General features: G+C 43.9%; 1 protein-coding gene across 2 annotated transcripts; it reads left to right on the plus strand.

Annotated features, from left to right (window-relative positions):
• Positions 1–10,628: 10,628 nt before the first annotated feature.
• Positions 10,629–26,074, plus strand: LOC309565295 (mixed lineage kinase domain-like protein). Of its 2 annotated transcripts, none has more exons than XM_082270197.1 (11): positions 10,629–10,670; positions 11,647–12,109; positions 14,350–14,439; positions 15,837–15,996; positions 16,110–16,207; positions 16,497–16,632; positions 16,854–16,938; positions 17,657–17,805; positions 20,008–20,057; positions 24,656–24,808; positions 25,703–26,074. In XM_082270197.1, the coding sequence occupies exons 1-11, from the start codon at positions 10,644–10,646 to the stop codon at positions 25,774–25,776; spliced, it is 1,485 nt and encodes a 494-aa protein (XP_082126323.1). In that variant the 5' UTR covers positions 10,629–10,643; the 3' UTR covers positions 25,777–26,074. The 2 variants fall into 2 exon arrangements, with proteins under 2 accessions (XP_082126323.1, XP_082126324.1); XM_082270198.1 differs by lacking the exon at positions 10,629–10,670 and adding an exon at positions 10,774–10,795.
• The last annotated feature ends 46,015 nt before the right edge of the window (positions 26,075–72,089 follow it).

Consider the following 72,089-nt stretch of genomic DNA (forward strand, 5'->3'; position numbering starts at 1 on the left):
CCACTCGGGCGTTATCACAAGCAGCGGGAGGGGGGGGACGTCCCCTCCCTCTGCTTGTGATAACGGCCGAGCGACTGATTAGCCCCCTCCCGCTGCCTTCCACCGCTTTGCCCGGGTCTCCCGTCCCACCGCGTGACCCGAGCGACCAGCCAGCATATCTGCTGGCTGGCCAAAGACCAGAACAAAGCCGGAATCGGGTTAGATTGGGTCTCCGATGTAGTAACCTGGAAGCCCCATCACAACGTCACTTTCAGTTTACTCGACAGCCAACGGCGCTGATTTTATTTAATCCAAAGTATTCAAAAATGCAGATTTTGGGGGGAGGGGAGGGAGGCCTGGCAGACGGCGATGCCTAGGTGGGAGGAGGGCCCCAGCGCTGGCTTTCTTTCTATCGTGTCCTGTGAGTGGAGGCGTGTCGGCGTCGCATACTGATGTGACGTCGACATGTCCCGCCACCAGAAGCCGCGGGTAACGGACGGGATGGTCATCATCACCTCACCGGAGATGACTGACCTGTCACATGCTTGTTCCCTTCTCTCCTCTTCTCTTGTGAGTAATTGTGTCCTATGTACTACAGCCTCACTCTATTTGAAATAAAGCTCCCCTCAATGGTCTCTTTTAATAAAAATATATGAATGAAAAATATATGATTCATATATTTTTCATATATTTTTATAAAAATGTTGTGGGATAATGCAAATGTACACATTATTCCTCCGAGGAGAGACCATTGAGTGGAGCTTTATTTCAAATAGAAATTGTGCAAGTAAACTTGCGCCAAGGAGGAATATAACCTATTTAGTGAAATTGTATGTGTTTATAATATATTTTGAGCTGCTGCTGAGAAAAGGATGAATGCTTAATTATAGATTTTAATATATGTGTCAGCGCTGCTCAATATTGTAATCAAAAAGTGCTCTATGTGCATACAAAAAATATATTTCTTGAATTGGTGGAGGTGTATACTACATTTCACCAACCACCTACATGAGTATGTGCCAAATATTTATAAAGCAAAAACACTGTGCAATCACGTATATAAATAGCAATCACAAGTGCAAATAGCTGAACCAATATAAGGTGCCAAGTGCAAATGTGCTGATGTACAAATACAGTAATGATGATATTTTTTGAAAAATACAGCGAATTACAAGGCTGTAGAGAACAGTGCGCTATTGCAAACTTATATTCTGAGGTTTTAATTATTTTAATATAGTCAGTTGTGAACTAAAGTGGGCCGGTCTAAGGCATGAAACTCCAGGCCTGAAAATGAGTCCCACTCTAGCCCTGGCTGCAGGCATTGTACAGGAGAATGCGGGGCTGCAGGCATATACTACAGGAGATGCAGTGCTGCGGGCATGGTACAAATCAGTGTTAATTTCGTCGACTAAAACCGACTAAAACGTTTTCGTCTACTAAATTAACACAATTTTAGTCGACTAAAATACAACTAAAACTAAAACAATTCAGATAACTAAAATATGACTAAAACCAAAATGGCATTTTAGTCTTAAGACTAAAATACGACTAAAACTAAAATGGCATTTTAGTCAAAAGACTATAACTAAATGAAAATTTGCTGCCAAAATTAACACTGGTGCATGCTCAAAGCTTAATACCATAAATAATAACATATTAGATTTTTCACTCCAGGACCAGCAGTAGTATATAATGAGTTTGGAAATTGTAGAGAAATGCTTAAATAATGCATTACAAATTACAATTGAAGTACACCCAGTCGATTATAGATGACTAAAATTAGTGTTAGTCGACTAAAATGTAGGACGTAGGACATAGTAAAATGTACTGGAGTTTTAGTCGACTAAATACGACTAAAACTAAAACACTTGCAGAGGACTAAAATGGGACTAAAACTAAAATGCCATTTTAGTCCTAAGACTAAGACTAAAACTAAATTGAAATTTGCTGCCAAAATTAACACTGGTACAAGTGTACCATGCCCGCAGCACTGCATCTCTTGTAGTATGCCTGCAGCCCCGCATAAAGGCAGGTAGTGTGGCTGTGGAGACTCACCTGTCCCTGAGGCCCCTTAGATTTAAAAATGGCGCCTCTCGGCGCCAACACGTCATTGCGCATGTGCCGCTGCTCGGAATAGCTTGTATAGGTTTGGCTATCCCTGACATGTTAGCACTGGGCGGCGCCATTTTTAAATCTAAGGCAACCCAGAGGAACGGGCGGCCCTCCCACCGACTGGCCCACTGGCAGAAGTCCCGGTTCTCCCGATTAGCCAATCCTGGCCTGCCGCAGCCCTGCATTCTGCTGTACAATGCCCGCAGCCCCGCATTCTCCTGTACAATGCCCGCAGCCCTGCATTCTCCTGTACCATGTCCGCAGCCCTGCATTCTCCTGTACCATGTCTGCAGCCTTGCATTCTCCTGTACCATGCCCGCAGCCCTGCATTCTCCTGTACCATGCCCGCAGCCCCGCATTCTCCTGTTCCATGTCCGCAGCCCCACATTCTCCTTTACAATGCCCGCAGCTCCGCATTCTCCTGTACCATGTCCCCAGCCCCGCATTCTCCTGTACCATGCCCGCAGCCCTGCATTCTCCTGTACCATGTCCGCAGCCCCACATTCTCCTGTACAATGCCAGCAGCTCTGCATTCTCCTGTACCATGTCCGGAACCCCTGCATTCTCCTGTACCATGTCCGCAGCCCCGCATTCTCCTGTACCATGTCCGCAGCCCCGCATTCTCCTGTACCATGTCCGCAGCCCCGCATTCTCCTGTACCATGTCCGCAACCCCGCATTCTCCTGTACCATCTCCGCAACCCCGCATTCTCCTGTACCATGTCCGCAGCCCTGCATTCTCCTGTACCATGTCCGCAGCCCCACATTCTCCTGTACAATGCCCGCAGCTCCGCATTCTCCTGTACCATGCCCGCAGCCCCGCATTCTCCTGTACTATGTCCGCAGCCCCGCATTCTCCTGTACAATGCCCACAGCCCCGCATTCTCCTGTACAATGCCCACAGCCCCGCATTCTCCTGTACAATGCCCACAGCCCCGCATTCTCCTGTACCATGTCCGCAGCCCCGCATTCTCCTATATCATGCCCACAGCCCCGCTTTCTCCTGTACCATGTCTGCAGCCCTAATAATGCAGGAACTACTTTTGGAAATATATGTGGCGCCGCAAAGATGGCGTCACACCGATTGGGACAGTGGCGTGGCTGGCAATAGGCTGCGATTTGGCATGCGATTTGACATGTTAAATCATGCCCGTGTGAACGGGGGCTAAGGCTCCATTCACACCAATGCTTTTGCACGCTTTTTGCATAAATTCAGGACATTTTTTTTAACATAGCTTCACAACAATGCGTTTTTGTGTCTCTGCGTTCTTAGAAAGGGTCAGGGACTTTTTTAAATGCAAAATTTATTTTTATTTTTTTGCTTTTTTTGGTTTAATAGACTTCAATGGAGAAGCTGCAGAAAAGCATGTAGTGTGTTTTTACCCCGATTTTGCCGCGATTTGCGGTTTTAAATCTGCCCAACAACAAATTCCCCCCCCCCCAAAAAAAAAACATAAAATACGTAAATCGCAGTAAAACCACGGCAAAATCGTGGTAAAAATAGAAGAAAGCACAACAAAAAGCAATACAGAAACACTCAAAAGCAACATTCATTGATGTGAATCGAGTCTTAGCCCCCGTTTACATCGGGCCGATTTGACATGCAATTTGACATATCAAATTGCATGCCAAATCGGAGCCTGTTGCCAGCAACGACTCCGCCCGAATCACTGCGACTCCGACTTTGCGGCGCCGCACCAATTTCCTGCACTAGTTCCTGCACTATTTTTAGTGACTTCGGGAGCGATTTCAATAGAGATCTGTCATGAACACGCACAGATGTCTGTAAAAATGCCCCCAAAGTCAGGCTGAAATGCCTGTTTGAAATCAAACCCGGATTCAGTGTGAACCTAGGCCTAAAGGCCCGTACACACGATAAGAAAATCTGAAGGGAAATTTCGTCTAATGACCAATCTGCTGATTTTCGGATTGTTAGTATGGTGCTTTTGACAGCCGACTCCAACTTTTCGGCCGAAAAAATCCTGATGTGCAGGCTATAACATTTTTATCGTCCGTCAACACAACGTCCGATTTTCGTCTCATTAGTACAGATTTCGATGGAAAAAAAACTTAAGAGCAAGACTAGGCATGCCCAGAGACGAAAGAACACATACAAAGCAATCCAACACATGACATCACTTCTGAAGTAGAATTCTGTCGTACGGGAAAATTCGCATGAAAATAACCTCTTCACTTTCCACATCAGACTAGCATGCCACAAAAAACGGACGACAGATTGTTCGATAATCTGATCGTGTGTACGGGGCTTAGGCTAAAGGGCCAAACACTATAAGATTTTCTGAAGACTTTTTCCTTCAGATTTACCTTTTCTATGTAGTGCAAGGGCCTGCCAGATTGCATACAAATTGAAAGTGTTTAGGTTTGACCTCATATTATATGGTTTTGGTAAATCTAAAGGAAAAAGTCTTCAGAAAATCTTATAGTGTGTATGGCCCATACGTTTTCATTACTGCATGTCGGGAATTAAAAATGTGCATGCTGGAAATTTTTGTTTAGTTTTGGATGCATTCATTCATTGAGGAATTTCATTTTGTCATATTCGTTATGTTGAACCAATTCGTTTCCGTAATCCATTTCATATCTTCGGCATTCGTTGAGTATATTCGTTGGTCTGGGGGGATTTGAAAATTTTTGCAGTGTTTTCGGAAGATTGCTATATATTCAATATATTATCGAATCGGATGGATTTGAATCGGTCACATTCATTATTTTCAGACGCTAGTCCAACCCACCATGAGAAATGGCATGAGCTGATTGGACAATATTGACTATTGTCATGTGCATCTGAATTAACGAATGAAACTTAATTTGGATCCATTTATTATCCAAATCAAATTATCAAATGAATTAGAAAATAAATTAAATTTCCCCATGGGCCTGAACTACTATCCCATCATGTAACATCATCCGAATGAAACAAATGAGTTCGTTAATTCTGTTATAATTTTTTCGGCTTAGTTAACATTTGTTACGATGTCCATTTGGAGATATGTATACATTTAAAGCGGTAGTATCCCGCTTTTTGACACTTTTACATACAGGTAAGCCTATAATAAGGCTTACCTGTAGGTACAAATAATATCTCCTAAACCTGCACGGTTTAGGAGATATTTGCAGCGCATGCGGCTTCTGCGCTCTGAAGGTCCGGGGGGACCTTCAGTTTTGCTTGCCGGGAGCTTGCCGAAAATCACTCCCGCGCGCATGTGTGGGAGTGACGTCATCGCGGCTCCGGCCAATCACAGCGCCGGAGCCGCCGAACCCGGAACAGTCGCCGAGGGATCATGGCAGCGCCCGCAGCGATGTCCGGGTGTCCGTGTCGGGGCTTCGTTCTAAGGTAAGTAACACATAATGGGCTAGTATGCGATGCATACTAGCTCATTATGCCTTTGTCTTGCAGGTTTTTTTTTTTTTTTCCTTTCTTTTTAGGGTTTACAACCGCTTTAAATCTCCGAAAATAAAAATTTCATCTAAAAAACGAAAGGAAACACACAGGTCTGTCGGGAATGTGCACAAATTTGCGCATTTTCCTGACACCCACAGTTTGTTTTTTTAGCAGACATGCAGTGGTGCTATTAATTGTTAGAGATACGCCCACTCATTTGCAAATGCGTGCACCATGCGGTTCAGTGTGACGTGTTTTTGTAAAATAGTCAGGGACTTCTTTTCTACGTTTCTTGTGCATAGAGTAGACCAGTGATGGGGAGCCTTGGGACCCCAGATGTTTTGGAACTAAATTTCCCATGATGCTCATGCTCTCTGCAGTGTAGTTGAGTATCATGGGAAATGCAGTTTCAAAACATCTGGGGTGCCAAGGTTTGCCATCATTGGAGTAGACAATAAAAACGTATGGGCTGCCCAACACATATTACATAGGAAAGCGCGAAAAACGTGCAAAAAATAAACAACGGCTCATGTAGAATCTGTAATGGGGTAAACCAAACCCTACGTTCAGCAAGATCAACCGATCAATAAAGAAAATAAATAAAATTAATAACTACAGTGGGTACGGAAAGTATTGAGACCCCCTTAAATTTTTCACTCTTTGTTATATTGCAGCCATTTGCTAAAATCATTTAAGTTCATTCTTCTTCCTCATGAATGTACACATAGCACCCCATACTGACAGAAAAACACAGAATTGTTGACATTGTTGCAGATTTATTAAAAAAACTGAAATATCACATGGTCCTAAGTATTCAGACCCTTTGCTCAGTATTTAGTAGAAGCCCCCTTTTGATCTAATACAGCCAGGAGTCTTTTTGGGAAAGATGCAACAAGTCTTTCACACCTGGATTTGGGGATCCTCTGCCATTCCTCCTTGCAGATCCTCTCCAGTTCTGTCAGGTTGGATGGTAAACGTTGGTGGACAGCCATTTTTAGGTCTCTCCAGAGATGCTCAATTGGGTTTAAGTCAGGGCTCTGGCTGGGCCATTCAAGAACAGTCACGGAGTTGTTGTGAAGCCACTCCTTCGTTATTTTACCTGTGTGCTTAGGGTCATTGTCTTGTTGGAAGGTAAACCTTCGGCCCAGTCTGAGGTCCAGAGCACTCTGGAGAAGGTTTTTGTCCAGGATATCCCTGTACTTGGCCGCATTCATCTTTCCCTCGATTGCAACCAGTCGTCCTGTCCCTGCAGCTGAAAAACACCCCCACAGCATGATGCTGCCACCACCATGCTTCACTGTTGGGACTGTATTGGACAGGTGATGAGCAGTGCCTGGTTTTCTCCACACATACCGCTTAGAATTAAGGCCAAAAAGTTCTATTTTGGTCTCATCAGACCAGAGAATCCTATTTCTCACCATCTTGGAGTCCTTCAGGTGTTTTTTAGCAAACTCCATGCGGGCTTTCATGTGTCTTACACTGAGGAGAGGCTTCCGTCGGGCCACTCTGCCATAAAGCCCCGACTGGTGGAGGGCTGCAGTGATGGTTGACTTTCTACAACTTTCTCCCATCTCCTGACTGCATCTCTGGAGCTCAGCCACAGTGATCTTTAGGTTCTTCTTTACCTCTCTCACCAAGGCTCTTCTCCCCCGATAGCTCAGTTTGGCCGGACGGCCAGCTCTAGGAAGGGTTCTGGTCGTCCCAAACGTCTTCCATTTGAGGATTATGGAGGCCACTGTGCTCTTAGGAACCTTAAGTGCAGCAGAAATCTTTTTGTAACCTTGACCAGATCTGTGCCTTGCCACAATTCTGTCTCTGAGCTCTTCAGGCTGTTCCTTTGACCTCATGATTCTCACTTGCTCTGACATGCATTGTGATCTGGAAGGTCTTATATAGACAGGTGTGTGGCTTTCCTAATCAAGTCCAATCAGTATAATCAAACACAGCTGGACTCAAATGAAGGTGTAGAACCATCTCAAGGATGATCAAAAGAAATGGAAAGCACCTGAGTTAAATATATGAGTGTCACAGCAAAGGGTCTGAATACTTAGGACCATGTGATATTTCAGTTTTTCTTTTTTAATAAATCTGCAACAATGTCAACAATTCTGTGTTTTTCTGTCAGTATGGGGTGCTATGTGTACATTCATGAGGAAGAAGAATGAACTTAAATGATTTTAGCAAATGGCTGCAATATAACAAAGAGTGAAAAATTTAAGGGGGTCTGAATACTTTCCGTACCCACTGTATATAAATGAACAAATTACCAAATAGAAACTGAAACCAAGTATCCTCTGGTTGGGCCATCTTTTTATGAAATCCGGATTTTCCCCACATAGTGATGACTCATCCCCCAGGATGATGTCATCGTGGAGTTTTTCACTTCCACTTTCCATAGAGAATTGATTTCACGTATAGATCCAAATCGCTGATTGTATGATGGATTCTACTCTACACAGACATCCCGCAATCTCATTCGAATTTAATCGCTCTACAGAGCCCATACATAGGAATTTCAATGGGAAAGACAATGAAATGCACAACAGCTGATACAATGTGAAGCAGCTTCAGCTGAGCTAATGAGAGTGGAAGTTTAGGAGTTTCGCAATACAGGAACTGGGAGTTGTCAAATTTCAGGATAACAAAAAGTATGAAGACAGCCTGAGACTTCACATCCACCGCTTCGCCTGGACACAGTAAGTTATCGTTCTGTCCTGTTCATAGAGGAGATAGAAACATTTATTATATGCCTTACCACAAAGCTTACACTCTAATGTTCCCCCACAGTCACACACTATTATTAATATACATGTATATAGCTCTGGCATATACTGCAGCACTGTACACAGAATACTGAGCCAGTCACATCCGTCTGCACCAGAGGAGCTTGCACTTTAATATCCTCCCACAGTCACTCTCTACTATTCTCATTTTATGTAGCTCTGACCTATACTGCAGTGCTGTACAGAAAACACTGAGCCTCTCACACCAGTCTCTGCATGAGAGGAGCTCACACTCTTATGTCCCCCTGCAATCACACACTATACTTGTATAGCTCTAACATTTACCACAGTGCTGTACAGAGAACACTGAGCCATTCACATCAGTCTCTATACCAGAGGAGCTTACACTTTAATGTGCATCTTGCCATCACACACTACTATTATTTATATTTTTTTTACATTTATATAGCTCTGACATATAACACAGTGCTGCACAAAGAATATTGAGCCATTCAAATCAGTCTCTATACCAGAGGAGCTTACACTCTAATGTGCCTCTTGCAATCACACACTACTATTATTTATATTATTTTACATTTATATAGCTTTGACATATAACTGTGTTGTACAGAGAACACTGAGCCAGTCACATCAATGTCTGCACCAGAGGAGCTTACACTCTAATGCTCCCCACAGTCACACGCTAATATTATACATCTATATAGCTCTGACATATACCGCAGTGCTGTACAGAGAACACTGAGCCAATCACATCATTCCCTGCACCAGAGGAGCTTACACTCTAATGTTCCCCTACAGTTGCACACTGTTGTTGTTATAATAATAATACATTTGCATAGCTCTGACATATACTGCAATGTTGTACAGAGAACACTGAGCTGGCCACTTGAGTCTCTGCACCAGAGGAGCTTACACTCTCTCATGTGCCTCTTGCAATCACTTATTTATATTATTATTTTACATTTGAATAGCTTTGACCTATAACACAGTGCTGTACAGAGAACACTGAGCCAGTCACATCAGTCTCTGCACCAGAGGAGCTTACACTCTAACGTACCCCCACAGTCACACACATATTAATAATAATAATATTTTATAGCTCTGATATATACTGCAGTGCTGTGCAGAGAACACTGAGCCAGTCACATCACTCTCTGCACCATAGGAGCTTACATTCTAACGTACCCCCCACATTCGCACACATAATAATAGTGTGCGACTGTGGGGGTACGTTAGAATGTAAGCTCCTCTGGTGCAGAGACTGATGTGGCTGGCTCAGTGTTCTCTGTACAGCACTGCAGTATATGTCAGAGCTATAAAAATGTATAATAATAATAATACATTTGCATAGCTCTGACCTATACTGCAGTGCTGTACAGAGAACACTGAGCTGGCCACTTCAATCTCTGCACCAGAGGAGCTTACACTCTCTAATGTGCCTCTTGCAATCACTTGATTATATTATTATTTTACATTTGAATAGCTTTGACCTATAACACAGTGCTGTACGGAGAACACTGAGCCACTCACATCAGTCTCTGTAGTAGAGGAGCTTACACTTTAATGTCTCCCCACAGTCACACACTGTTATTATGCAGCTCTGAGGTATACCACAGTGCTGTACAGAGAATACTTAACCAGTCGCATCAGTCTCTGCACCAGAGGAGCTTACACTCTAATGTCTCTGGGTGTGCGGCTTTTCTTTCTGTCCTTTTACGTCCTCTAGATTTTTTATAAGATTGAATTTTTGAAAAAAGGCTGCATGCATGGGATAAATGTGTAATCATTTCTTAGCCTGAGGGTGTGTTTAGGTGGAGGTTAGGGTTTTGTTGAGTTTATTCATGATGGTAACAATTTTCTGTTTCTATGCTGATGTAAGCTATTTTTGTTTATATATATTTATTTAATTTTGTATATATGTAAATGTTTTTATTATGCTTGTGAGATTTTTAATAAACAAAAATTTACACTCTAATGTTCCCCTACAGTTGCACACTGTTGGTGGTATTATTATTATTATTATTATTATAATGCATTTGCATAGCTCTGACATATACTGCAGTGCTGTACAGAGAACACTGAGTGAGTCCCATCAGTCTCTATATCAGAGGAGCTTACACTCTAATGTGCCTCTTGCAATCGCACACTACAATTATTATTTTACATTTATATAGCTCTGACATATCCCGCAGTGCTGTACAGAGAATACTTAACCAGTCACATCGGTCTCTGTACCAGAGGAGCTTACACTCTAATGTCCCCCTACAGTCACACACTGTTCATTTATGTAGCTCTGATATATACCACAGTGTTGTACAAAGAACTTCAAACAATGTGGTGTATCTTGTGAAGCATGCTGGGAATATTTGCTTGAGCTGTAGACATGTGAATTTATTGCGGAACCTGATGTTTGAGGAAGAAATGAGTCAGAAGGTGAACATGCACGATCTGCAGTTTCAAGGAGTCTCAGATGTGTTCTGATCTCTCCAATTGGCAGTGGTCTGGTAGGTTAGGACTTTGCCTGCTTCTATGAGCCAAGACAGTTTCATGGGGTGTAGGTAATGTGGGACTTACCAAATTTAATGACTGTTTGTTTTTGTTTCATCTCAGTCCTGCTGATCACCTGCAGCCTCATTGCAGCCACTTTCTGCTGTCTACATGCACTTCAGTAATGTCTGCATGACATTTCTCGAGGGGAGTTTCCTGGTGGAAACTGTGGACTGTGCCTTGCATCGTGTGTCAAAATAGTCACTAGTAGTCCCCATGGGAAGCCCATGTGACAGGGAGCCAAGGCAAAAGCACAACTGGGAGACAAGGACAAAATGTTATCACCCAATGAGAGGTCTGATCATGAACCTTTATGGCAGGATCACCAGGGAATAATTTAATGAAGCTGGAGGATCAGGAAGATTAAAAATTACTTTTGAAATGATTGTGTTCGAGTTAGGTGATTTGTATGATCCAGAATAATTAGTGTGGTGTAATTTTGTTGCCAGTTTTCATTGTTCCTGTTTCGGTTTATGAGAAAAGGGGAACAAGTAAATCTACCAAGCATAGCCTTCCTGGGTGTATTGGTATGGTGCAATATGCACAGTTCAAGGTGTCTTTTCGAAAACCATCCTTTACTGTGTGCCTATCTGAAACTGGTGTCACTTTACTACTAAGAACCTGAAATCAGAAATGAGCCTTGCCAAAAGCTATTCCCCTGTCCAACAAGAAGGCTTTGCCTTGCCATTATTCAGCCTGATCAACCAGGATATTGTCCTAAAAAAGAATAGACCTTCATCTTCAATCTCTGTATGGGTTACCAGTCTGTCTTGGAACAGTTGTACTTTATTGACCAAGCCCTAACCCTTGCACCTTCCACTCTCATCCATGATTCCTTCTCTAACCCTCTTTATCTTTGCAGGACATGGAGGCATTGGAGGCATTGGGTCAAGTTTTCGCTGTTGCTCAGACCATCTATGTCCTGTGTGACCAGGCCAGCTCCAACAAGAAACAATGCCGCCGCTTGGAGAAGAGGATCAAAATGTTGCTTCTGACTGCAAAGACTCTGGAGAAGCAGCAGGATAAGTCAATGGCTCTGCTGGCAGTGGTGGGGGAGCTGACCACCACGCTAGAGAATGCCAGGTGTTGGGTCATTAAATATTCCCACCATGCCTGGTGGAAACAGGTTCTGAAGGCCAATGGCATCAAGGAAGAATTTGACCTGATCAATGAACGCCTGGGGGATGCTGCCACCCAGATCTCTGTCCTGCTGGCTGCCGAACACCGGGCTAAATTTTCTAATTTCTTCAAGGAGAACACTAGGAAGAGGCAAAATGAAAAGGATATAGAGGAAGACCTGCAGGAGCTCAGCGCTTACCTAAACAGTGAGTTTTTTTTTTTTTGCTCTACCTACAGCCAATGTAGACCATAGCCTAACCTATTGATATGTAGAATAGCTTATAGATATGCCATTGATTTAATCATAAACACTTTCTTGCTATGCTACATTATATTGTTTGTTTTTTTTGAACCCGTACACAGCTGCAGAATAACATGAGTTGTATTAATGATCTAGCTAATGTACAGGGTTCTCTACAGATCTTTTCTGTTCCAGACAAGTGTGAGTAAGGTCTGTATCGTATTTTTATAAATCTTCTGAAAATGACAATAAAGCTCTGTCATGATCCAGTCAGGCCAGAGTTCATTTAGAATATGTATCCTGTTTTAACAGAACAGTGTCAAAGGAAGGCCACGTGTTTAAAGGGGTTGTATACAGTTCCTTCGTGCCACCCCAGAAAATACATGGAGTCAGCCAGAAGTGAAAAGAATGTGCAACCCAAATTAAATGTTCAAATAGCAGGATGAAAAGAGGCTACAAAACGGACACTTTTCGGCCACTCATGGCCTTATGACTAAGAGGCAATGTGTGGCTGAAATGCGTCAATTTTCCTGTGCTATGAATTCCCTTTGTGTCTTGTGTGAATCTAAATAAAGGTGTTTTTTTTTCTCTCTCTCTCCCCCCCCCCCCCCCCCCAAATACATACTTGAGTCAAATCTCGATCCAGCGATGAGCACAGGCTCTCTTGGTGCTCTCCCTCCTCAATGGGTCAAATACAGCATGTCAATCCCAGCCAGGGGGTGGGGCTCAGGAACGAGCACACACAAGTGCTCCCAGAGCAAACCGCTTACTATGGGGGCACTTTAGGGGATTGGAGGACCTTAATTATGAAGAGCGTCTGCAATCGCTTGATTTATTCTCCCTGGAGAAGAGATGCCTGAGGGGGGGACATGATAGCAATTTTTAAATATCTCAATGGGGATCTCCGCTTAGAAAAAAAGCTGTTCAGTCGAAGGGATTGCATGAGGACTCGAGGGCATACAATGCGATTTAGAGGAGAAGCGTTTTAACCTCAGGCAATGTGGGGGGTTCTTTACTGTTAGGGCTACAAGAGTGTGGAATTCTCTACCACAAGAGGTGGTTTCTGCGGGAAGTATGGTAACTTTCAAAAGACTCTTAGACGTACATCTCAAGGATCCGAACATTCAGGGTTATGTGAGATGATTACAGCCACACACACCTACACGGGTTGAACTGGATGGACTATTGTCTTTATTCAACCTCACCTACTATGTAACTATGGTGGCGGGGGGGGGAACCAGGAGTGCTGGAGGAGGGCCGAGAAGAGGAGGCTCAAGGCTGCTCTTTGCAAAACCATTGCACAGAGCAGATAAGTATAACAGATTAGTACAGTGTGGGGGATGTGTGTACCATAACATCTATCCTATCTATCTCTCTCTATTATATGGACCCCATGGTATTCAGGTCAGGTGTCTCCAGTGAAGGGTACTGGTAATATTACATCATACCATACGAAGACCTTTAGATAGTTGTGCACTTCCTACCTTGTGGCAACAGTTTGGAGAAGATCCTTTTCTGTTCCAGCATGACTGTGTACAAAGCCAGCTCCATAAAGACATGATGTGACCAGTTTGGTGTGGAGGGACTGGAGTGCCCTGCACAGAGTCCTGACATCAACCCATCTAAACACGTTTGGGATGAATTGGAGTTATTGAGCCAGGTCTTCTTATCTAACATCAGTACCTGATCTCACAAATTCGCACAGACATGCTCCAAAGTCTTGTGGAAAGTCTTCCTAGAACAGTGGTCCTCAACCCTGGCCTACAGGGCCCACTAACAGGCCAGATTTTAGGTATTACCTTGGGGAGATGCAGACTAGAGTACTGCAATCACTGAGCAGCAAATTATATCACCTGGGATGTATTTCAGTTATCTTGCAAATCTGGCCTGTTAGTGGGCCCTGTAGGCCATGGTTGAGGACCACTGTCCCAGAAGAGTGGGTAATAGCCACAAAGTGGGGGGTCAACCTCATATTAAGGACCATGGTTTTCAGATAAAAATGTCCAAATAGGTGTCCAGACTTTTTTTGGCCATATAGTGTGTTTCATGACTCATCCCCTGCCAGTTATTGGGTGGAGTTTGGTGGCTGAACTGATAATTCCAGTGACAAGAACAGGAGCCCCATAGTATTCTCCATATGAGCTTACAGTTGTGATTTTACCCAATTGAAAATGTAAGAACACACTGTCTTTTTGTTTGATGCAGGTCATGTGCTCCAAATACAGGACAAGATGGACAACATGCAGGATGCAATGAGCGAACTGAATGCTAAACTGGCTGAAATAAGTTTAGCATGTAAGTACTCAGAACACCAGCACAGTGGCACACAGATATGGGTATGGCCAGTGGTCCAGAAATGTCTGATATAGCAGAGACAATGGCACTAATGTGTATTAAGAAAATTCTCATTATTACCTCCATCTTCAATTTTCACATGCGGCAGTATAGGCCAAATCCCCAACCTTTAGGTAGGCAGCCATAGTATACGTTCTACCCAGAATTCAAGACGTGTTAAGAAAAAAAGTGGATGTTCATCTAAAAGACAAGATAACGAGGGAGCATGCTATTGTAAATCAAGTTGGATCCTCCTAATCACTAAAATATAGCTCCCAACTGTCCCTGAAAGTCCCTCTTTCTTCCTTTTTATTTGCCCCTCATTTTGGTCTTCTCTATATAGTTGTATATAAAATGCACTGTTTTATCTTTCAAAAAGTGTTTCCCAGTGCTAAACCATTCATCCAGTTTCTAAATTTCTGCATTGGTAAATTTCAAAAGTTAGTATAAAGTAATAGTAGTGGTCAAAAAAAGCACTTGTGGGTTTAACTAATAATTTTTTGAATAATTCTTCTTTTAAGGGGTTTATTCTATGCCTACATATTTTTGCGATTAGGTGTCCCTCGTTCCCATCTCAAAAATTTGGGAGGTATGTAGGAACAACTTTCAGTTAAAAAAGATCTTGCAATTTCAACATTCATCAATAGTGCCATAAGGTGGAGCTTTAAGCCTAGTACACACGCAACGATTATCGGCCAACCGGTCGTCCATCTTTTGTCCAGAGTGGTGTTTTGTTGGAATGTGCCTAGACTGCACACGAATTTTCTCGCCCAACAAAATTCTACTTCAGAAGTGATGTCATGTGTTGGATTGCTTTCTTTGTGTTCTTTCTTCTCTGAGAATGCCCAGTCTTGCTCATAAGATTTTTCCCTGTCGAAATCTGTACTGACTGCACGAAAATCGTCCGTGTTTTGACGGCGGACAAAAATTTTATAGCCTGCACACCAGATTTTTTTCGGCCAAAAAGTCGGAGTCGGTTGTCGGAAGCATCATACTAACAAGCTGAAAATCGGCAGATCGGTCGTCGGATGAAAATTCCCTGCCGATTTTTGACGCGTGTGTACGAGGCTTCACTCTCCTATTCACATATTTACAGGCTCCCATTAGCCTTTGTGTTATGAACAGAATAACTCATCTCAGTGACTCCACCCTTATTGGGTTGGATAATCCTGAGATTTCAGTCAAAAGGAGCTACAAGACAGGCTACTTGCAATGTACTGTCTCTTTGGCTTTATTCCCACCATACATCTGCAGTGGTGTGCAGCAAAATGAACAGGGTGAGAACAAGCTTTTTAGGTAGCTCATAGTGCTCTGGGAAACTGCAAAGCAAAGTGAAATTCTCCACTTTCTATTTCTAGGTGTCCGGCCAAAATGGAACATCACAGAGATCCGAGCGACAGATCTGAAGCGAGGAGACCTATTGCTTGAGCGACCCACCCATTACCTGTACCAGGGAGAACTCCACCGCAGTCCTGTGGCTATCAAAGTGTTCAAGGATCAAAATGTGCAGAGTGAAGAGTGAGTTCCTGGGGACACATAGACCAGTCCTCTTCTATCTCATGGCAGGTAGACCAGTCCTCTTCTATCTCATGGAAGGAAGGGCAGAAGGTGACCATTTCTCTGTTTTACAGATTCATTCGGAGGACATTTCTGGCTGAGAGCCAAACGATGAAGAAATTTGAGTGTATGAATATTTTACGACTCTACGGTATCTGTATAGATAATTCAGGTGAGGATAGTAACCTCAATTCAGTCTCCATATCCCTGAGCTGTTCGGTCTTCTCCGTTCTCATCCAGATTCTCTGCAGATCTGTTCTGGTTTCCCAGCTCTGCTTCTATCCTTTTTAAGGTCTTTGTCCTGGTTACCTGTGTCTCTTCTCACCCTCCTCCTACCTCCCCTTCTCTGCAGCTCTCTTGACCTGGTGTCCGGTCTCTGACCCCCATTCTACTCTCACTAGCTCTCTATCCTGGCCCCATAGTCTCTGTTCCATCCTCATTCTTTCTGTCTTTTGATTCAGGCCCAGAAACCTACTACTCGTTGGTGATGGAGTTATGTGAGAAAGGGACACTACGGGAATTGTTACATGCTGAACCGAACTTGCCTTGGGATCTGAAAGTTGTTATGGCTCTAGATGCAGCCAGAGCACTTTACAGGTGAGACCTCTCCATTTTATCTGCTAATTAGAAGCATTTAATTTCTTGACGAAGCTGGTTTAGCTTGGAGATGGTCAGAGACAAGTGACCGCATTTATTAAGTGTTAGAAAACAGTAATGCTGAAATTGTGAAATATTGACTCGCAATTTAGGGAATGTGAATATAGCTTACTTTTTTATTGTAACCCACCATTACCTTAATGAAGTCATTCCAATTACAGGTTACATCAGACTGAAGCAAAAGCCATCCTCCATGGGAATCTGAGCAGCTCCAAGTTTTTGGTGGATGGGACGTACTGTGTTAAGGTACCAGATATATCCTCAACAACACAAACCCCCAATGAAATGTCCAACATGAGGATGGACTGATCTCATGTAGACCATTCAGCTGTACATAGCTGCACTGTAGCTGCAAAATTGCTGGGTTCCATAATCTAGTTGGCTTGAAGTCTGCTGAGGTGGATTTTCATTGTCAATGTTTTCTGTAGTAGGGTCTATGGGTGTCGGGGGAGGTCAGTGTTGTCTTTTTGTGCATAATGTGTTGAATATGTAAGGAATATACTTTGGTATATGCATAAATATGTGAATAGATATGTGAGTAATAAATTAATTTAGTGAATGATTTAAATGAATACAAAATTGTGCGTTTGTAGCAGCTGCTATAGAGATATGGTAAACGTGTTGCAGGTAAGTAGTCTATAATGGCTACCTATAGCGCTTGCTAAAATTAATTGATTGCAATATTTATTGCAATCAATTAATTTTAGCAAGCGCTATAGGTAGCCATTATAGACTACTTACCTGCAATGTATAGAATAGACCTACTACACTCAGGAAGCAAGGCTTACAGACAACAAGGGTACAAATCATTGACTGTAAAGAGTGTGGAGGAGCTCCACCATGACGGTGTGGACAATGTGACCTAATGCTACTTAAAGTGACTCTGCACAAGGCCTGAACTTCTACAATTTTTCCAGTCATATATGCAATGCCATTAATCCACCCATTGCATTGGTGTCCCCAGCTGTCAGGATTTGAGCTCTCCAAGACAGAATCGTCCATCCGGAGACCCTCCAATGTGGTGATAAGGAAGAAGGACAGAGAGCTAGAGTACATCGCCCCCGAGACATGGCAAGAAATCAATGCATATGACAAACGCAGCGAGATTTACAGGTAAGGTGCTACAATTTTATATTCGCAGAGATGATCTGCAATAGGATCAGATCATTCATTCCATAACAAGTCAACCTTTGCAATTTCTGCTTGCATGCGCTGCTGCTTGCAAATATGGATTCACAATCCTGGCAGGTGCATAGTAAATTATGCAAGTGTATGAGGTCCTTCTTACACATGATCCATACATCAACGTAGCATATGCTTTAGTAAATACAGCCCAATGTTTAGGAAAGGTGGGGTCTCCTATGGTTGGTGTCACCCAGTGCGGTAACTCACGGTGTCACCCCAACCCCTTTCAATAATGTTTCTTTTTTTTTTTTTACTAATGTAACTTGTAAATCATAGCTCCCATATAACACTAAATGTAATGGCAATAGCGACATTAATAACTAGGAGAATTAAAATGACCTTTAAATTACAATATCATATGAAAATAATAAAACACAGCTGTCAGTTCCCCATGCATCTCTATGGGGGAATCGGATGGGAACGGACCGTCTGTCCGTTCTCATCCGATCCACTGGACGGATGGAAAATAGGGTTTCCATCTGTCCAGATTTAATGGATCGGATTGGATGTCAGCGGACATAGAGATGCATGGGGTGACTGTTCAGATCCGGCAAAAAAAACTGACAGGCGGATCGGAACGGTCCGCCTGTGTGAAAGGGGCCATACATATAAAGACCAAAGTGCATTTCCTTAGTGCAAATTCATATATAGTGCAATATTCATGCATAATATTTGTATTATTCAAAAAAAGTGCAATTACATTTACTCATAAAGTGCCAATGTGGAAAATAGTGTGGAAAATAGTGCAATTAAACTTAAGGTGCCCATACAGATATAAGGTGCTTCTTTTTGATTTGTGCTGTTAAAGAGTCCGTAACTTCAGTATGTTTTATTTATCAGATGCAGTGCTTGTCTCACTCCATTTTTGTCAGTTTTTTTGGCGGATCTGAACGGTCCCCCCATGCATCCCTATGGGGCATCGGATGTCAGCGGAGACATGTCCGCTGACATCTGATCCGATCCGTCAAATCTGGACGGATTGAAACCCTATTTTCCATTTGTCCATCGGATCGGATGAGAACGGACCGACGGTCCATTCCCATCCGATTCCCCCATAGAGATGCATGGGGACCTGACAGCTGTGTCTCCGCACACATCGGAGAACAGCTGTCATCCTCCTGCTCAGCAGGGGATCGGCGGATCGATCCTCCTCTGAGATAAACGGAGTCCGCTCGATGGACGGACAGTGTGAAAGGGGCCTTAGTGTCAGTGTGAGTGGATGCAGCCAGGTGGACAGGAGAGGGGGGTGCAGCCAGGTGGAAAGAAGAGGGGGGTACAGCCAGGAGGGGGGGGGGAATGAGCCAGGAGGACAAGAGAGGTGGGTGCAGTCAGGTGGACAAGAGAGGGAGGTGCAGCCAGGTGGAAAGAAGAGGGGGGGTGCAGATGGAGCCAGGTGAACAGGAGAGGGGGTGGAAGCCAGGTGGGGGGAGGACAGAGCCAGGTGGACAGGAGAGGAGGGGTGCAGCCAAAATTGGGGAGGACAGAGCCAGGTGGACAGGAGGGGGTTGCAGCCATGTGGACAGGAGAGGGGGTGCAGCCAGGTGGGGGGGGGGGAGAACAGAGCCAGGTGGGTAGGAGAGGGGGGTGCAGCCAGAGGGAGGAGGGGGGGTGCAGCCAGGTTGACAGGAGAGGGGGGGTGCAGTCAGGTTGACGGGAGAGGGGGGTGCAGCCAGGTGGGGGGGAGGACAGATCCAGGTGGGTAGGAGAGGGGGGTACAGCTAGGGGGAGGGGGGGATGCAGCCAGGTGGACCAAAGAGGGGGGGGAGGACAGAGCCAGGTGGAATGGAGGGGGGGGTGCAGCCAGGTGGACAGGAGGGGGGGTGCAGCCAGGTGGACAGGATGGGGGGGTGCAGCCAGGTGGACCAGAGAGGGGTAGGACAGAGCCAGGTGGACAGGATGGAGCTGTAGCACTAGTCTCATAGGAGAGATTTTGGAATGTTGCCCAAGTCCTCCCAGATCGTTTGCCCCACAGCCTGGCACACAGGCTCATTCACTCCCCCATTCAGACATTGAATGGTAAATATGAGTAGGCTGCTGCACACAGAAGGCTTTTTATCTTAATGTATAGAATGCATTAAGATAAACATCTGCCTTTACAACCACTTTAATAGTTGTCATCTTCTCTTTCAGCCTGGGGGTGGTGATGTATGAAATCGCTACAGGAAAATCGCCCTTTCACGGTGAGTCTATGACCCGACTTTTCCTGTTCTAGTACACAATATTGCAGAACTGCGAAAAGGATTCAGGCAGTTGTAGAAAAAATACTGCACAGTTGGAACGCTCTAAAGAAATTCCATGAATAGTTTTTAATGATCAAGAGGCATCCTAGAAAACTCAGTATATAGGGATGGGATGGGGTGGGGTGACCTAAATTAAATCAATCTATGGCATGACCACCCTTTTTGCCTTTTATAAACCCTAACTAAATGACATTAGGTTTGCTTTTTCATTTAAATTGTCATATTTTGATCGTCCTTTGTTCCATCTCAGTCCTACTGATCCTCTTGTGCAGTCTCTTTGCATCTACTTCCCATTTTCATGCATTATAGTGATGGCTGCATGGCATTTCTCGGGGCAGGTTTGCCAATAGTGACAACAGTGGACTATGCCTGTGTAATGTGAATTGAAAGTCACATGGTAGTCTTATGGGGTATTTGCATGTGCTTCATCAGAACTAGCCTCAGACAGCATTTTGGGCATTTTACCTCTTGTGTCTCACTTTTGCCATAGCAGAGATTTTGTACATCAGCCACAACCTCCATTCTTCAGTGTGGTTGTCCCTTGCCCAGCTTTTCTCCCTTTTACATAGCTTTTTCTACTTCAGTTCATCAGTTTGGGTGACTGGGTCAACCAACACATGACGTCATTAACCATTAGCACCTGTTTGTTTAATGAATTTCTGAGGTTGTTTCAAAGACATTCAGATATCTTATCGCTTAGAAAGTTTGTAACCAGCACTTTCGTCTATCCAGAATACATAGTCCAAAAAAATATTTTTCTTAGGTTATCTAAAGTTCTTGTGCCCAGTACTGTATAGGGGCAGTTTGTGATCTCCTTGTCCCTGTGAATTATATTTTTATTTATTTATTTATTTTTTTGTAACCACAGGGGCCTTTTGCGGCACCCCTGTACACCTGGATAGGAAGGGCAGCTGGGGTGGCATATAGAGGAGCTGATGCCCTCCATCCTCCTCCTTCTGTATAGAGGAACCGGTGTCCTCCATTTTCTTCCTGCAGCTGCTGAATTCCTGCAGGAGGGAGAGGAGGGGAAGCAAGCATTCAGCGACTGCAGGGAGAAAATGGAGGGCATCAGTTCCTCTATACACCACCCCCTCCCCAACCAGCTGCTGAGAGGGATGTGTCAGAAAGGGGAAGGAACCAGTAAATATGTAATTTACTGGCCCCTTCCTTTTCTGAATGGACAGAGTCAGTGATCGATACCGATCACTGACTGTGTCTATTCATAACTGAAGCATGTTGCAACTGTGTTTACTGTGTTTCAGTTTGTGAATGAATGGGTAGTTCTGTACAGACTTATTCCTGTATGTTGATTCTGTGCAGATGAGGCTGCAGAGATGGAGATTGAGAGCTGCATCCTCAATCTCTTTCCCTGTCTTAAAGGTGAAATGTTAGAGGTCTGTTTAGACCCCTGATATCTCACCAAAGTAGCAAAAAATAATTTAAAGGAATTTAAAATGTTGATGGGGAGACCTTTCTCTACACAAGACCATTTCCCTTGGTCAATGGCTTCCTCCAGAATCGCTCCCCAGCTGGAGAGACTGGCATCTGTAGTTACCACCCTCTAGGTTACTGGAAGAAAGGATTTCCTCTTCTTTCTGGTCACCAACCACAAATTCAGACTCTGATGTACTCTTGGTACCAGAGAAATGGACTGGTCCAGAGACTGAACCCTTCTGGTCCATGTAGACAGAATGTTGTTTTGCAAGGGTCTGGCATGGCATTGAGCATAGGGAATTGCCCCGAAAGGGGACACCATTTTTCCCAATAACTCCCATGCAAAGATGTACAGAAGGATATCTTCGCCTTACTACGGACGGAACCAGATCCTTAAGGTCTGTAATCTTTCTTGTTGGCAAGAATACCTTTGCCTGTACTGTGTCCACAAGGAATCCCAGATTTTCCAGATGCTGGACTGGCTGAAATGCTGACTTTGCCAAGTTAAGAATCCAACCCAGACATTCTAGGAACTGTACTGTTTGGAGGACAATTCAGCTTAGAGCCGAAGCCTATCGATCAGTAAGTAATGGATTGTCCAGATATCCTATTACAGATATCCTTTGGGACCTTAGAACAGCCAATACTGGAGCTAGGATATTTGAACACACTTGGAGCCGTTGCTAACCTGAAGGGTAGGGCCACAAACTGAAAATGACGGTTTTCTACTGCAAAGCGTAACAACCTTTTGAGCCTGGAATATAGGCATGTGAAGATATGCATCCTTGCCGTCTATGGATGCTAGAAATTCCTCTCCCTGTAGGGAGGCCATGACTAAAGAAATTGACTCCATAAGGAAAGTACAAATGTTCAGAAACTGGTTCAGAGCTTTGAGGTTCAGAATAGGTCTCACGTCTCCGTTTAGGTTTGGGGATTATGAACAGGTTTAAGTAAAAACCCCTGAACTTTTCGTTCTCCGGAACTTCTGTAATTACCCTTTGGGCCCCTAACTGGTCTAGAGCCATAAGGAGAGATCTTCTTTTTAGGGGATCTGGCGGTATGCTTGACCTTACAAACCGAGGATGCGGGGAACACCCAAAATTCCAATTTGTACCCCTGCGAGATGGTGGAGATAACCCAGTTTTCCTGGATCATTTCCACCCAAACCTTTGAGAACCAAATCAGCCTCCGCCCCCCCCCCCCCACCCTCAGTGAGTGGGGGAACTCCTTCACAAGGTAGGCAAAAGGAAGACTTGGCTGATCTCTGGGCCCAGAGCTTCTTCTGTCTCTGCCCTGAGGATTTGTTAACCGAAGAAATGACAGCATCCACAGTAGGGTACATTCCATTTGTTACTAAACTATTCCTCCAGGGTAGGTTGCGACAGACGCAACCGGAGTAGCTACTATGCCTGACAACCGCAAGAGCTCAGATTGGCTAGTCGGCTCTGGCTCTTCAGCGGAAGTAGACCCAGAGGAAGCATGGATAGAATATTCAAGGCCTGACTGTGTCCCTTTTTTGGGGCAGACATTGCTTTATACCAACTTGGGGGTACTAGCTTCAGTGTACTCGATGCTTGTGCCAAGCTATACAGCTTATCACACACAGCACTAAGTATACCAAAGATACAGAATCTGTTTGTGCCAGTAAACCTGCACCCACAGTGACTCACGCAACCCTGCTGCTGCTCTGTGTACCCTTCAGCCTCTGACAGAGGCTTGCGCGTTGAAAACAGTTCCTTAAAATTTTTGCAGTTTTTATGTTGTACTCCGCATGTGCAGCGTGCTACGTGGCATCTACGCGCACACCAATTGTGTTAAAACCTGCCCCCCCTGCAGCGTACACCCGTTTAAAAAAATAAATAATGAAGGTTCATTCATGCATGAATGGGCCTTCGCCATTGAGGGAGGAGACGAGCACGTGGGCACTTTCGTGTCAAGGCAAAAACAACAACATGGGGTGGGAGCAGCTTAGGTTGGTTTGTTACAGCTGATACCTTTCAGGCGATCAGCACAGGTTGAAAACAGTATGTCATACAAACAATCTTTAACAAAACCAGATGTATTTTGCATAGTTTAACACTTTTATAGTCCAACATGGCACATGGTTTCCGTTATCTCCTAAAGGGAACAGTGCATCAAATTATTTTGTAAATATTTTAAAGTGGACTTACCAGTCCTGCAGCAGTATTCTGTTTGAAACAGGAATCCAATTTTCACCCATCACGATGAGCTTTGTCGTGTCGACCTTCAAGGACTGGGTCCCTTTTGTTTTGAGGGGCCATGGCCTTGGACCTGTAGAGCACCCTGCATGGAGTGCCTTTGCGATTTGGTATTGCCAAGAGTCCGGATCCCAAGGTCCAGCGCCTAAAAAGGACATTACAGGCAAAACCTCGTAACTGCTTCTCAAGCCTCGGGTACCATCCTTTTTAGTCTTTGACTTATCTAGATGGATCTGATAGCTAACCCCTTAGATTCAGTTAACTTTGATTGGGGTATGTACCATAATCTTCTTTAAAACATAAGAAATATGTGGAGAGACTCTCCACCGTGACCATCCCCTTTTAGACACTAGCGAAAAAACTGAGGTACTTCCCATGTGGGAGGGGTTATATAGAGGGACATCCTTTCTGATTGGTTGCCAGTTTCCATTTACCTGTAGGTAGCTATATAATCAATATGTAATGATTAATGGCTGTGTCCTGCAATGTATGAAAGGAAAATGTAATTTTAAAAAAGATAATACAAAAAAAAAAAACTACTGACACCAGTGATCTACCACGATCCCACTTTCCACTGGTCCCCGGTGTTTCTCACCACTGGGCTCTGGAGATAAGGGCCCTGGCCAGGGGTCGGGGGGGGGGGGGGTGACATTCATGGTTTCTTGAACCAGGGCCATGAATGTTTTAGTTACGTCTCTAAATGTTTTTGTGTTCTTTCCTAAATCCTAAAATAAACTGCTTGCTTGAATGGCTGTAGAGGGTATCTGTGTATAAACTCCCTCCCTATGAATGGATAGAAATCCTGTTAATATCTCATACACACATTACTTGTCATTCAAGAGAAGGGCCTTCCTTTTAACAACTATTGTTTCATGTTCTCTTCAGACCTGGAGGTGACTGCAGACAATCTGGGGGAGATGCAAGAGAAGTGGTGGACCTTACTAGACAAGGACTTTCCATCTTCATGTCCTGATAAGTTCCGTGAACTCATCAAACACCTCTTACAGAGGAATCCCAAGGATCGCCCATCTGCTGGAGGTAACTAGACTTATAAAATAGTCACTCAGATTACATAAATGGTAATGGCTAGACACCATGCGGATGAAACCAGTCTACCAATCGGAATTGAAAACTAACCAAATTTTAAATCATTTATTTAAGTTTAGTCCCAAAGGAATGGGTACTGGGTTAATTGAGGGATTTTGGCAAATAAAGAACCAGCTTATGCTGCTTGAACCCTACGATGCCAGAGATTCTTCTAGGAACTGGCTGGGGTCTCAGTTTCACAGGCCCATGGATTTGGCCACACCTATGTGGATTTCCCTCCAAATGAAGGAGTTTACCTGAAAGGTTAAGTTATACAAAGCTATTGTAGACAATTTTGCTCTTCTAACCTTGTGGTAACAGTTTGGAGAAGACCCTTTTTTGTTACAGCATGACTGTACAAAGCCAACTCCATAAAGACATGGTTTGATGTTAAGGAATTCAAGTGGCTTTCACAGAGCCCTGACCTCAATGCTACAGGACACCTTTTGAAATTGGAACACTGGCCAGACATCTTTTGGTCACTTGCCTAATCAGTTTGGTCCCTTGAATCTCACACCACCTCTAGTCAAACACTGTATTTTGCAAAACCAGTTTCAACACTCAATTCCTAGCCTTCTGTATGGAGGACCAGGGTATCACTCTCTGTCTTGCTCGTCAAGCAGTAGAGGCATGACTGTGGACCCCTTCCCTATGAACATTACTTTTGGAAGATCTTTCACTATAATTTAGATTAATTCTCCCAGAAACCTTATTAAACTAATAGGGGGTTTAGCTAGGACTTGTTCATGTGTGTGTCTGTCTTTCCCTGGCAAGTGTGCATGATATATGTATCCTACCCAGCGATGGTGTTTGGCTCAGCCCAAGTAATTTCTTCTGTCATTTCAGTAACTGTGGATCTACTCATGGTTAATTTGAATCAGCAAAGGTCGGTAGGATGTCATCAGGTTGCCATGGCATAGAGCGGGACAGCATGTGACTGTTTCTAAACCTAGTGCACCTATCACAAGCATCATGTGCACTGGCCGGCCAATCAGTGCTTCATCTTGATCAGAATGATGTATCGGACATCGGCATTTTTCAGCTACCTGATTGATCAAGGAGGACCCAAGGCGGATTAATATAGGAATTATTACCACTGCATGATATGGTGCATTACTTTCAGTAATTATTTCAGGAATTTGTAAAGGAAGAAAAAAATTGAGTTTTATAATCTGATCGCTCATTGCTGGTCCCTCTTCACTGCAGCAGAGCTACATTTTTTGTTTGTTTCATGGAGCTAATGATGAATGTGAATTGTACCCAAATGTACTGTAGGAGGCTCACTGATTGGCCACATATACAACGATCAGCCATAACATTATAACTACCCACCTAATGAGTATGGCCCCCCCCTTTGCTAAAACAGCTCTGACCCATTGAGGCATGGACACCAAAGTAACATCAACATCAATGGCAGGACACAAGATTTCCCAGCAGAACATTGCCCAAAGCCTCACACTGCCTCTGCCAACTTGCCTTATTGCATCCTGGTGCCATCTCTTCCCCAGGTAAAAACGCACACATGCATTCGGGCATCCGCATGATGTTAAAGAAAACGTGATTCATCAGACCAGGCCACCTTCTTCTATTGCTCCGTAATCCAGTTCTGATGTTCATGGGACCATTGTAGAAGCTTTTGGCTGTGAACACGGGTCACCATGGGCTTCACAGCCCCATACACAAAAACTGCGATGCCCATTTTTTCTGCTTTCACCACATCAACTTCATTGACAACATGGCCACTTGCTACCTAATATATCCCACCAATTTTTAGATGCCTTTTAACAAGATATTCCCTTTACCTGTTAGTGGTCATTATTATGACCATGACAGGTAAAGGGAATATCTTGTTAGAGTATCTATCTATCTATCTATCTCTTACAAAATCATTAAAGGTGCTGAATAAGAAAGTTTATAAAGATCAGCAAAATAATTATGTAACCGATTTGTAGGTACTCTGTCCTTTAGATGTGGCAGCGGGGGCCTTCATTATTCCTTTTTCACGTTTTTTTTTTTTTTTACCTTGTAATCCTGTGAATCACACACATTATTCGGTAAGGTGACAACACTCCCTTCCATATCATATCCATGGAGGAGCAGTGATGTCATCCGAGGATTTGCTGATTTGGACTACAAACAAGTCTTCCTCTATTCATCACTATTACATGGCAGGAGAGGGGATTATTCGTTTACATGAGATAGCTTGGGGGTGAAGATTCCATTTATACTTTCAATCCTAGTAAAGAGAAGTGACAAGGACCTTGCATTTGTGGCAGGATTACCAGATATTTTTCTCTAATGGTTGAAAATGTTCTCAGTCTGAAAAATGCGAATCAAGCCACTACATCTAAGGACTGATACTCTTCAATATATATATATATATATATATATATATATATATATATATATATATATTTGTTTTTGAGTTTAGGTACAGATTTTTTATTTTAGTTTTGCTTCAAATATTGAAGCGGAGATATGAGCATGGCGGTTTTATGGATCAGAACTGACATTCTAGTGACACCAGAGTTAATCTTCTCCTTGGTAAAGGAAATCTTTGCTATAATTCTCCCCTCCAGAGGTTTTAGTGCTGTCCCTTCAGCTTTGTGACTTTTTCAGACTTCATACAGGAGGGTGTCCCTTGATCAGAGGCTGTGACTTTACACAATAGAACATGCAGTGTTTACACAATGGATCTCCACACATTGTCTCTGGGTGAAGAACTCACGTCCAATGCTCAGGTCCAATTAATATGTGAAGCATTTCTCTGTGGTGCACAAAGTCAGGAGTTTAAGTGGTTCCCTTTTATTGGCTAAGTGCACTGTAAAATAATGTGCATTTAACGTTTTCAGCTTTTTAGTCCCGGTTCACATATATACGATGGGGGAACCCTGTGAATCCACTACGGGTTCCCGCATCTCATTCAACTCGCAGGCAGTTCACTGTCATATGCGGATTGCTGGGGGTGTCAATACAAAGTTAATGACACCCCCCCCCCCCCAGATCAGTTTGCATATCGCAGTGCGAACTGTCAGTTCGGACATGAATCGGATCGCATAGGTGTGAACACCCATGCGATCCGATTCTGGTGCAGACCCAAAAAAGGGTCCTGTGTGAGATGTGTCCGAATGCGATGCAAATTCAGTCAGTCATACAATCTGTATGGCTAAATTCACATCGCACAAACATCGCATGTGATTTGCATAGCAGTGCGCTCCGAATCACATGCGATGTCTGACATAGCATATACTGTATGTGAACCGGGACTTAACCTAACCTACCCTCCACGGGTGTTTGTGTGTTTTTATTTTTATTTTCTTTACATCTTAGCTGTTTGTTTACATCTGGCCTGTTTACATCCAGCTGTTTGTTTACATACACTCTGTTTACATCCAGCTATTTTGTTTACATACACTCTATTTACATACGGTTTGTTTACATCCAGCCACTTGTTATCATATGCTCTGTTTACATTCAGCTGTTTGTTTACATACGCTTTGTTTACATCCAGCTATTTGTTTACATACGGTCTGTTTACATCCAGCTACTTGTTATCATATGCTCTGTTTACATCCAGCTATTTGTTTACATTAAGTAGTGCAAATCTTCACTTTGCTGACCGAGCGGGTGAATTAGAAACTCTGTACGTCTATAGGGATTTGCCCTGAAGCCAGAGACGGTCCCCTGAGCTCCGTTCACATTAGGGATTTGTAATCATGAGCAGGAGCACCACAATCCTGCGTGATTCCAAATTAGAGCAAAATGCGCAACTCGCTTATTCCTATTCCAAATGTGGTGCTATTCTGCCATCATTATCGCATCGCATTCAGGGCAAAAAGTGCGTTCTAAAAATCCCACTAAGCTTGGTGCCCAAAAAAGGAGCAGGAGTTTCTTTTGGACAACAAAAGTGCATAGGGCAGCCCATTTAAATGAATAAGCCGCCCTATGCATGACACATGGAAACATAAATTTGCACTTTTAAGATCGCAAGTATAGGGAGTCACTTAAACTCCTGACGCAACACAGAGAAATGCTTCACATACCAAGTGGACCTGAGAATTGTACATGGGACAGAGTTCTTCACCCAGAGAAGATTTTTGGAGGTCCATCGTGTAACACTGCATGTGTGAATGCGCAAGTGGGAACGCTCGTTCCCACAATGTGATATCTGAATGGGCGCAGCCAAGACAGCGTAGACTTACACCGCTGGATGTAAGCAAGCAGTGGCACTGCTGTGGAGGGGAAAGGAGGGTCTGGTCAGGAGGAGGGCAAAAAGAGTTAATGCGCTTTGTTCTAAAGCAGAGGTCTCAAACTGGCGGTCCTCCAGCTGTTGCAGATCTACAAGTCCCATCATGCCTCTGCATATGGGAGTCATGCTTGTAATTGTCAGCTTTGCATCGCCTCATGGGAATTGTAGTTCTGCAATAGCTGGAGGGCCACCAGCTTGAGACACCTGTTCTAAAGTGTACCTGTCCTTTATGATGTTATTAAAGGTGTAAGCTTTTAGGTCAATTGGTCAATCAAGGAGATCACTATAAACCCCAAATGTCTGTGTTCATTGATTTCCATTGCCCTCTGTTTATGTGTTTCACTAGAAGCACGCTTTGTTTTTTATATCTTTTTTAGTATCAATAAAGTTTTCCATCAATTTGCACATTCTTTACATTCCTCTGTATTCTTTGGCCTATGATATTACATCCTCAGTGGCCCAAGATTCCTCCTCCATCCCTCGCCCCAGGATGTAAAATGAGATCCCTCTGAAATGAAATCCTAATCCTCCAATAAAATGAGAAGGCGACCCCCCCCCCCCCCCCCCATGGTTCCCTTCATCTTCCTCCAAGTCTCAGCATCCTCCATCTCACAGTAGATCTGAGCCAAAGCTGATCTCCAGGTAAAATACTTCCATGAGGCTGTCTTCCCTGCTACAAGGATTTCTATTCCTGTTCAGCCAGTCCTGAGGTTTACCTGGTGCTTGCTCTACTGCAGGGGAACCAACACAGCTAGGTCCCATCCCAGCCACCAGCCTGTGATTGGACAATGCAGGAGCAGCAGCAGACTCATCAGCTCATTTCTCCTCCTTTCAGCTTGTCAGCACAGAATGGCAAACCCTCTCCCAGCCTGGGTGCGGCCGTACAGTAAGTTTGGGTTGTTTCCCTTTTTCCCTTTCTTTGTTTTGACTTTTAACCATTTTTCAATAAAGTATACAATTTTAATTAATAATGCCTATAAAGTTCAACATTTTTTCTTCTCCTCCATTTCCACATTGAAGTAGGAACTTCTTATCTGCATAGTTGGGTCACAAGACCCAACATCCAAAGCCCTGCATGACAGCCAGATAACCAGCATTTTTGGGGAAAGAGGTCCTATACCCCAGAATGATCCTATTGGTATTACTAGTATATGGTAATGAAGTCTGGACTCCCGGCTGGCTGCTTCTACTCACTAAAGGGTTCTCACAGTTGCCGTGGATTGTAGTGTGAATGGGTAGACCTGAGCATGAAGGGACATCATGAGTCAAATGTCCAGATACAAATTTCCATCAGTATTAAATCCAATAAGACTATACAAGATACCCAACACGTTTCAGGGGCCACCCGCTTCCTTTCCCAGGGCTTAGTATTCCTCAGCTTGCAGACCTGAGGAGTACGGAGCACTAATAAAAGGGGTGAGGTTGGCCTCGCTGAAGTTTGGAAGAAAATCTCTCTATCTATCTATCTATCTATCCATCTATCTATATATATATATATATATATATATATATATATATATATATATATATATATATAAGCTGCCATTACAGACTTTTCCTTCATAAAATCCTACTTGACTGGCTGCTATGCAATTCCCGTGGTATGAATGCTTTGGATCAGCAGATATGCAAATAAGGAATCCTGTCATTGCTGGCTGCATGCTTGATCTGGGTTAATTATGACTTTTAAATAGGTCACTTTATTATAGATCCCAGGAAGGGAAAAATGGGAGGAGAAGAGAAGCTTCTGGCTTTGCATGGATATGATGATGAATACTTGTTGGTGACAATTTTTGGACTCCAGCACAGTGTTGCCAACCCCTCCAAAGTGAAGATTACTGACAGGATGCCCAAAATTTACAAACAATACCAATTTCTTTACTGACAAACATCACGAAATTTACTGACATAGCTACATTTGTTTTACTGACACTTCAAAAAAGAGCATAAATGGGCATTTTTGGTGCAAATATCAATATTTAAGCTACAAACATGTAGCTAGTGCTATTAGCAATGTGTTTAAGGTATGACAAAAGGCGAAAAACATATTTCTCCATTTACATGAAGGTCAGATTAACCCATACCTTTCAACGTTTAAACTTCAGAAGGAGGGACAATTGAGGGAGTAAGTGAGCTGCAGCACGCGTAACAGCAAAATGTGGGTGTGGCCAAAGTATTGATGGTGGGAGGGGCTTAAGGGGTGTGCTAAACAAAACCCAGCCGTCTCACCTATGCTCCTAGCTCTCACTAATGCCCTCCCTTTTTCAGCTCTCACAAATGCCCCCCCCCACCCAGCTCTCTCACCAATGCCCCCCACCCTAGCTTTCTGAGCAATTCCCCCCAGCTCTCTCACCAATTCAGCCCAGATTCGCGGGACCCTGGGACTTACTTAAAATTGCGGGATGGTCCCGCAGAATCCAGGATGCCCGAAAGAACTATTAGAAACTAAGAGGGGATGGAGGGATATAGACAGAAGGGGGGAGAGACAGGAGGGAGAGAGAGAGAGATGGGGGAGATAGGAAAGTAGGAGAGAGATGGAGGAGCCGGAGAGAAGGGGGGGGGGAAGAGATAGAGGAAGGTGAGAAGGGGGGGGGTGAGGGGGAAAAGATGGATCAGAGAGAGAGAGATGGGGAGAAGAGAGAGGGAGATGGATGGAAGAGAGATGGGGAGGAGTAAGAGATGGAGGTGAGAGAGATGGGGAGAAAGAGAGATGGGGAGGATCACCCCAATCCTTCTTTACAACAATGAGGTTTTGGATCTTGTCACCTACCCAGACCAATCCAAATGGGATTCCAGTCCAACAGAAATATTTAATCTGGAATTCTGCAAGCACCTCCTCCATGTCCACAGGAGCACCACCAACAGTGCTTCCTGGTCCAAGCTGGGCAGATTTCCCTTACTTCTTGCAATACAGAAGAGGGCACTATCATTCTGGAATCATCTACAAAAAAGCAGTCCTGACTCGTACCACAATAAGGCCCTACTTACCAATAAGAACCAGCCCAAGCCTGGCGACCTGCAAAAACTCATTAGCGCCTTGTCCATACCTAACTCGCAACAATTTAGCCTGACAAAATCACAAATAAAAAACATACTGAATTATTCCGAAGAAAAATATGTTGGAGAGTGGAGAAATGAAAAAACAAACTCCAAGAAACTAACTGTTTACCAGTCACTGCAGAGAGACTACAAACTGGCCCAAAACGTGGAGGTGCTACAAGACCCCAAAGACAGACAGACCCTGAGCCTGTACAGACTGAGCGCCCACAGCCTGGAAATCGAATCAGGATGGCACAGACAGACCTACAAACCCAGGGAAAGAAGACTGTGCCAGCAATGCAATTGGGGTGTCTTGGAGGATGAGGAGCACTTCCTGCTACAGTGCCCTAAGTGCTCATCAGTGAAGGATACTCACTTCCAAAGACTCTCTGCTTTCATCCCAGACTTCAATTCTATAGAAGAGAAGAGGAAACTTCAAATTCTACTAGGAGAAGAGGAGCCAATGGTGAAAATAGCTGCACAATATGTGACAGCATGTCGTAGACTGAGAGGGACATGAAAAACTGAGGACTTTAAAATCCTTTACATGGACTCGACCCCCATTCCCCTTCATGATACCCATTACCCACCCCCCTCCCTTCAAACCCATGGCAATGCTAAAATGTATTTGGTCCTGCCAATAAACCAATAAAGCTTATTTGAATTGAATTGAATTGAGATGGAGGTGGGAGGATGGAGAGAGAGATGTGAGGAGAGAGAGAGAGAGATGGGGGGAGAGAGAGAGATGGGGGAAGAAAGAGAGAGAGGTGGGGTAGAGAGAGAGAGAGATGGGAGGGAGGGAGGTGGGGAGAGAGAGATGGGGGGAGAGGGATGGGAGAGAGAGGGATGGGAGAGAGAGATGGGGGGAGAGAGGGGGATGAGGGAGAGAGATGGGGAGAGAGAGAGAGATTGGGGGAGAGAGAGAGATGGGGGAAGAAAGAGAGAGAGATGGGGTAGAGAGAGAGAGAGATGGGAGAGAGAGGGATGGGAGAGAGAGATGGGAGAGAGATGGGGGAGAGAGAGAGATGTGAGGAGAGAGAGAGATGGGGGGAGAGAGAGAGAGATGGGGAAGAAAGAGAGAGAGATGGGGTAGAGAGAGAGAGAGATGGGAGGGAGGGAGGTGGGGAGAGAGAGATGGGGGAGAGAGAAAGATGGGGGGAGAGAGAGAGATGGGGGAAGAAAGAGAGAGAGATGGGGTAGAGAGAGAGAGAGATGGGAGGGAGGTGGGGAGAGAGAGATGGGGGGGAGGGATGGGAGAGAGAGAGATTGGGGGAGAGAGGGGGATGGTAGAGAGAGAGAGATGGGGGGAGAGAGGGGGATGAGGGAGAGAGATGGGGGAGAGAGAGAGATGGGGGAGGGAGAGAGATGGGGGAGAGAGAGGGATGGGGGAGGGAGAGAGATGGGGGAGAGAGAGAGAGAGAGAGATGGGGGGAGAGAGGGATGGGAGAGAGAGATGGGGGGAGAAAGAGAGATTGGGGAGAGAGAGATGGGTGGGAGAAAGAGAGATGGGGAAAGAAAGATAGGGATAGGAGGAGAGAGATGGGGGGGGGGGGGGGAGTTGGGGAAAGAAACATAGGGATAGGAGGAGAGAGATGGGGGAAGGAGAGAGAGAGAAATGATAGGCAACCCAAGTAACAGAAATCGTGGCACTTGCAGAATTCTACCAGCATGCTGGATTGATTTGCATTATGATTAAAAAGATCTGTTCAGGAAAGCACATTTTGGAAGGATAATTTTTTATTCAAAAATAACGCTACTCATAAACGAGCAGATTTCACATTAATAATATAAATAGGGTGGCTTTCACACTGACGCTCTCAGGGAATATGAATATGTTCCCTCTAGCTATGACTCGGCAGCAGCAGCTGTCAATTGTTTTGTAAAGAGCAGCGAGAAGAGAGAAGGTGACACCTATTGCAAGCTACAGTAATACCTTGGTTTGCGAGTAACGTAGTATACAAGCGTTTTTCAAGACGAGCAACATTTTTTTTAAATTGTAACTTGATATGGAAGCCCGATCTTGCAAGACAAGCAGTAGAAGGATCACAGTTTCACAATTTTAATGTAAAAAAAATGATATTACACTCACAATGTATATCCCGCATTAAGGAGTCTGGCGCTCATCCATGTAAAGCCGCTGGTGTATACATTACTGTATGTGGGCAGAGGTCTGGGGGTGCTGGTGGCTCCCAGGTCCGCAGCCGGGGATAGGGCGGAAAAATGAACCTTTTTTTTTTTTTAACTACTTTATTATCCACGCTCGGGAAGACGTGGCGGCCGGGGGGCGGAGCAGTGCGCCCCGACCCGCCCATTCTGTGACAATAGCGAATGAGAATTCGCTATTTTCACGCAGATCCTCCTCCTGGCCAATCAGGGAGCGGGTCCTCCCGCCTCCTGATTGGCCGAGAGGCAAACACGTGCCATTGGACGAGGAGGAGGCGCACGGGAGAACTGAGCACTCGGAGACGCGGGGAGCCGGGGACTGAAGAGAAGCTGCGACTGCGAGACCGTCCATGAGGTAAGTGCATGGGTCTCGCGGGGGGATCGCTGGCACTCTGCAATTGGGGGCAATGCTGTGGCTGGCACTCTGCAATTGGGGGCAATGCTGTGGCTGGCACTCTGCAATTGGGGGCAATGCTGTGGCTGGCACTCTGCAATTGGGGGCAATGCTGTGGCTCGGCTGACACTCTGCAATTGGGGGCAATGCTGTGGCTGGCACTCTGCAATTGGGGGCAATGCTGTGGCTGGCACTCTGCAATTTGGGGCAATGCTGTGGCTGGCACTCTGCAATTTTGGACAATGCTGTGGCTGGCACTCTGCAATGATTGGGGGCAATGCTGTGGCTGGCACTCTGCAATGATTGGGGGCAATGCTGTGGCTGGCACTCTGCAATGATTGGGGGGCAATGCTGTGGCTGGCACTCTGCAATGATTGGGGGGCAATGCTGTGGCTGGCACTCTGCAATCATTAGGGGCAATGCTGTGGCTGGAACTCTGCAATTGGGGGCAATGCTGTGGCTGGCACTCTGCAATTGGGGGCATTGCTGTGGCTGGCACTCTGCAATTGGGGGCAATGCTGTGGCTGGCACTCTGCAATTTTGGACAATGCTGTGGCTGGCACTCTGCAATTGGGGGCAATTCTGTGGCTGGCACTCTGCAATGATTGGGGGCAATGCTGTGGCTGGCAATCTGCAATGATTGGGGGCAATGCTGTGGCTGGCACTCTGCAATGATTGGGGGCAATGCTGTGGCTGGCACTCTGCAATGATTGGGGGGCAATGCTGTGGCTGGCAATCTGCAATCATTAGGGGCAATGCTGTGGCTGGCACTCTGCAATCATTGGGGGCAATGCTGTGGCTGGCACTCTGCAATCATTGAGGGCAATGCTGTGGCTGGCACTCTGCAATCATTAGGGGCAATGCTGTGGCTGGCACTCTGCAATCATTAGGGGCAATGCTGTGGCTGACACTCTGCAATGATTGGGGGCAATGCTGTGGCTGGCACTCTGCAATGATTGGGGGCAATGCTGTGGCTGGCACTCTGCAATGATTGGGGGCAATGGTGTGGCTGGCACTCTGCAATCATTAGGGGCAATGCTGTGGCTGGCACTCTGCAATCATTGGGGGCAATGCTGTGGCTGGCACTCTGCAATCATTGGGGGGGCAATGCTGTGGCTGGAACTCTGCAATCATTGGGGGCAATGCTGTGGCTGGCACTCTGCAATCATTAGGGGCAATGCTGTGGCTGGCACTCTGCAATGATTGGGGGCAATGCTGTGGCTGGCACTCTGCAATGATTGGGGGCAATGGTGTGGCTGGCACTCTGCAATCATTAGGGGCAATGCTGTGGCTGGCACTCTGCAATGATTGGGGGCAATGCTGTGGCTGGCACTCTGCAATGATTGGGGGCAATGCTGTGGCTGGCACTCTGCAATGATTGGGGGCAATGCTGTGGCTGGCACTCTGCAATGATTGGGGGGGCAATGCTGTGGCTGGCACTCGGCAATGATTGGGGGCAATGCTGTGGCTGGCACTCTGCAATGATTGGGGGCAATGCTGTGGCTGGCACTCTGCAATGATTGGGGGGCAATGCTGTGGCTGGCACTCTGCAATCATTAGGGGCAATGCTGTGGCTGGCACTCTGCAATCATTGGGGGCAATGCTGTGGCTGGCACTCTGCAATCATTGAGGGCAATGCTGTGGCTGGCACTCTGCAATCATTAGGGGCAATGCTGTGGCTGGCACTCTGCAATCATTAGGGGCAATGCTGTGGCTGACACTCTGCAATGATTGGGGGCAATGCTGTGGCTGGCACTCTGCAATGATTGGGGGCAATGCTGTGGCTGGCACTCTGCAATGATTGGGGGCAATGGTGTGGCTGGTACTCTGCAATCATTAGGGGCAATGCTGTGGCTGGCACTCTGCAATCATTGGGGGAAATGCTGTGGCTGGCACTCTGCAATCATTGGGGGGGCAATGCTGTGGCTGGAACTCTGCAATCATTGGGGGCAATGCTGTGGCTGGCACTCTGCAATCATTAGGGGCAATGCTGTGGCTGGCACTCTGCAATGATTGGGGGCAATGCTGTGGCTGGCACTCTGCAATGATGGGGGGCAATGCTGTGGCTGGCACTCTGCAATGATTGGGGGCAATGCTGTGACTGGCACTCTGCAATGATTGGGGGCAATGCTGTGGTCACTGTGCATTGAAAGGGGGGCACGCTGGTCTCTCTGCATTGAAAGGGGAGCACGCTGGTCACTGTGCATTGAAAGGGGGGCACGCAGCGCTGGTCACTGTGCATTGAAAGGGGGCATGCTGGTCACTGTGCATTGAAAGGGGGCACACTGGTCTCTCTGCATTGAAAGGGGGCACGCAGGTCACTCTGTATTGAAAGGGGGCACGCTGGTCTCTCTGCATTGAAAGGGGGGCATGCTGGTCTCTGGGCATTGAAAGGGGGCACGCTGGTCACTGTGCATTAAAAGGGGGCACGCTGGTCACTGTGCATTGAAAGGGGGCACGCTGGTCTCTCTGCATTGAAAGGGGGCACGCTGGTCTCTCTGCATTGAAAGGGGGCACGCTAGTCTCTCTGCATTGAAAGGGGGCACGCTGGTCTCTCTGCATTGAAAGGGGGGCACGCTGGTCACTGTGCATTGAAAGAGGGCACGCTGGTCACTGTGCATTGCAAGGGGGCACGCTGGTCATTCTGCTGGGAAAGTCGTAACTGGTTACTAAAATTTTTGAATCCCACCACTGGCCGGGCCCCCCGATGTCCACCGATGGCTCTGAGTCTTCCTGCACACTGGTTGCTAGGAAAGCCAGCCGATTGGCATCTAGCAACCAGTGACGTTCTGAGGAGGACCCATCATGCACAGCGGAGGAGGATCCTCCTCGTCGGCTTGTCCTCCTCTCTCCATGCCTAGAAGATGGGCTCCACCCACCTCCTCCCTTCATGCGCTGTGCAGCCATTGTGGAAGGTAAGCAGACTGCTGCAGCTGCTCGATTTCTTTTTTCTCACTCTCCATCGACTGTCTGTGCCATCCTTTTCCTGCCCTATATATCCTCTGTGTGTGCCATTCTATTCTCTCTCTCCTTCTCCCTCTCTCTCTCCCTCTCCCTCTCCCTCTCTCTTCCCCCCTCTCTCTTCCTCCCTCTCTCTTCCCCCCTCTCTCTCTCCCCCCTCTCTCTCTCCCCCCTCTCTCTCTCTCTCTCCCCCCTCCCCCCCTCTCTCTTTCCCTTTCTCTCTCTATCTCTCTCCCTCTCTCTCCCTCTCTCTTTCTCGGGGCCCCAGTGCACTGCATTGCCCGGGGGCCTATAAGGCTCTTAAGATGGCACTGGGCCGGCGCCCGATGTCCCGCTCCAGTGTGCTAATGTGACGCAGCGCCTGTCAGCTGTCACTGTCACTTTGATGCGGCCCGGGCGCAGCCAGTCCCGACTCCCTTACCTTATACACTGATGGATGACGCCGGGTCCGGGCCTGTACGGCACTTCAGTGACGACGTCCTCCTCCGCGCAGGAGGACGTCTGACGTCACTGAAGGGGCGGCCCTCCGCTGCTGGCGCCACAGAGGCTGCAGCAGAAGTACAGTACCCAGTCTCGCGCCGCGACACCGGAAGATTAGAGAACATCGTTACATCGCCAGGGCCGTCTTTACCGCAGGGCAAAAGGGGAAGCTGCCCAGGGCCCTGTCAATCTTTAGGGGCCCAAAGCAGAGCTGCCCCTTAAGCCGCAAATCGGGAGCCCCATCGGCGCTGACCGCTGTAAATCTACCGGTCCGTGACCCGTCCGTCACCTGACTTACTGTGCAGAAAAGCCGGCATCCGGCCGGGCCTGGCATCGGCGCACTGTGCTGTATCATTGCTCTCTAGCAAGGAGCGAGGAGAGATGAGTGGGAGGGGCCTCGAGAGCCACTGACGCTCTGACCCCGCCCCTTGCCGTGAATGGTGTGTGACGGAGGACAGTGGAGCCAGCCTATAGCAGAGTGCTCCTGTCCTGTCACGCAGCGTCGCAGCCACTGAACAGAGCGGAGCTGGCGAGGACCGGTGTAACGTTAAAAAACCATACCCCGTGGAGAAACCATACCCTCGTCACTTCCGGGCTGAAACAGCTGAGCAGCGCAGCAGTGCGCATGCTCAGAGTCCCGGATACGTGATTGAACATTAAAGAATTAGACAAGTGCGCATGCTCGGTGGGCATGAAATTCTCACGGCACTGTGTCTAATGTAAAACTTGCGGCGCTTACATTAAAACAGCTCCTCTGAAACGTAAATCATCTCCGCTCTTCCCCTGTCACTGCCCTCATCTCCGGTAATAAATATAAAAGCGGCGGCGGGAGTATGTGATGTAAATGTGACGGCGATCGCGGCTCCGTGATCCGCTTTTATATTTATTACCGGAGATGAGGGCAGTGACAGGGCGAAGAGCGGAGATGATTTACGTTTCAGAGGAGCTGTTTTAATGTAAGCGCCGCAAGTTTAACTACCGTGAGAAATCCATACCCTCCGTAGCGGAACCGGAAGTGACGAGGGTATGGTTTTCTCACGGGTATGGATTTTTCACGGAACACCGGACCAGGTAGGTCTTTCTCCTCCCTAGGCTCCCAGGCTCCCCATAGGTAGTGTCAATAATAATGTAATAATGTACCCCCTCTAATAAAAAATGAACCTGCCACTGGACATTTTTAGAGATTTTCCACTGCTGCCCAGTCAGCGCATCCACCACCCTAAAGTTGCACAGATGCATAGAAGGTGGGGGGGGGTGCACATGACAGCATTTAATCCAGTTAGTAAATCCTGACCATTCCAGAATGCAGGCTGTGGCTGTGTCCAGAAGGATTTATTTATTGGAGAGCATGCTGCATGGCTGGGCCACCACCAGACCAGACACTGCTTGAAGGGCCTGATTCACATGTATGCAGATTGGGGGCCCACATTTTTAAAGGCACAACATTATATTCATTTGAATGGGCTGCTATGCGTTTCCCGCAGAAAAAAAAAAGTACATGCAGCATTTTAAAATTTCAGTGGCATCATGCACCACGCAACTTACCTGCAGTTCCTTCACTGGCAAGCTTGCTGCATTTTTAGGTATGTGGACCATGCATTTAAAAACACAGTGCATTTGCGTTAACTGTGTCATGCAAACACACTGTGTTTTTAAATGCATGGCCCACATACCTAAAAATGCAGAAAGCTTGCCAGTGCAGGTAAGTCGCATGGTGCAAAAGCAGGGTGGATTTCAAGACCACTGAAATTTTAAAATGCTGCATGCACCTTTTTTCTACAGGAAACGCAGGCATAGCAGCCCATTGAAATGAATAGGATGCTGTGCCCTTCTAAAATGTGTTCCGCCAAACCGCATACATGTAAATCAGGCCTAAAGCAGTAGTAAAGTAATTTACAAATAAAAAAACTGCTCCCCCTGCAAGTTTAAGTCATACTGCACTAGTATATACATTGATGTGAAAATGGCTGCAATGTAATGGGGTGTTGTGATGTTATAAGGGGTACTGCGATGTGTAAAGGGGCACTATGCATGAAAATTGCTGCAATATAATGGGGTGCTGTGATGTGATAAGATGTACTGTAATTTGTAAAGGGGCACTATGACGTGAGAATGGCTGCAATGTAATGAGGTGTTGTGATGTGATAAGGGGTACTCGATGTGTAAAGGGGCACTATGCATGAAAATGGTCAGTCTGCCCCTGAGTATAACATGTCTGTTATTTAAATAAATAAAATGAAACCTTTGGAATCACTTTAAGAGCCGGTTCACATTGCAGCGACCCGACTTGCCAGGGTGATCTGTGAGGTCGCTCCAGGTCGCCCCAAAGAAGCTCAGGACCCTTTTTCTAAGTCGGAGCGACTTGTGTCGCTCCTATTAGAACGGGTCCTGTGCTAATCTATGGCAGGCGACCCGCGGCGACTTGTCAGGCGACCTGGCCTGACAAGTCACCCCAGTGTGAACCGGCTCTTAAACCCCCTCCCAAGCAGCACTGCATGGGGAAAGCACAGGTTCATTCTACACTTGATTTACAATAGGTAAATAGACTGAGCACTTTGGAAGTGCAGTTGCACTCTGCAAGACAAGAGCAGTTGCTCCAGAGCTTAGTAAATGAGGTAAAGCTTCACTTTGCAAAGAATTATTTTTTTTGTAATTCTATGTGTGTGTTTGTTTATTGAGACTTTGGGGTGGAGAGCTAAATTGCATGGGAGGGGGGGGGGGGCAAGAAAATGTTTGCCCAGGGTCCAATCCATATTAAAGACGGCCCTGTACATTGCACAGGCACAGGTGAGGGTGGGGAAGAAGAATGGATGATGGAAGAAGGAGCAAGGGGGGTTAATGGTGACCTGTGTGTAGGAAAAGTTGCCCATAGCAACCAATCAGCTCGCCTCTTTCATTTTGAAAAGGGCCTGTGAGAAATGAAAGAAGCGACATGATTGGTTGCTATGGGCAACTGGTTAACTTTTTCCTTTACACTGGTTTTGATCAATCTCCCCCATAATGTTGTCTGGTGTGGCAGTCACGGACACACAGGGTTATATATATGGGGGTCACCAGATAGGGGCTACACTATATAGTATATTGGAGAACAATGTGGGGGCAGAGTGTATAATTAATTCAATATGATAAAAGATAAAGCTGTGGCACTCATCATATGCTGATATCCTTCCTTTTTTTATTATGCAAAAGTTACATACAGTTGTGGGTCTTGGTCAATTACACAGAGGCAATACAAGACCACGCTCGTTTTGTGCTACAAAGGACTTCTGCCCTCTCTTGCTATATAATTAATTTTTGGGGTACAGTATGTTTTACATTTAGTAGTATGGTGTATATTATACTAAGAATTTCTGGTGTGGCGTGGTTTTAGGGACTTCAGAATGTGGCAGTATGTGGTATTATTATATTCAGAGGGTTCGGTGTGTAGCTAGAAGAATGCATGATGGTCTGGACCAGATTGAGAGGAACAATAAAATAAATTACATAGATGGTGAGTTAGTGCCCGTTCACATACGAGCGACGCTACTTCGCACCGCGACCTCCGAGGTCGCGGTGCGAGCAGCGCGCAGCGACTTCGGAGCGGCCCCAACGGACTTCATAACATTGAAGTCTACGGTGGTCGCCTCCTGGTCGCCCCAAAGAAGCTCCGGACCCTTTTTCTAAGTCGGAACGACTTGTGTCGCTCCTATTAGAACGGGTCCGCAGCTTCCCTATGGGAGGCGACCTACGGCGACCTGTGAGGCGACCAGGTCGCCTCACAGGTCGCCCTAGTGTGAACCGGGACTTACTGATATCCTGGTGTATTTTTGCCTGACTATGCAGTGCTTTAGTCACATTTCTGCAGTTATGATTAGTGAAACTACAACTCCATGTATACCCTTACCACTGTTTAGATGAGTGGTGTCCAAACTGCAGCCTTCCAGATGTTGCAAAACTACAACTCTCAGCATGCCCAGACAGCCTTCAGCATGCCCGGACAGCATTAGGCTGTTCAGGCATACTGGGAGTTGGAATTTTGCAACATCTGGAAGGCCGTAGTTTGGACACCACTGGCTTAGAACATGCTGGAAGCTGTAGTTTCACATGGTCAAAACTTCTTTATTGCTTTACCCTTACTTGGCAATTGGAATATTTGATTATTATAGTACATATAATTTTCTGCAGCACACTACACAGCAGGCGTTAGTAAGGAGCCTGTTCTGAAAAATTCTACAAATATGTTCTTGTTCACATAGCTGGAAAACTACAATCAAAATGCCAAAACTATTTAAAGAAAAGAAATTATCAGGAGCGGGCTTCAGAAAGAGACGAGCAGAAAAAGAAGAGGCTGGGAAGCAGATGTCTGGAGATTTAATGAAGTTCTTGACCTCTCACAAACCCAGAGAGGAAGATGCTCCTGCATCAGAAACAGTTTCCAGTGTGGAAGATGATCAAGTTCACGTAGCTATGGATGAACAATCTTTCACATCAGTTGTATCAGACCAACAGCCTGTCACACCTCAGGAGGCTGCTAATCTTCATGATGCAAGTGCTGAGAAAAGACAAGAAGTAGGTGATGAGCAACCTTCTACATCATCATACGTACTGTTACCAAAAATATATGAGAGTTAATTTATCTCAGACAATATTTGGGTTAATGATGAGAGTTCTATGACTGAATGAAAACTTTAACACAGCAATTATTTATTTGTATAAGGTTTGCAAAGCCTACTTAATTTACATCAATCCAACTATTGTACATACTACAAAATGTAAAAGATTCCTAGTTTAACTCAACAAATACAATGCATAGAGTATAGACTCATATACACACACTATGACCCACACACAAATAAAATATACGATGTAAACCCTTACCCTTCACTCCTACCTGTGGTGCCCTGGCTCCAGAAAGTCTCGCTTCCAAAGATGTAATCACCGGATGATACTATCCGTAGTTGTTTATATGTAAACAGCAGTTGCCTGCATTTTAAATGGACTGGTTAAACCGGTTCCTATAACTGACTGCTAAAGGAAGTCACCCAGCTTCATATAATTGACAATCCTATCTCAACTAAATGTAAAATCCAAAACTCAATATCTCATACATGTATATATTTACATAAATATTTACAATCTCTACAATGGAGATTTATACATAATCTCCCTATCGTCACAACACGGTAAGGGAAATTACGCCTAAACTCCATATGGCAACAGATGCCCGCTTGGGGCCTGCAGAAAGCAAAGGCCCCACATAACATAATGGTTTAGGTGTAATCTCCTTTTGAGCGTTTGTCACTCTATCTGAAATAAAACTAGTTGGAAAAAAAAAAAAACTCTATAAACTCTCGGTCTCTACAGACCCACATTCCTGGATCTCAGTGTCAGCAGTTCATTACTTGTTCTGGATGTAATACCTCCATAATGATGGAAGGAAAAAAAAAATACTAAGAGTCCAAACCACACAAAAAAAATGAGGATAAGAGTTCTCAATAGTCCAATAATAATAGTATGAAAGTCCATAATGCAAATCTGGTCCTGTTGCTCTTGCTTCTGGGATGGCCTTCCATGGAGATTCCAAATGGAGAAAGTGTATTCCGTGTAAGGCTATGGACCAGCTTTCCTGGCTTTCTGTGATTATACTTTATTATTGTGGACACAGGTAGGGAGAGAAACACGTGTACTTTTCAGACATATGCATTCAAATGACTGCTTATTTTGTAATTCTGAGTAGTAAGGACCTTTGTTTAGCCTTGCTATAGATTTACTGTGACCTAATAGTGAGACCCTTTTTCATTGAAATGTTTATCAATTTGAATAGTTACTCCCTTCAGCCAGGTGCTTCTAGATTTTCATCACCCCCTTTATTCATCCATTGTCATATGCCTGCAGATAACTCTGCCCTGCATTCTGCTGGTTACCACTGTGTGGTGTGTGACCCTTCAAGTCTCCAGGGGGTTCTGTTGCTACCCGCAACTCACCACTGACTCCGTTTCCTGAAACTGTGTTCAGTTATCCAAACCCCGGTGGGCTCTTCGCTGGTGCCAAATAATTGTGCACGTAGTTTCGTCCTTTGCTAACGTATGTAGCTACAGTAGGAGTCATGCCTTTTGGCAGGCTGTGAGACAGAGGTCATTCCTTTAGCAGGCTCCGAACAGAGTAGGCAGTGTCAACCAAGCAGACAAAATGACATAATGTCAGAATGCAGATAAGTGTGATGTCACCAGTTACTCGTGGCTTTGGGAATCACTAAACTAAATTAAATTACTTTTAAGTACAATTGTACTATACCAGGTCAGCTATTTGCCAATCACTATGAGTCTCACAAGTCCCAGTATATCTATATGATATGCAAGCGATGCTCTTTGAACTTAATCATGGCACCCAAAAAAATTGACAAATGATTTTAATTTGGAGAGAAAGAAAAAAAAAACTGACTACATGTGATGATTGCCACATATTTGAGCTGTAGAGCGGACTTTGTGTACCATGTACAAAAAAAACAATTGTTGAGTGACTGTTGCCCAAAACCTGGTGTTATTGTTCCTATTGCCATAGTTGGTAATAGCTAAATGACTAGAGGGAGCTTCAATAAATGTATACAACACAATTATTCCATGGTGGAAGGGATTCAAACTGTTGTGACCTGGCCCATAAACACAATGCTCTATGGAAGCTTTAATATGCTATACCAATATTTCAATGTTCTCACTATAATGTTCCCCATACTCCCCTCTTTTTTTTTTATAGCAAAAAACAAAAATATGGAATCACCCTACAAATTAAGGTGATAAAGGAAAGAAAGAGAAATAGTTACCAAAAAAAATTAGAATAAAAAATTAAAAATAAAATCAATAATAAACAAATATGTAAAAATTAAAAATAAAATAAAAAAAATATTAAAAAAAATAAAGATTAAAAAAAATTAAAATTAAAATTAAAAACGTACAGATTTGGTGCTGGCTCAACATTACCTTTGCCCTACACCTTTCTCTTTTTACCGAGAAATGAAGTGGTATGTTTTAATTAAAAGAGTAGTGGTGCGCTTCAAGGGTTAGCTATTGTGGATCTCTATTTGGGTTGGTGGTAGTGGTGTGTGTAAATCTTGATTTGAAAGTGCTCGGCGTGATAGATTTATGTATACATTTATATTCCAAAAAAAATAGATAATGAAAGTGCAGGTGTGTCAATCAGATCAATGCGTGTGTCAATAAATACATAGATCAATAAATATCAAGGTTTTTCTTCTTTACAAATAAATAAATATATGAATACGGTGTTTGTTTTCAATGTGTGTATCAATAAATGAATAGATAAATAAATAAATAAATATTAAAGTGCTTCTTCTTTGCCAGTGAACATCAATAAATAAAATATATATAAATCCAGTGTTAGTCTTCAATCTGATTCATAAACAGTAAAAGATATATATTTGTGCTCAAAATAAAGTGCTACATGCAATTTCTATAAAAACGGTGCTGGAAGAAATATATGTAAACAGTTCAATTGCAATCTTTCAAATACCAATATCAACTGAGATAGTCCAAAAAAAGAAAAAATATTTTAAAATATATATATAAAGAAAATCCAAAAAAAGCTTGTGTGAATACGTTCCTCGCTTATATCCGTGCTTCACTCATGCAATTAAGTGACTGTGATCTCCTTCACCTTGTGTGTCACCTCTATGTGCTCTAGCCTCTCACCTTATAGGCAAGATCAATATGCCTTTGGTATCTATCCAAGCTCAACGATAGACTCAGTTTCTCTCAATCCGGATCCTTACTCTCTTAATGGAGCTGATTTCTTGGATTCCTATAAATGTTTGTCTCGATCGTTTTTCTAGTACTATCCTCCTTGTCCGATCTTTAGTGTGCCTCAGAAACAAAGACTATTCATGGTGCAGTATATCCAACTCATTTATTAAAATATAAAGATTTGCACTTACAATTTGGGCATGACAATTCAGCATGTAAACAAAAAACCAGCCGCCGCTGTGGAGCCCGATCTCCACAGCGGCGGCTGGTTTTTTGTTTACATGCTGAATTGTCATGCCCAAATTGTAAGTGCAAATCTTTATATTTTAATAAATGAGTTGGATATACTGCACCATGAATAGTCTTTGTTTCTGAGGCACACTAAAGATCGGACAAGGAGGATAGTACTAGAAAAACGATTGAGACAAACATTTATAGGAATCCAAGAAATCAGCTCCATTAAGAGAGTAAGGATCCGGATTGAGAGAAACTGAGTCTATCGTTGAGCTTGGATAGATACCAAAGGCATATTGATCTTGCCTATAAGGTGAGAGGCTAGAGCACATAGAGGTGACACACAAGGTGAAGGAGATCACAGTCACTTAATTGCATGAGTGAAGCACGGATATAAGCGAGGAACGTATTCACACAAGCTTTTTTTGGATTTTCTCTATATATATATTTTAAAATATTTTTTCTTTTTTTGGACTATCTCAGTTGATATTGGTATTTGAAAGATTGCAATTGAACTGTTTACATATATTTCTTCCAGCACCGTTTTTATAGAAATTGCATGTAGCACTGTATTTTGAGCACATATATATATCTTTTACTGTTTATGAATCAGATTGAAGACTAACACTGGATTTATATATATTTTATTTATTGATGTTCACTGGCAAAGAAGAAGCACTTTAATATTTATTTATTTATTTATCTATTCATTTATTGATACACACATTGAAAACAAACACCGTATTCATATATTTATTTATTTATAAAGAAGAAAAACCTTGATATTTATTGATCTATGTATTTATTGACACACACATTGATCTGATTGACACACCTGCACTTTCATTATCTATTTTTTTTGGAATATAAATGTATACATAAATCTATCACGCCGAGCACTTTCAAATCAGGATTTACACACACCACTACCACCAACCCAAATAGAGATCCACAAGAGCTAACCCTTGAAGCGCACCACTACTCTTTTAATTATATCGTTTACTGCTTTAGTATCAGTCCCAGTGGCGCTGCAGCAGGGATTCTCTTGCCACGTCAGATAGCGCAGGGATCACACACACCCCTTGATAGAAGTGGTATGTTTGTTCAAAAAAAAAATCAAAATGCTTGTAAATTTTGCAGCTATTCAAAAAGACACTCCCGGTATGGTGGGGAATTAACATATCAATTAGCATTCTTTTAACATGACTGTGTACGTCAGACTTTGAAAAAACAAAACAACCCCTGTGTAATTCAGGCTTTGAAAACCAAAAAAAAAAAAACCTACAGAGAGAAACTCTGGTTTATGAAAGAGACACCAACAAAAAAAAAATATATATATATATATATTTTTGAATGTAGGTAGGCCTGAAGGTAATTACTCCAATTCAGAGGCTTCTCCTTAAAGCACGCATAAAAAAAACATGCTATACGGTCCTCTGTGTTATTTTTATTCCTAAACAATATTGCCATGTCTGGGACATATCTGCCTTGTCCACCGATGTTGGTTTGTGTATTGTTCCTAAAATACAAGACTAAGAGATGATTAATAACACCTTACTCAACCTCTATGAGAGGTTCTTAATGACAGTACATTCAAAAAAAAACATGTATAGACCAGGCCCGGATTGGCTAATCGGGAGCATCGGGAGAATTCCCGGTGGGCTGGTCCAGTGCAGGGCTGGTACAAGGGGTGGAACAATTTATTGTAGTAAAGGGGGGGGGCGCAGCGGAGGTGAAGTGCTTAGGGCTCAGGTTTACTCTCAGCATCTTCTGTCTGCTTCTGTCCCGACCATAAGCCCGCCCACAACCTGCATTGCTTTAGAATTCTTAGCTCTGTCCAGGTTGAGTCCCGGCATTTTCTGCATCTTCTGTCCCCGCCCACCTCAAATCAGACCTGTAGTTAATGGTCTAGGGAAGTGCTGTACGTGGTGGGCGGGTCAGTGGGCGGGGATAGAGGCCGAAAGAAGATGAAGAAAATGTCGGGACTACATCCCTGGCAGAGCTAAGAATACTAAAGCAATTCAAGTGGTGGGCGGGCTGACAGACGGGGACAGAAGCAGACAGAAGATACCCAGATTAAACACAAGAACACTGATGAATTAGAGGTAGGTACAATGCAGTGATCTACTAATATTAAGAAGCTTTGCTTCAATTAGGCCCCGAATATGTTGTCTTCCAAAATTGTGCTGAAATGTATGCATTATACTATAGTGACATGGACTTTTAAATACTGCCAATCCTTATAAATAATTATTAAAGTGCATAAATGTCAAAAATGAATAAAATATACATAAAGTGCTCTGTGACGTTCATGTAAACATCCGTATCCAAAAGAATATAACTGTGTGTATATTATAACTGTGTGTATATATTACTGCAATCAATTAAAGTGCTTAGTTCTCATGAAATACCCAATTAAATACAATTATATATATATATATATATATATATATATAAATATATATATATATATATATATATATATATATATATATATATATACAGTGGGTACGGAAAGTATTCAGACCCCCTTAAATTTTTCACTCTTTGTTATATTGCAGCCATTTGCTAAAATCATTTAAGTTCATTCTTCTTCCTCATGAATGTACACATAGCACCCCATACTGACAGAAAAACACAGAATTGTTGACATTGTTGCAGATTTATTAAAAAAGAAAAACTGAAATATCACATGGTCCTAAGTATTCAGACCCTTTGCTGTGACACTCATATATTTAACTCAGGTGCTTTCCATTTCTTCTGATCATCCTTGAGATGGTTCTACACCTTCATTTGAGTCCAGCTGTGTTTGATTATACTGATTGGACTTGATTAGGAAAGCCACACACCTGTCTATATAAGACCTTCCAGATCACAATGCATGTCAGAGCAAATGAGAATCATGAGGTCAAAGGAACTGCCTGAAGAGCTCAGAGACAGAATTGTGGCAAGGCACAGATCTGGCAAAGGTTACAAAAAGATTTCTGCTGCACTTAAGGTTCCTAAGAGCACAGTGGCCTCCATAATCCTCAAATGGAAGACGTTTGGGATGACCAGAACCCTTCCTAGAGCTGGCCGTCCGGCCAAACTGAGCTATCGAGGGAGAAGAGCCTTGGTGAGAGAGGTAAAAAAGAACCCAAAGATCACTGTGGCTGAGCTCCAGAGATGCAGTCAGGAGATGGGAGAAAGTTGTAGAAAGTCAACCATCACTGCAGCCCTCCACCAGTCGGGGCTTTATGGCAGAGTGGCCCGACGGAAGCCTCTCCTCAGTGTAAGACACATGAAAGCCCGCATGGAGTTTGCTAAAAAACACCTGAAGGACTCCAAGATGGTGAGAAATAAGATTCTCTGGTCTGATGAGACCAAAATAGAACTTTTTGGCCTTAATTCTAAGCGGTATGTGTGGAGAAAACCAGGCACTGCTCATCACCTGTCCAATACAGTCCCAACAGTGAAGCATGGTGGTGGCAGCATCATGCTGTGGGGGTTTTTTTCAGCTGCAGGGACAGGACGACTGGTTGCAATCGAGGGAAAGATGAATGCAGCCAAGTACAGGGATATCCTGGACAAAAACCTTCTCCAGAGTGCTCTGGACCTCAGACTGGGCCGAAGGTTTACCTTCCAACAAGACAATGACCCTAAGCACACAGCTAAAATAACGAAGGAGTGGCTTCACAACAACTCCGTGACTGTTCTTGAATGGCCCAGCCAGAGCCCTGACTTGAACCCAATTGAGCATCTCTGGAGAGACCTAAAAATGGCTGTCCACCAACGTTTACCATCCAACCTGACAGAACTGGAGAGGATCTGCAAGGAGGAATGGCAGAGGATCCCCAAATCCAGGTGTGAAAGACTTGTTGCATCTTTCCCCAAAAGACTCCTGGCTGTATTAGATCAAAAGGGGGCTTCTACTAAATACTGAGCAAAGGGTCTGAATACTTAGGACCATGTGATATTTCAGTTTTTCTTTTTTAATAAATCTGCAACAATGTCAACAATTCTGTGTTTTTCTGTCAGTATGGGGTGCTATGTGTACATTCATGAGGAAGAAGAATGAACTTAAATGATTTTAGCAAATGGCTGCAATATAACAAAGAGTGAAACATTTAAGGGGGTCTGAATACTTTCCGTACCCACTGTATATATATATAACACTTCAAACAAATAAAAGTGCTTTTGTGCTCAGTGCTACTATAATTTGATCACTCAAAGTTCAGTGCAAAAAAATTGTCCAATATTCTTCCAGTGAAGTATTCGCGACCATGCAGGGGAACAGTGGTGGTGAGTATCTCCTATTCACCCATGCAGTATTATCTGGGGTGTGCGCTTAGCAGAGGGATATGATCCCTGTTACCTTATGGCAACCAGGATCCGCCTTACTGCAGAGTTTAGCTGGAACGCACGCCGGATGCCGGACTAGTAGCCGGGAAGGAGCGAGGTGATTTGCACCTGAGGGCTTGCTATTCTCCGTGAACTGGTAATTAGTATATACATCTATTCAGCATAATGCTACATAGGCATTAATTGATTTTATATTTTGTATGAGTTTTAATGAACCCGTAATAAAGGATACGATTATTGAACATACTACACCATGAGAAGTCCCTTGTCTCTCTATTACTTACCCTGAGACATATAGGTGATCCCAAACAGAGGAAAAGTGGACGAGAGGACCATTCAACAGCTAAATATTAGCTAAAAAGCGTTCAGGATCCTGGTTGCCATAAGGTAACAGGGATCATATCCCTCTGCTAAGCGCACACCCCAGATAATACTGCATGGGTGAATAGGAGATACTCACCACCACTGTTCCTCTGCATGGTCGCGAATACTTCACTGGAAGAATATTGAACAATTTTTTTGCACTGAACTTTGAGTGATCAAATTATAGTAGCACTGAGCGCAAAAGCACTTTTATTTGTTTGAAGTGTTTTATATATATATATATATATATATATATATATATATAATTGTATTTAATTGGGTATTTCATGAGCACTAAGCACTTTAATTGATTGCAGTAATATATACACACAATTATATTCTTTTGGATACGGATGTTTACATGAATGTCACAGAGCACTTTATGTATATTTTATTAATTTTTGACATTTATGCACTTTAATAATTATTTATAAGGATTGGTATTATTTAAAAGTCCATGTCACTATAGTATAATACATACATTAAAGCACAATTTTGAAAGACAAGATATGCGCTGCCTAATTGAAGCATAGCTTCTTAATATTAGTAGAGCACTCTTTCCCTATTGGTGATTGTAAGGTAGCTGCAGTCTTGTTCACCGCTATATATAATTTAATTAATTTAGTAATCATTTGGCGCAAATATCTATAGCACTTGCACAATGCAGTGATGTTCTGCTCTTTTCAGCTGAGCACTGTGGATATGATTGATAAATAGGGGAGTACTCAGCAGAAATTTTTTTTAAAGTGACTTTGTGCTATTACAGTAAAATATGTTGGAGGCACCTTGCTGTATGTATTTTCCTTTAAGGTGACTATTATATCAGGTTCACACTAATGCGTTTTCTGTGACTCACATTTGCGCAGGCACAGCAGCCGATTCATTTAAATGGGCTACTGTACCTGCAGGAAACACAGGAAAAAGGCCCCTGCACCTTTATGAAAACGCAGCCGCAGCAAAATCGCATGGTGCAAAAGTACCATGTAATTTCCCGCACCAAAAAATGTGCTGCATTTTCAGATGCGCGGGAGTGCCAAAAGGAATAAATGGCAGCCTTGCGCATCTGTAAAAGAGCAGGGAATTTTTCCTGCAGGTGGTTGTAGGAATAGGTGCCATTTACACGCTGTCCCGCACATGCAACCACCTGTAACAGTGTGAACCTAGCCATGGGCTCATTTACACTTGCGGTTGGCGGGCAATAAAACATGCTGCTGAGCCTCATTTTACAGCTCCCTATCACTGTAAAGGGGTCAGTGTAGGTGTCAGTGAAATGGTCAGTGTAGGGGGGTCAGTGTAGGTGTCAGTGAAGGGGGTCAATGTAGGGGGGTCGGTGTAAAGGTTCAGTGTAGGGGGGTCAATGTAGGGGGTGTCAGTGTAGGTGTCAGTGAAGGGGTCAATGTAGGGGGTCAGTGTAAGGGTTCAGTGAAGGGAAGTGTCAGTGTAGGGGGGTCAGTGTAGGGGGAGCAGTGTAGGGGGGTCAGTCTTTCCCTCTTTCTTTCCACCCCACCTACTTGCTCTCTCTCTCTCCTTCCCTCTTTCTTTCCACCCCACCTACTTGCTCTCTCTCTCTCCTTCCCTCTTTCTTTCCACCCCTCTCTCTATCTCTCTCTCTCGCTCCCTGCCTCTCCTTCCCTCTTTCTTTCACTCCTCCTTCTCTCTCTCACTGAATAAATTACAAGACTGTAGAGAACAGTGCGCCATTGCAAACTTATTCAGAGGTTTTAATTACATTATTTTAATATAGGGAGTCGTCAACTAAAGTGGGCCAGTCTAAGGCATGAAACTCCAGGGCTGAAAATGAGTCCCACTCCGGCCCTGGTATAGACACCCCCACATATACTCTACAAAGCACAAAATATAAGATGCCATAAGGTACAAAATAATGTGTTATGTAGTTTCTGAGTATCAGAGTGAATGAAACTTCACTCCAAGCCCCCGGAAAAGACAAAAGAGAAATAACAACAAAAAGATTCCTACAGTTTCTGCATGTTCTAATGATTGAGATCGCCTATCTGTGCACAGTTTTTTTTTTGAAAATTTTAGAAACTCTTTGGTACCAGTACTGAGCTCATTACAAAAGAAATTAAAAGCGAAAGCGTGCGCGTTATTGTGATCACAATTTTTATTGATGGTCATTGACCCATGGTCTGTTCAGACCCCTGTAAATAAAATGTTGGTTTACTCATAGACAGTTCATACATATCCATTACATCACACAGACACACCCATTCATTGAGATTGAATGCCATACGTTATGGATAGGGAGTAGAGAAAAGAACCATACATTCGGAAATAAAACATGGAAAAAAAAACTTACATGTAATTTAACTATGGCATAAAAGAAAACAGACACAGCAAGTCTGTTGTTTTGCCAAATTTTTAACCTTTCTGAAATAAAGAGAAACATAAAAAAAAGAATAATACAATGAACTCCTAGTACCTAGCCTAGAATACATTACCTTTGTTAGGTGTGTGTGTTTTTAGGTATATATATACACATCTCTATACACCCCTGCTTTATGGGTAAGTATTTTTTTTTATGAATTCACTGAGCCTGTAAAATATAAACTTATAGATGAAAGTTAGTAATCTAGCCGTTTTCCATAAAACATACTGAAATCAAACCGTACAACATTCTAGACCACCGAAATATAAGTTATATTCTTTGTTTCCCCATTTGGGAACTTTCCACTGTGCAAATTCCTCCTTCCTTATCTTTGCAATTCAAGGATTCGATAAACGTTTTTTTTAAAAGTGTGGAATTCTCTGACAAATTCATCTCTTTCCACTTTTAGCTGTTGAATTTCATACCGCAAATATTCATTCTCAGCGTGCATAGTTGCGGAAGGAATGCCTGATGTGATCTTTTCATATTTTGTACTCCTAGGCCAGGTTCCCCAGCGTGGTGAATACACTTCAACTTCCCGCCTCTTGGTCCTATATTGATTGGGTGTCACTATCTTTTCACCAAGAGACAAACAAAATTTTGCAATGTGGCCAAATAATCCACATGTGTAGCATTTTACCTTTTGTAATGTTTTAAATGGTCTCTTAACCACTGGTGTGGTTATAGACTGTGAATATTCAGTGCCTACAATTGGATTAGCAACTTTTTCTGGCAGTTTACCAGATAATGGGGCCCTTTCATTAGAGCTCCCCCCTTCCACTGAGTTGCTCAGCCTAGCACAAGTTTCTGTCTAATGATTGAGATATTTTAGCATTCATAGCCATGCAAGCAGCATACATGCCTGCTATGGCTAGACTTTTGGGCTTTTTATTCTTTTTGGTGGTGTTTACTTGTTCTTCAAATAACTCCTGGACATAGTCCCAAGGAGAATCTTTAATTTTAGCATCACAGGCAAAATCATTACTCTTATGTTTAAGAGTATAAGTTGTTACAAAACTTTCTAAACTGGACATGGCCGCCATCACCCCCAGAAAGTATGCACAATTGGTAGGCTAAAAATAAAGTCACCTTTCCCCTGTACTATACAGTCACTTAAAGTAAAGGCAGAAGAAAAACAAAAATAAATAGATAGAAACCCAAACCGAGAAAAACAGGTTTGAAAACTTAAAATGTAACTTTTAGAATCTTGGAGACATACAGATAATTATCACAATAATCTATAGCCTCTCTTGTCTGAGTCTCCACCCGGAACACAATAGGTCACGTACAATAGAGCACGTAGCCAGCTACACACTAGGGAGTTCCCCAGAAACCAGCCTCTAGGTAGACAATAGAAGGGTAAACAGACCACAGTGATGAACAAAGCCTACCAAAACTTGTTGAACTTTTTCATCAACGTACCCAAACACAAGAAAAGACCAGCTTATCAAGTTTGTTTGTTATTAAAAACACAAACAACAACAAAAATAATGATGCAAAGATTAAAAACAAAAATAAAATAATAAAAAATTAAAACCGACTAAGACTTGTTGAAACTTGTCAACAAAGAACACAAGAGAACGCCTGGATCAAGCTAGTCCTTTGTGTCTTGAAAACAAAAACAAAATAGTTAAAAGACAAATAACAAAAACACCAAAATATTGAAAAAAATTGAAGAAAAAATCTATTAAAACCAAGAACACCAATTTGTTGAACTTTTTCCTCAACAAAAGAACACCAGAGGAAGCCTGCATCAAGCTAATCCTTTGTGTCTTTAAAAACAAAAACCAAAATATTAAAAATTGAAGAAAAAAACTTTTAAAACCACGCACCGATTTGTTGAACTTTTTTCTCAACAAAAGAACACCAGAGGAGGCCTGAATCAAGCTAATCCTTTGTGTCTTCAAAACAAAAACTAGAAATTGTGAGATTTTTCAAACTCAACAATAAAAACGACACCCTTTCGGTGGTTTTCAAATAACAACTTCATTCATGTAGCCACCGCAAGAAATGATGCTTGGTAAGCTTTCACAGAACAAAACAAACAATAAAAAAAAACAAAATTTTCCCGTTAAAGATATATCCTCCCAATTACATTGACCGGTATGTAAAAGTTAATCTGATATATTTAACCATAATTATGGGAAATTTTTTTCTTAAAAAAAACTCTGTGGTGTATCTTTTCTAATACCCACTAAAACAATTTTTCATTGTTTTTCCTAGATTAATTGTTGTGGCCTTCAGACTACCGGGAAACTGCCTCAGTTTAAACCCAGCTCAATAACCTTACACAAATTTGCTGTATCAAATATTTTCAGACTGTTCAATGTTTCATGGTTGCCAATTATGTTACCAAAAATATATGAGAGCTAATTTATCTCAGACAATATTTGGGTTAATAATGAGAGTTCTATGACTGAATGAAAACTTTAACACAGCAATTATTTATTTGTATAAGGTTTGCAAAGCCTACTTAATTTACATCAATCCAGCTATTGTTCATGCTACAAAATGTAAAAGATTCCTAGTTTAACTCAACAAATACAATGCATAGAGTATAGACTCATATACACACACTGTGACCGACACAAAAATAAAATATACGATGTAAACCCTTACCCTTCACTCCTACCTGTGGTGCCCTGGCTCCAGAAAGTCTCGCTTCCAAAGATGTAATCACCGGATGATACTATCCGTAGTTGTTTATATGTAAACAGCAGTTGCCTGCATTTTAAATGGACTGGTTAAACCGGTTCCTATAACTGACTGCTAAAGGAAGTCACCCAGCTTCATATAATTGACAATCCTATCTCAACTAAATGTAAAACCCAAAACTCAATATCTCATACATGTATATATTTACATAAATATTTACAATCTCTACAATGGAGATTTATACATAATCTCCTCATCATCACAACACGGTAAGGGAAATTACGCCTAAACTCCATATGGCAACAGTACCATCTCCTCGCCTTGAAAAGACTGTTGATACAGAAGGATCAAGTGAAGCAGAAATGGAGCAAGAGGAACAATGTTCTACTTTGGAGACTCTTGATTTGTCTGATCCTGCTAATTGGCCGACTGTTCTCACCCCCTCACTAAGGGATGCTATTGTCAGGAAAGGTCCTACAAAGCAAAAAGCTAATTTTTATTTTCCCAAACATGCGTCTAATAGACGCTTTACTAAAGCAAATTATAAGAGACAACTGCCAAACGGAGAAGAAACCTATAGAAACTGGCTTGTTTATTCTGTTAAGCTGGATAAAGTGTTTTGTTTTTGTTGTAAGCTTTTTGCAACTAAAACAACTAAAATAACAAAAAGTTTGACAAGCGGAGGCTACGATGATTGGAGGAATTTGCCTCAAACCCTTCACATTCATGAAATGTCACATTCTCATCTTGTTGCTGTAAAGCCATATGTTATGGATAGGGAGTAGAGAAAAGAACCATACATTCGGAAATAAAACATGGAAAAAAAAAACTTACATGTAATTTAACTATGACATAAAAGAAAACAGACACAGCAAGTCTGTTGTTTTGCCAAATTTTTAACCTTTCTGAAATAAAGAGAAACATAAAAAAAAGAATAATACAATGAACTCCTAGTACCTAGCCTAGAATAAATTACCTTTGTTAGGTGTGTGTGTTTTTAGGTATATATATACACATCTCTATACACCCCTGCTTTATGGGTAAGTATTTTTTTTTTTTCAAATATAACTTTTATTTACTTTTTTAAGAATAAACAGAAACCAAAAAACACAGAAAGGCATACTTTGGAACAGCAGTTACATACATGCCAAAACAATTTATCAAGATACCATCAACATTCCATTGATCAGCAGAAAGAGAAAGGCAAAAGGGAATACAGGTCATCACGGCACCCTCTTGTACCTCTACCGGAGGGTCCCATAAAATTAAATACCTTCCTAAAACATCATCTGTCTCGACTTATAATTAAATAAATTCTCACATTACCCGTCCCTTCCAGATTGCCCTATTTGTTTACTAAAGACAAACCAAATAACGAACAACAACGAACACACTCACGCAAGAGAAAAAAAAAAAAACAAACAAAAAAAAAGGGAATTTTCTCTCTCCCATCCCCGACATAGTAGACTACTTCACCATCTAAGAAAGCAGCCGAGATATACCCTCATCAGACAGAATATAAGTATTCCAGGGTTCCCAGGTCTCACAATATAATTCTCGCTTGCCTTGTGATGTTAACACCAAATCCTCCATCTTATTAATGGCCTCTACCTTCCGTATCCACTCTTTTACCGTCGGGGGGCAAGGACTTTTCCACAATACCGGAATGCAAGCCTTTGCTGCATTCACTAAGTGTCTTACCACCGATTTCTCGTATCTCTGCACAGGTATGTCTGAAAGGTGGAGCAAAAATAAAGCTGGATCCTCTTGAATAGAGTATTCTGTGAATTTTTGAACAATGGCTCTAATTTCAGACCAATATACTGAGAGTTTGGGGCAAGACCAAAAAATGTGAAGCAGCGTTGCATCTTCCCCCCCACAGCGCCAACAATTCGCCGAGGTATTTGGAAAGATCCTATGAAGTCTATGGGGTGTATAGTACCACCTGCACATTAACTTAAAATTAGTCTCTTGAATTTTAGTGCAAATAGACGATTTAAAGGAAAGCGATGTAATATTTTGTATTTGCCGTGGTGTAAAAGTACGATGTAAATCAGATGCCCATTTGGTCAAACACGTCAGGGGAGAGTCATCCATCGGAGTCGTTAATAAACTATAAAGTAGAGAAAGCGTATGTGACAGGACCCCCTCTTTCAGACAGTACTCTTCAAATTTAGTCAAACTTCTTGCAAAATCTACTGGATTCGATAATGTGTGTAAAAAATGATGAAGTTGTAAGGCTGACCAAAATGTCAGTCTAAAATGTCCATCCATGTTTGTTAGATTCTCCAGTGCCGGCCATCTATCCGACACCAGAAACTGGGCCGCCCGGGTGTGTCCAGAAGCTCCCAATGCAACTAGATCTGGTGAGACTAGGCCCGGTGTGAACCGTGGGTTTCCAATTACTGGCATTAGTGGAGAACATGGCGGGGAAAGAGAATGCCGTGTCATGACCTGATTGCATATTCGCAATGTTGTACCCATAAGAGGATGCAAACGTAGCTGCGAAGGCAGGTCTGAGTAACACCACAGTGCACCCTTCAAGGGAATATTCGTCTGTACTTGCTCTATGTTAATCCACAGCTTAGATGCCTGATGTCGACACCAATCGACCACTCTGCTAAGATGAACTGCTTGGAAATACTTCTGTATATCCGGTAGAGCTAAACCGCCAAATGCTCTTGGTCGGATCATTTGCGTCCGTGCAAGGCAAGGTCTTTTCTGTGCCCACACAAATTTAATGAAAAGGGAATGAATCAAAAGTACCTGGCGGGCGGCCGTATCGGAAGGGTCCTTAACAGGTACAGATGCTTGGGTAGTATACTCATTTTTAGCAGGTTACACCTGCCAAACCATGAGTGTGTACCCGTATGCCACTTATCCAAAAGAGAACGTGTCTCCCCAATCAATGGAGGTGTAACGCTCCTGCGTTTTATGTATAATGTGGATTTACAGCTGCAGAAATATTCCACTTCAGTAGTCATGTAGCGAAACGCTGAGACACCAATCCCAACTCCCAAGACTCATCATGCGTGGATGATCTCAATTCAGCAAGTAAATACACACACTCAATAAGATGTTCCTAGAGTGACTTATGTATATAGCAATATAGTGATGATAGGCTGAAGAGACAGGTGGGGTAGAGATGGTAGATGACAGATACTTGAAAGGAATGTTCTTGAAAGTAAGATAGTAGCAGATGGGATGCAGATAGGTTAGCAATCATGTATGGTAGCAGATGATAGAGTAGCAGGTGAACATACAGGATAGACCAACCCAGTGCAAGAGCAGATGGTAGTAGGCTCAAGAGCTAGCAATCTTAGATAATGCAGATGTAGTAATAGTCCTTAGTATGCAGAGCTAGATAGTGTAAGCTTTAGTATGAAGGCTATAGAGGTTTCCCCTGTGGGGTACTTATCACTAGTAGCAATGTAGCAGAGGAGAGGTTCGGCAAGAGCGGATGATCTGGTAGCGGGATACAGGGATCAGCGCAGCGTAGTTCCGACAGCGAGGTATGCTTGCAAGCATGAGAGCTTCAAGGCAGATTATGCGGCGTTGAACGAACATGTGAGTGAGACCGCCGGAGGTTGAAATAGCCGCTCCAGCGGCGCTCAGTGATGACAGCATCAGTCTTAAAGGTGTATGCGCACCTTACCAAAGGAGAATGGTGGGGCGCATACACTTAGGAAAAGAGGAATTAGGGTACCAAAGGTACCAGAACATTACAGTACCCCCCCTTAAGGCCGGCTCCTGAAGGCCTCTGGAGCTGGTTTGTCTGGGTACTTCGCATGAAAATTGCGGATTAATCTAGGGGCATGTATGTCAGAGGTGTTTAGCCAGGTGTCGTCTTGGGGCCCATAGTTCTTCCATCGAACTAAGTATTGAAGTCTTCTTCTGTGGATACGAGAATCCAGAATCTCTTTTATCTCATATTCTTCTCCACCTTCAACTTGTACAGGAGGAGGAAGTGGGATAGTAGGCCTTATTCCTTGGTCAGGAACATGGGGCTTCAGTAGCGACACATGGAAAATGGGATGTATTTTGAGGTCTATTGGCAATGTAAGCTGTACTGCAGCTTTTCCAATAAGTTTCTTGATTGGGAAAGGTCCCAAGAACAGAGGTCCAAGCTTTTTGCTAGGGATTTTCAGTCTTAAATTTTTTGTTGAGAGCCAAACGAGGTCCCCGATAGCATACTGAGGAGAAGGTCTTCTGCGAAGATCATAGTACTTCTTTTGTTGACTATGAGCGTGTGCAATGGTAGTATTAAGCAAACCCAGAGAGTCCTTTATTTGGGTAAGATAGTCTGAGGCTACTGGGTTATTTGAAGGAAGGATGCGTGGTGGAAGAATAGAGGGATGAAACCCATAGTTCAAGTAGAACGGACTCTGCTTGGTCGTACTGTGGGTTGCGTTGTTGTAGGCAAATTCTGCCAGAGGGAGAAGATCCACCCAATCATCCTGTTGGTAAGAAGTGTAACAACGTAAGTATTGCTCGATGCATTGGTTGACTCTTTCAGTCTGTCCGTTGGTCTGCGGATGGTAAGGAGAAGTGAGTTTCCGCTCAATTCGTAGTATGTGACATAGTTCTTGCCAGAACTTGGAAATAAATTGTGATCCACGGTCAGACAGAAGAGTTTTTGGGATACCATGTAACTTAAAGACATGTTTCATCAGGAGTTCTGCCGTTTGTTTGGACGAAGGTAGTCTGCGAATAGCAATGAAATGTGCCATTTTTGTTAGATGGTCCACTGACACCAAGATGGCACTAAATCCCCTGGAAGGGGGTAGTTCTACTATAAAGTCCAATGACACAACTTCCCATGGAGTTTGGGGTATTGGTAGACTGCATAGTAGACCGGATGGTCTCGTAGTGTCAATTTTGGACCTGGCACAGACATTGCATGAAGAGACAAATTTTTGTATAGATGTTTTCATGTCAGGCCACCAGAATTGCCTGGTAATCAGATTAAGAGTCTTTGTCATACCCATATGTCCTGCCATAGGCACATCATGCGATAATTCCAAGATCTTGGTGCGCATGGTAGGTGGTATGTAAAGTTTGTCGTTGTAGTAGAGGAAGCCTTCTGCATCAGTATTTAGTTGTGGTGGGGGTGAATCCAAACTTATACCATGCAAAACCTCTTCCTTCAAAGAACGGACAACTCCAATAATACGTTTGTGAGGTATTATAGGAACGGAAGAGATTTCAAAGTAGTTTTCTTCAGTTAGTCGTGATAGTGCATCCGCCTTTTTGTTCTTATCTGCAGGTGTGTAGGTCACTAGGAAGTTAAACCTTAGAAAGAATAGTGACCATCGTACCTGTCGGTGAGAGAGAGTTTTGTTAGTCTGAAGATATTGAAGATTTTTATGGTCCGTGTATATAAGTATTGGTAATCGGGTGCCTTCGAGTAGATGTCGCCAATTCTCCAGAGCCAATTTTATAGCGAGCAGTTCCTTTTCACCCACGGGGTAATTTACCTCTGGACTGCTTAAGAATTTAGAAAAGAAGGCGACTGGATGAAGTGGTGAAGTGTGAGTTGGTCGTTGGGAGAGTATTGGTCCTACTGCCATGTTTGACGCATCTACTTCCAGAATGTATTGGAGGGATGGGTCTGGATGGCGTAGTATGGGAGCAGAAGTAAACTTTGTCTTTAACAGGTGAAAAGCTTTATTTGCTTCATCTGACCATTTGAATGGTCTTTTAATGCTAGTGAGCTGTGTGAGAGGTCTCACAATGGCAGAGAAGTTTCTGATGAACTTCCTGTAGAAATTTGAAAATCCAAGGAATCGCTGTAGCGCCTTGCGTGTGGTTGGTGTAGGCCAATCCTGAATGCAGGATATCTTACTCATGTCCATCTTGATTCCTGTTTTGGATATGATGTAGCCTAGAAACAGTACTTCTTCTTTATGAAACAAGCATTTTTTCAGTTTCACATATAGGTTGTGTGCAAGCAATCTCGATAATACTAGTCTTACATGTCTTATGTGTTCAGACAAGGATCGTGAATATATAAGTATATCGTCCAGATATACCACAACACAGACATCTATTAAGTCTCTGAAAATATCGTTTATAAATCGTTGAAAAGCTGCAGGGGCGTTGCATAGCCCGAATGGCATTACAAGATATTCGAACAATCCGTATCTGGTTCTGAATGCAGTCTTCCACTCGTGTCCATCACGGATTCGAATGAGATTGTATGCTCCTTTCAGGTCCAATTTTGAAAAATAGGTAGCTCCACGCACCTGCTCAATGAGCTCAGGGATAAGCGGTAGAGGATAGCGATCTTTTATTGTAATAGCATTCAATTGCCTATAGTCGATGATAGGCCTGAGACTTGAGTCATTGCGGACAAAAAAGAGTCCTGCTGCTGTGGAAGAAGTGGAAGGTCTAATAAAACCTTTTTTCAAATTCTCATCCAAATAGTCTTTGAGATGGGAAAGTTCATCCTGCGAAAGAGGATAAACATGACCGAACGGCAATTTGCTATTTGGGAGTAGATCAATACTACAATCATAGTCTCGATGGGGAGGTAGTGCTTGAGCATTTTTTTTTAAGAAAAACCTCAGAGAGATCCTGATAACATAGTGGTGCAATCTCATCTGTCACCACAGACAGGATCTTCCCGAAAGACGGGAGGTTACACGTACCCTCGCAATAGCAAGAGAGGAAGGCCAGGGTCCGTTCCTTCCAATCTATGGTTGGTTGATGTGTGTGTAACCAGGGAAGTCCCAAAACAATGGGAAAGTGGGGTGAAGGTATTAGATCGAAGGTAGTGGTCTCCATATGAGACCCGTTAGTAGTGACTAGGAGTGCCTGTGTCTGATCAGTGATCGGACCAGAGGATAAAGGAACACCGTTAATAAGACTCACTGAGACAGGTTTAGGTTCAGAAATAATAGGAACTTTATTTAAAGCAGCAAAACGTATGTCAATATAATTTCCACAAGATCCTGTGTCAATCATGGCCTTAGTAGTAATCCTGTTCTGGTCCCACTGTAATGTCAAGCAAACAAAAAGGTAAGGGTTAGTAATTGAAGTTGTCAATCCCCCTAGGAGGACATGTGAACACTCACCCTTCTTTTTGTAGACTAGGGGACAGACGTTTATCTTGTGATCCGGGGATGCACAGTACAAGCAGAGATTACCAGATCGTCTTCTGGCTCTTTCCATAGTTGACAGAGGTGGGCGTATGGTTCCTACCTCCATAGGAGGTATCCGAGAAGAACTGGATAATGGCATTCCCATTTTTTCAGCCTTTCTTTCTCGTAGTCTTCTATCTATGGTGATACTGAGTTGTATCAATGCATCCAGGGTTTTTGGCAGATCCGCTCGGGCGAGCTCGTCTTTAACGGCCTCTGATAGGCCAAGCCTAAATTGGGTTTTCAGAGATGCATCATTCCATTCTGAATCAAGGGTCCATCTCTTGAATTCTGCGACAAAGTCTTCCACAGGTCTCCTACCTTGTTTCAAGGACCTTAATTGAAGATTGGCAGTACTCTGCCTATTGGGATCATCATATAGGCTAGTAAGTTCTGCTAGAAACAAGGCATAGGAGTTGAGAAGCTGATCGCTTTTCTCAAAAAGAGAGTCTGCCCAGGCCCGAGGATCGCCTGTTAGGTAAGAAATAATAGTACAAACCTTAATGTGATCAGTAAGGTAGGTACGGGGTTTTAGCAAGAAAAGTAACTCACATGCGTTTTTAAATTCGCGAAATTTTTTGCGATCGCCTGTAAATACCAAAGGAGGATTTATTTTGGGTTCAGGGGACTGAGCAGTGGCAAGTTGTGTCAGTCTAGTTACCTGCTGCGTCAGAGCCTGATTGTCTTCTTTTAATTCAGCAAGTGCGTGTATTAACGCAGTTACTTGCTGTTTTAATTGTGTCACCTGAGTGGTTATTTCTGCTGAATCCATTTGAGGTTCGTTCAATCTGTAACGCTCCTGCGTTTTATGTATAATGTGGATTTACAGCTGCAGAAATATTCCACTTCAGTAGTCATGTAGAGAAACGCTGAGACACCAATCCCAACTCCCAAGACTCATCATGTGTGGATGATCTCAATTCAGCAAGTAAATACACACACTCAATAAGATGTTCCTAGATTGACTTATGTATATAGCAATATAGTGATGATAGGCTGAAGAGACAGGTTGGGTAGAGATGGTAGATGACAGATACTTGAAAGGAATGTTCTTGAAAGTAAGATAGTAGCAGATGGGATGCAGATAGGTTAGCAATCATGTATGGTAGCAGATGATAGAGTAGCAGGTGAACATACAGGAGAGACCAACCCAGTGCAAGAGCAGATGGTAGTAGGCTCAAGAGCTAGCAATCTTAGATAATGCAGATGTAGTAATAGTCCTTAGTATGCAGAGCTAGATAGTGTAAGCTTTAGTATGAAGGCTATAGAGGTTTCCCCTGTGGGGTACTTATCACTAGTAGCAATGTAGCAGAGGAGAGGTTCGGCAAGAGCGGATGATCCGGTAGCGGGATACAGGGATCAGCGCAGCGTGGTTCCGACAGCGAGGTATGCTTGCAAGCATGAGAGCTTCAAGGCAGATTATGCGGCGTTGAACGAACATGTGAGTGAGACCGCCGGAGGTTGAAATAGCCACTCCAGCGGCGCTCAGTGATGACAGCATCAGTCTTAAAGGTGTATGCGCACCTTACCAAAGGAGAATGGTGGGGCGCATACACTTAGGAAAAGAGGAATTAGGGTACCAAAGGTACCAGAACATTACAGGAGGAAAGTTCATGTCATAAACCTTAGATAAACAGGATGGAATTAAAGTACCTAAATATCTTAAGGCCCTATCTGTCCATCGAAAACCAAAACTCGTTTGGAGAGTGCGTAAATGATACGAACGTGCTCCCACTCCCATTGCCTCTGATTTGTTAAAATTAATTTTAAAATTTGAAAGGGATCCGTACCTGGTCAGTTCCCGCAGCAAACTCGGGAGAGAGAGGGAAGGATTCGTCACCGAAAACATAAGATCATCAGCATAGGCTGATATCTTATGTTGGCTTCCACCAATCCCCACTCCCTGTATGTCTGGGTTTTGGCGCACAGTACAAAGGAAAGGTTCCAATGAAAGAACAAATAAAAGAGGAGACAAGGGGCAACCCTGTCTCGTACCATTATTAATAAAAAAGGGTTCGGATAATAGACCATTCACCTTAACCTGTGCTGTAGGGATTGAGTATACATTAGTGATCCATCGCATCATATTGCTTCCCAGGCCAATGTATTTAAGAACCGCAAACATGAAACGCCAGTTCACCCTATCAAAGGCCTTTTCCGCGTCGGTATTAATAAAAACACTCGGTATTCGAGAAGTGTTAGCCACATGGATCAGGTTTAACACTTTGGTGGTGTTGTCCCTAGCCTCCCGGCCTGGGACAAACCCCACTTGGTCAAGGTGAATAAGGTCCATAAGATGCGGGGCTAAACGATTGGCCAAGATTTTCGTAAAAAATTTCAAATCAATGTTAAGTAAAGAAATAGGCCTGTAACTTCCACATAATGTAGGATCCTTCCCTTCTTTCAATAGGATGGTAATATGTGCCATTAGTGTATCTCTAAGCATATTGGAGCCCTCCCTTACCGAATTGTACAGCCTGACCAGGTACGGACCCAAAATAGAAAGGAAAACTTGGAAATATAGTAATGTAAATCCATCTGGCCCGGGAGCCTTCTTTAACTTCATAGCGCCTATAGTCTGTTGGACCTCTAACAGTGAGATCAGTTTATCTAACTGCTCTCTGATTTCACTAGATAATGTAGGGAGCCGAGACCTTTCCAGATATTCCTCTATCTCCGAATTAGAAGAAACAGTCTCCTTCAATGAATACAGCGAGGAGTAGAATCGGCCAAACTCTTCCACAATCTGTTTAGGTGGGGTCAGCGTATGGCCTTGTGTTGAGACAATATTAGGGACATAGGTTGAAAGTTTCGAATCTCTCACCGAATTTGCCAAAAGTTTCCCACATTTATCCCCATATTCATATCCCCGGGCTCGGCTCCTCTGTAGACCCGCTTTGGCCCTATACAGGAGTAGGTCTGTTATTTGTTGGCGTGTTCTTATCAACTCCGTCTCCAATACGGACGTCGCAGCATGTCTATATTGCGATTCTAGCTGACGGAGTGTATCTAGAAGCTGCATTAAATGTTTGTCTCGTTCCTTTTTGAGTCTAGACCCGTGTTTGATAAAAAGCCCCCTTAGGACCGATTTATGGGCCTCCCAGATGTTCCCTATCCCACTTTCCTCCAGATCATTCCTCTGAAAATAATCCTGTAATTCCGACGAGATCTCTGTCAGAACATCCGGGGTCTGTAGGAGGGTCTCATTCAACCTCCAAAAGCGTTGACAGGCCACGGCTTGGTCTGACAGAGAGTAAGTGATCATCACTGGCGCATGGTCTGACCATGTTATGTCACCTATTGACGATGCCCTAATCGCATGTAGCTGTCTGTGTGGAATTAAAAAATAGTCAATCCGTGAATAACATTTATGGGGAGATGAATAAAATGTATAATCTCTCTCCGATGGGTGCAACAGACGCCATTGAGCATTATAAAACGTTCGTGTGATACTTTTACAAGCCAGCGGCAAAATAGCCGATCTGCCTGTAGAAGCATCCAAACGGGCTATCAATGGGACATTGAAATCTCCGCCTAGAATAAGCTGTCCTTCCACGAACTCCAACAGCGATTTAGTCACTCTTTTGAGAAACCCTGCTTGGCGATCATTTGGTGCATATATTGTTGCAAAAGTAAACTGTATATCTCCAATTTTCCCTCTCACAAACAAATATCGTCCCTCGGGATCAGACAAAATATCATTCAATTTCCATGGAAGTTTGGAGGATAACAAAATAGTCACTCCTCGGGACTTAGCCTCCGCATTGGTGGCGTGATAGGCTATATTATAGCATCTATTCGTGAGTTTGGGCACTCTATCCCCCCTAAAGTGGGTATCTTGGATGAAAGCTACATCCACTCTTGAACGCTTGAGGTCATTAAGCAACATCTTCCTCTTTTCTGGTATATTAAGACCCCTAGCGTTTAAGAAAAAGATGACAAGGTCCTCCATCATCGGGGCAGGCTAAAAGAGGGGAAGGAGGAGAGGGAAGGGGAGAAGAAGAGAAAAAAAAAAAAAAACTACAGACAAAAACACAATCTCACACAATTACCCCCCCCCCCACACCCAGGCAAAGCAGGGTAGTCTCTTACCACCCATTCCCCGGTTCAATTCCCCCTATCACTAACAGGGACAAACTCCCATGTACACTGTGTGACCGAAGTCACCCCTCAGTGTACTGGCCTAAATGGGGCAGTGATCCAAAACATGTATGGGCAGAGCACCTAAAAAAAAAAGAGAATAAAAAATAAGAGCACCGCTCTCCCGGACCCTCTCCAACCCCCCCAACCAGCAACAAGAGAAAACAAAAGACAAGGACCCCACTCTGAATCCTGACTGTTTTAGAATTGAAAATCAAAGGCCCTTAGCCGACCTCTTCTAACTATTCTTCCTGGAAGGAAAAAAAAAAAAGAAAAGGAATTTTAAGGGGGAAAAAAACACCCATCTTCTCTCTAGTTAAAAAAAATAAATAAATCTCTCCCTCACCTCCCCCGATCCCAGGGCCCTATTTACCTCCCCCCCCAAAAAAAAAAACACCCCCTCACCCACTCAAAAGAAATAGAGGTGATACACCTCTCTCCCCTTCTTCTTTTAAAGATATCTTTCCCCCTTCTCTTTACCTGTAAGTACCCCCTAATTAAGGTCATCAAAAAGTCTCTCCGTATACAATTAATAATACAACTTCTAAAATAAATAAGGGAAAGTTCATACACAACTGGGTCCCTTAATACTAGGGGTGGTCGAGTACTGTTTCCCATATGTGGGCCCCTCCCGCGCCCCGGGCCCGGGCACCTGGCAACACTCAGCATTCCAAGTGAATGTGTATTAAAAAATTTGTTGTGCTACTTATATAACCCGTGCCTCCAAAATAAAATTAAATTAATAAAAAAAAAACCCCCACAACCTTAAAACCTAAAAAAAAAAAATTCTAAATGTGAAACAATGAAAAAAAAAAAAAAAACGAGAGGCCTCTGACACTATGACCTCATATTTGTTTACCTGTGCTTAAGGAGAGTTCTTGTCTCTCAAAGAAAAAACATCACACACACATTAAAAAAAAAAAAAAAGAGGGGGGAAAACCCCCATAAGCTATTGAATATTAGTGTTAATTATTATGCTGAGCAATTCCCCTGGCCCCAGGCCCCCCCCCCTGGACATGAGAGGAGACCTCCCCATCACAATCTGTCCCCTACAACCACCCTTATCATCAGCCCATCCCATCCACTCCATATACTAGAGTAGGCCAGTGTAAGATTCTGGTACCTTTGGTACCCTTATTGCCCATTTTCCTTTTCATATTGTGTCCCACCTTTTTAGTTAGGTGGAACGCATATACCTTTTGAAAGGTGTTTATTTAAATTTTTGCATAACAGTAACAAAAAGAAAACACAAGGGCAACATTGCCCATAAAACAAGTGTAAGGCAAGCATGTAAATTACACAAGGGTATCAGAAGACATTCTAACCTAACACCACAGAAGGGGGGGGGAGGGGGGGGGGAACAGAGAGGGGCCTGAAGGCCCAAAAACAAGGGGGGGAAGGGGAAAAAATGTGATGCATACCACAAAGAGCCAGGAGGGCCAAGCAACTGCGAGGCTACACTCCCAACCGGTTGTCACAGAGATGGGGGGGGGGGGGGGAGGAGAAAGGAACATACCAACAAGACTAACCATACCATACACACCCACACATCCACATTCACACACCATCCCCTACCTCCAGGTACCCACCCCCCAAGATAAGGGGGGGGGGTATAGAACAAACAACTCATGTAATAAAACAAATATAAATCGCATAACATCCGGGGCTACTCAGACTCAGTCGAGAGATAAGCTGGAGGGCAGAGGGGCATCTGCCCAATACGAGTCTTCCACATCAAGCCAGGGCTGCCAGACATTAGTGAACTTTTTAGGACACCCTCTACTCTTATAAATTAGCTTATAAAGCGGAACATCACTGCGCACCAAAGTATAGAACTCCTGTATGGTAGGCGGTTCAGCCCTCCTCCAATGTAACAAAATAAGTTTCCTGGCATAGAACAGTAAGATGCGGAGCAGGATCCTAGGGCGTACACGATGTATAATGTCATTCAACACTCCCAGCAGGCCTACCTCAGGAGTAAGAGGGACCGACAGGTGCAGTTTATTAGTAAAAAAGGCAAAAATAGATGTCCAGTAACCTTTAACATGGGGACAGGACCAGAACATGTGGAGCAAGTCCGCAGCAGGACAGCCGCACCTAGGGCAAGCGGCTCCCGGGGCTACCCCCATACGGACCAACTTCTGGGGTGTATAATGCAGATGATGGATAAATTTAAACTGTATTAACCTATTATTCGAACTAATAAGATCCTGAAAACAAACCTCCGTGGCCTCCTCCCATGTCTCCTCTGTCAGGCCGGGCAAGAGCGCGACCCACCGGCCCATGGCCGTTTTAAACGGGTCAGCACCCGCCGCCTGCAGCCTCATATAAAACGTAGTGACCATTTTATTAATCCCTTCAATAGACAATAACAGCTCCATCGGGGATTCCCCGAGCTCCAGGGTCAGTCCCGCAAACTGTGCACGGGCGGCGTGGCGTAATAACAGGTATTTAAAGAAAAAACGGTTGCTCACACCATGGTGGGCCTTCAGGTCATCAAAGGAAACAAAATGAGACGACCGAAAGACGTGAGAGACATGGGTCACCCCAAGTCCAGACCACCAGCCCGAATCCGGATGACCATAGAGCTCGGGGAAGTTATGATTATCCCATAAAGGGGCATTGGGAGACACAGCAGGCGTCCCCACTAACAACTTATTACCAGCATGCCAGGCCAACCACCCTACCTCCATAGGAGAGTTACGGGAGCAGCGTCTAGGGACAGATCTGTGCAGGGCATCCGTAGCCTGTGCCTGCGAGCCATGCATGGCCAATACGAGAATGGTGGAGGAGTTACCCGGAGAATCGCCGAGGCCATCATACAAGTACGTAAGCTGGGACGCAATGAAGTACTTATAAAGGTCTGGACACGCCAGGCCCCCCTGGAATTTGGAGGCCTGGAGAGAGGACCTGGCTATGCGAGGGCGGGAGCCCTGCCAAAAAAAGGAGGTAAGGGCAGAGTCAATTTTGTTGAACAACCGCCTAGGTAGAAAAACTGGGGAAGCCCGAAAAACATAAAGGAATTTAGGTAAGTAAATCATCTTAAAAATGTTAATCCTGCCAATGAGATTCAGTGGCAGTGAAGACCAGGTACGCAACCGAACCTCCATGTGGGCGATAATAGGCTGTACATTCAAAGAGCTATAGACCTGGAGATCCGTGTGCACCCGTATCCCTAAGTATTTAAACGCTGTAGAGAGGGAGACGCCAAAACGCTGTAAAAAACTATAATCCGCGGGTGGGCCAAGCGGAAAAGCCACCGATTTATCCCATCCCACTCTAAGGCCGGACACCCCGCCGAACTCCTCCACCACTCCCAGCAAGGCTTCAAAGGAGGACTCGGTGCCATCCAGATATATGAGGGCATCATCCGCGTACAGCGAAATTTTCTCCTCCAGGCCGCCACAAAGGATACCACCCACCGTCACCGTCTGTCGCACCGCCAGAGCCAACGGCTCAATGGCAAGGGCAAACAGTAGCGGCGACAGAGGGCAGCCCTGCCTAGTACCACGGTGGAGGGAAAAGGTCGCAGACACATCCTTATTCGTACAAATTCTGGCTAGCGGCCTTGAGTAGAGCAGACGCACCCATCTGATAAACTGGAGGCCAAACCCCATCTTCGACATAACCTGCCAAAGGAAGTCCCATCTCACAGTATCAAAGGCTTTCCGAATATCGAGAGACAACACCAGGCCACTCCTCGCCTCCTTAGTTGCAGTGTATTGGTGTATATGGAGCCTGCGAATATTATCATACGTGCTCTTCCCAGGCATGAACCCATTCTGATCGGGATGGATAAGGGTAGTGATAGCTTTAGCGAGGCGGGTAGCCAAAAGTTTTGCAAGAATCTTCACATCACTGTTAAGCAGCGAAATGGGTCGATATGAGTCACACAGTAAGCCGTCCTTGTCCGGTTTGGGGAGTACCACGATGAGCGCCTCCCGCATAGATGCCGGGAGTTCACCCTCATCCAGGGCCACCTTATATAGGTCCCGCAATCTACTGGCAAGATCCCCGGGGTACTCCTGGTACCATTCCGCGGGCAAGCCATCGAGTCCAGGCGTCTTATTAGATGGCAGGGAGCCAATAGCCGTCTCGATCTCCTTAGTTGTCAAAGGAGCGTCCAACATCAGCCTGTGGGCATCGGACAACACCGGAAAGACCAGCGAGTCCAAAAACCCCACAAGCTCGGTCTCGTCAACCGCCCCCCGCTCCGAATATAAATCAGAGTAAAAGGAGCGGAATGCCTCATTAATTCGCAGTGGGTCCGCCACTACCGAACCATCAGTCGTTCTAATCTGGGCAATCGATCGGTCCACGTAATCCGCCCGGGAGAGAAAGGCCAGAAGTTTACCATTCTTCCCACTATGTTCATGCAGTCTAGCAGCAAGATACAGTTGCTGTTTACGAGTCATGTCAATCAAGTGTAGTTTAAGGGCCGTATGAGCCCCAACCAGGGCATCCCGGAGCACCGGAGTAGGGTCGGCAGCGTAACGAGCACGCGCAGTAGCCAGGGAGCCTTCCAGTTCACGCAAAGCAGCCCGGCTAGAACAGCGATGGGCCGCGATGCGGGAGATGTAGGCGCCCCGAGTAGAGGCCTTAAAGGCATCCCAGCGGGACCCCGCGGTAGAGGAGTGAGCATTAAATTCCCAGTAGGAATTCATATCCTGGAGGACCAAGTCCCGCAGTTCAGGCGCAGAGACCCATAAAGGGCTGAGCCTCCACGTCCGAAAAGCGACCCTGTGGCCCAACATCAATTCAACCGTAAGCATAGAATGGTCCGAAAGCGTCTGAGCAACGTAGTCCACAGTGTGAACCAAAGGTGTCATGTCAGAGGAAGTCAGGGCATAGTCAAGCCTGGAAAGAGCATTGTACGTTCTAGATTGGCAAGAATAAACCCTCGCCACCGGGTGGCGCAGGCGCCAGACATCAACATAGTTACCCGAGGCA

The sequence above is a fragment of the Pelophylax lessonae genome (genome assembly GCF_965119305.1).
Source record: "Pelophylax lessonae genome assembly, chromosome: 10".
NCBI classification, from domain to species: Eukaryota; Metazoa; Chordata; class Amphibia; order Anura; family Ranidae; genus Pelophylax; species Pelophylax lessonae.

Coding starts and splice junctions, on each gene's coding strand:
- LOC309565295 (XM_082270197.1), top strand. CDS start 10,644: ATGTTTGAGGAAGAAATGAGTCAGAAG. Junction 16,208..16,496: donor TATCTGTATAGATAATTCAG/GTGAGGATAGTA, acceptor CTTTTGATTCAG/GCCCAGAAACCTACTACTCG. Junction 17,806..20,007: donor AAACGCAGCGAGATTTACAG/GTAAGGTGCTAC, acceptor CTTCTCTTTCAG/CCTGGGGGTGGTGATGTATG.